The 72,089-nt window shown below is 40.6% G+C and overlaps 3 long non-coding RNA genes across 3 annotated transcripts in view; 1 reads left to right on the top strand and 2 right to left on the bottom strand.

Annotated features, from left to right (window-relative positions):
* The first annotated feature begins 47,901 nt into the window (after positions 1–47,901).
* On the top strand, positions 47,902–54,631 carry LOC309488726. The gene is made up of 2 exons (XR_014202252.1): positions 47,902–52,539; positions 53,331–54,631. It is a non-coding gene; the product is annotated as an uncharacterized lncRNA (long non-coding RNA).
* LOC309488727 lies at positions 51,358–53,319 on the bottom strand. The gene is made up of 2 exons (XR_014202253.1): positions 52,778–53,319; positions 51,358–52,746 (listed from the first exon to the last, which is right to left on the bottom strand). It is a non-coding gene; the product is annotated as an uncharacterized lncRNA (long non-coding RNA).
* A 17,151-nt stretch (positions 54,632–71,782) lies between the features above and the next one.
* The window catches only part of LOC309488716, a 741-nt gene continuing 434 nt past the window's right edge, over positions 71,783–72,089 (bottom strand). The window contains exon 3 of the long non-coding RNA XR_014202248.1: positions 71,783–72,062. This is a non-coding gene — a long non-coding RNA (uncharacterized lncRNA). The remainder of the gene's footprint in view (positions 72,063–72,089) is intronic.

Here is a 72,089-nt window from a genome sequence, read left to right as displayed (position 1 = left end):
CTTTTGTGGACCTATTTTGCCAAACGCGTCACACCCGTGATTCTTCCGTTGAGAGCTTGAATAATAGACACTCCAGCCCAGTTGGTGGCGATAATGCACCTTTGCCAATTGCAAGCAAACCACGGGCATTTCATTGAATACACAGAAGAAGCAGAAGAAGAAGCGGCGGAGTAATACCGTAAAGGTGCTGCGGTCTCACAGCACGTCCTATTAAGTCAATGGAGTTGGACAAAAACTACGATAAAACCTGTTGGAATGCATCTTTTTCAGCGATTTTTGAGTGAACATATCAGTGAACACCCCTGACCACTTGGTGAGTTTCACGTCTTTGTAAACAAAAGTTTAATGTGTTTTTAGGACGGAGACTTCCAGTGCACATAGACAACCATTGTGGGGGTGGGGGAGGTGAAACGAAATAAACCTAAAATTCTCGGGACAGCAGCATGTGTCCAAATTTTAATCTTAACCGTTCTATTTCATCAGATACAATCTGTAAACAGGGCTTTAAGTGTAAAATACCGAACTTGTCCTTTAACATTAGCGTAGTTGGACTTGCTGGGTGGGAACATACATACGGAACATACTCATTATAGAGGTCTGGGAGAAATGGAAGGCTTGCAGGAGACGAATGTTTGTGACCTGCCATGAACCGCTCGCCTAGCCACCGTCCAGTTTAGAGTCAGTCTGACGCTGGTGCAAATAATTACATCCAGTAATTCCTCGTACGTGGGTGACAAGGAAGAGGCGGGCTCAGACAAAACATCCGCCTCAACTCCTGTCACATCTAGTTCCTCTGAACTACAGCGGCCAAGCAACAAGCTCTTCGCTAGACCGGAAGAAACCAGCGAGTGGGCTTACGGATTCAGAGCAAGAGCCTCAGGAACTGGCAAAAGGGAAAGACCAGAGGATTGGGAAAGGGAAAGAACCGTCCCAAGCTCGTCGGCCAAATCAAGCTGCGAACCCCACGACCATAAACGGCACCCAAAAGGTGGGAACGAAGCTTTCTCACTGTGAAGTTATCAGAGTGAGCACAGAGCCCCCTCGAGGGCTGACCGCTCATGCTCCACTCCAAGACAAGATCGTTAGAGTCATTTGGTATGATATATCATTCACACAGAGGCGTACACTTCCTATATCTGCATTCACTCTTTTTTTTTTTGAGTTCTCTCACACGTACTTATAGCACATGTACACACAAACAAACAGCTTCCTGAAGACAAAGAACCTGTGTATGTGTTCTCCTTTGTACAGTATAGCCAGTTGGCGCACCTATGACGTCACCTGACTTCAGTAACCAATCAAGATTGTAAATCTAAAAAGAATTACACAAGAATTACAAAAATAAATCCTAAAAAGAATTACACATGCTAAGTATGCATATGTGTTAGTGGATACATTTGGTGTGTTATTGACCTTCATGACCTTAGACACAGTTGTATTTACATGTCTCATACAGCTATGATGAGAAGAGCAGAATAAAGTTCAAACTGACAATTCTCTTTCTACAAAATATAACTCTTGATTAGTTTGCTTGTATGAGCAAATTAATTAATTACAAAACAAGTAGATGTTTATTCTCTGGAAGACGGGCTAAATGAGTAAACACTGTTACTGCATTCCACACACGGGTCAGACCCTCAGTCACCTCTCAGATACCAAATACAGACATGGCCTGTAACATCAAGACCAGTATCAATAGATACACTGGTTTTTAAGAAAACCACTGGCCTACATGATCAATGGCATGTATCACATACTTCAATGAAAGAAAAAAACACTGTTTTCAGAATTTCATTGTTCATTGTTGTAAGATGTCAGTGGCATGATGTCTGACTGCTGATCTATAATGATGGATATTCAGATTTTACCATGGGATTTTTTGTCTTTGGTATCGCATGAGTGAGTGTTCATATGACCAGAGCAAACAGGTTTAGCAGCTCAGACAGATACTTCCCCAACCCAAAAGACGTCAACGATGACTGAGGATGTGAAACTGTCAGAAATGTAATTTTCTACATGGATGATATCATCTGACATAATCCCATATAAAAGCCCCTACATGAATGGTAGAGGTTATAAATAAATGACAATGAACAATAAACTCCATTTATAATGTAAAAGTCTCTATAAACAAAATTCATGTTTATACAGAAATATAAACTGCTAAAAATATTAACAGAGATGCATATTTTAGCGTTTTAATAATAATACACTTGACATGCAACATCATTTTGCAAATAAAACAGTGAATTTTATAAATTCAGTACATTAAAATAAGTAGAACATTTCTTGTTTTTGTTTTTGCAGGTACTGATTCTCCTGTTGTCTCCGCTGGTAAAGTACAATAAAACATGCCTTTTATTGTAAAATTTTCGCACTCACACTACCAAATAGACTACAACACTGTACTAGCGTATCTACAGAGGCTCGAAACTCTGTAGATAGAGGCTCGACTTGATGCCAATGAGTGAGAGGATTCTCTCTGACGTTCAGACTTGATGCCCAATTCGGATTTGTTGATGTAACACCTATTAAAATTGTTACTCAGTTACTAAACTAACTCAATATATTCATTTGGACTAGTGTTGTTAGGTTTGGCAAAGGAGATTGAGGGCCCTATCTTGCACCCAGCGCAAGTGACTTTGTACACCGACGCATGTATCATTCCTATTTTGCACCCGCGCAAAGCGGACTTTTCCCTCCTCAGAAGCACGTCGGTTAACTAAGAAATACACTTGCGCTCCCGGGGGCGGTTCAGCGCAAAGAGGAGGCGTGTTCCGGCGCAAACGTTCCTTCTTGCTATTTTGCAGGTTTAGAAAACAATTGCGCCACTAACCAGGAAAAAATAGTTTAAAGTCAGTGGCGCGTTGCGCATGTTATTCATAGGCTATTTTAAGGGCGCATGCTTGGCCATAATCAATGTAGCGTGTGCACAACGCGCACTTTGATTCTCTCATCTACACAGAAGCAGCAGTTTTCATTTTTGCAAATCATACATTATTACGATAGATAGATAGATAGATAGATAGATAGATAGATAAACAATTTATTATAAAAGCATACATCTAGCTTACACATTTACCCAAATTAACCGAAGTTAATTTGGGTGGGTTTCTCCATTTCAATGTAACTTCTCTCTTTTACGGCCATGACGAGAGCGTTGCTCTCCTCGGCTGTGAACCGCTCCTGGCGCGCGCCTGGCAAATGCACCGTTACAATAGCAATCCGCTATGGAAAAAGCGCATCTGCTCTTAAAGGGAATGTGAGATGACGCTCTGATTGGTTTATTTCACGTTACGCCCAAACCACACATATGAATAATGAAGCTACTTCAGACCAACCCATTTTAGATTTGCGCCTGGCGCAAGAGTCATTTATCCCGCCGGGAAAATAGCAACAGCGCCGAGACCCGCCCACAAAGTTACTTGCGCTTTGCGCTTTGACACTTGCGTTTCAGATCGTTAAAATAGGGCCCTGAGTGTTAATAAATAAAATAAATAAAAAATCACAGAAATGGGATGATTAAAGAAATTAAATTAAGCCGGCTTTACTGACAAAAAACAACAACAACAAAAAACAAACAATACAATCAATCAAACAATCAACATACAATTGTCAAAAGAGAGTATACCACTTCCTTTAAGATAAATGTCCACTAAAGTTGGTTATATTCTCTAGTTTTTCAGTCCTGTTGTATGTGGTATGTCTTTTAAGTCTTCTTTCCCTTTTGTGGAGGAAGTCAAGAAAGTCCAGTCCTTATTTCAAACAAATCAAAGACAACAGTAATCCTACCATTCTGGTTGAGGCCTTAAATGAATCACTTACATTCTTGTCTTTGTTCTTTCTTTAGGTTCTTTCATGGAGTTGATTCGCCATCTCAAAAAAACAGAAGAAATCCATTGATGCAGCGATAAGGGAAGAAAAAAAACCTAACCAATCAAATGAGACAAAATGACTAAATAGATTCTGATAGTGTGTCCAGTGAAAAGAAGAAAATAAAATTGAGGGAACTTCTATAAACAAAACAATATTTTCTGTTCCTCTTAAATTAACAACTTTGTTTTAATCACATTTTCATCAAACTCTGTATGGATCCATCTCGTGCAGGGTGGCAGAACTTAACTTAACTACAGCTCTGATTGGATAGCTGCCATTGCTCTCTTAAAGGGGTCCTATTTGTTTTTGGGGTGTACTAGAATATGTTTTCATGCTTGATTGTTCAAAAAACATTATTTTTCACATATTTTACACTATTACAGCTCCTCTCTACCTAGTCTGGTTGAACGCGTCGTTTTCGATGAAGCCCCTCCTTCCGAAATACGGAATGCGCTGTAATTGGTTAGCGGACCCAGAGTGTTGTTATTGGCAGCGTTTAGCGCATGTTCGAGAAATGTGCCGCCCCTTCATAACCACGAGATCTACTGAGATGTGAATATTAACGGTCACATTAATTTCAAACCATTTTGAGCCCGATTCAGACCCTGACAATGTTAACGAACAAGAGGATCGTGCAGAACGAATTTCAAGCACAGACTTTTTTATTTTCTTATAGATACAGTGTTATCCACCATTTATTCATATTTGTCGGAAAAATATGGTACAGACAATACAAAGAGCAATCAATCACAAAATCATGGATAATTTTCCTAAGGGGCAGTGAACAGTCTTACAAAAGCAAGAGCTTACAAAAGCTAAAGTAAACTATATCAATACTGTAATGTTAGTTAGCAGGCTAGCGGAGGCAAAGCTTTGCCCTTCATTTACACTCACCTAAAGGATTATTAGGAACACCTGTTCAATTTCTCATTAATGCAATTATCTAATCTACCAATCACATGGCAGATGCTTCAATGCATTTAGGGGTGTGGTCCTGGTCAAGACAATCTCCTGAACTCCAAACTGAATGTCAGAATGGGAAAGAAAGGTGATTGAAGCAGTTTTTAGCGTGGCATGGTTGTTGGTGCCAGACGGGCCGGTCTGAGTATTTCACAATCTGCTCAGTTACTGGGATTTTCACGCACAACCATTTCTTGGGTTTACGAAGAATGGTGTGAAAAGGGAAAAACATCCAGTATGCGGCAGTCCTGTGGGCGAAAATGCCTTGTTGATGCTAGAGGTCAGAGGAGAATGGGCCGACTGATTCAAGCTGATAGAAGAGCAACTTTGACTGAAATAACCACTCGTTACAACCGAGGTATGCAGCAAAGCATTTGTGAAGCCACAACACGCACAACCTTGAGGCGGATGGGCTACAACAGTAGAAGACCCCACCGGGTACCACTCATCTCCACTACAAATAGGAAAGAGAGGCTACAATTTGCACGAGCTCACCAAAATTGGACAGTTGAAGACTGGAAAAATGTTGCCTGGTCTGATGAGTCTTGATTTCTGTTGAGACATTCAGATGGTAGAGTCAGAATTTGGCGTAAAACAGAATGAGAACATGGATCCATCATGCCTTGTTACCACTGTGCAGGCTGGTGGTGGTGGTGTAATGGTGTGGGGGATGTTTTCTTGGCACACTTTAGGCCCCTTAGTGCCAATTGGGCATCGTTTAAATGCCACGGCCTACCTGAGCATTGTTTCTGACCATGTCCATCCCTTTATGACCACCATGTACCCATCCTCTGATGGCTACTTCCAGCAGGATAATGCACCATGTCACAAAGCTCGAATCATTTCAAATTGGTTTCTTGAACATGACAATGAGTTCACCGTACTAAAATGGCCCCCACAGTCACCAGATCTCAACCCAATAGAGCATCTTTGGGATGTGGTGGAACGGGAGCTTCGTGCCCTGGATGTGCATCCCACAAATCTCCATCAACTGCAAGATGCTATCCTATCAATATGGGCCAACATTTCTAAAGAATGCTTTCAGCACCTTGTTGAATCAATGCCACGTAGAATTAAGGCAGTTCTGAAGGCGAAAGGGGGTCAAACACAGTATTAGTATGGTGTTCCTAATAATCCTTTAGGTGAGTGTACATCATAGCTATCATAGCAACTACATAAAACTTATAATCGGAACTGTTTTTAGAAATCACAACTACAAATAATAAGACATACTTATTAGTTATGATTCTTAAACAACAGATAGTCTTGACAAAATGGGAATGGCTACGTCTTTCTGGAGAAGCTTTTGTGTGTATAGCCTGCATTGTACTCTGTCTGTCTGCTGTTCTCCATAAAATGTGCAGTGCACAGACAAACGTTATAATTTTGTCAAGGTTATAATCTTCAGGAACAGTGTTAAAAATCAATTTTAAACTTTCTAAGTTCATCATCCTTAGAACAAACTTTTTCAGTGGGTAGTGTTACGAACCCCACTATTAAAGTTCTCGTTAAAGGAGGGGGTAAGCAACATAAAGACACGCGATTCAAAATATAGTAGTTTAACAGTTTATTCTTGGAACAAGACTCACGTATCAGCAGGCAACCGATAATGTTGACAGAAATAAACAAACATAGACCAACACAACATTGAAACGAACAACATTTAAACACAGCTTATTAGCGGCTGGCGGAAAAACATCATGACGCACACAGGGCTCTCTCGTCACTCCTCTCAAGCCCTTCTCCCTCAGTGCACGTCAAGCTCTTGACAGAGCTGAAACAGTGATCTAAGCGATCACGCCACTGTGGAAACAAATCGTAGTTGGTCAACCTCCGTGCCCTTCTCTCTCCACTCTCATATTATATATCCAGCCCAGAACATCACTGAACAGGCTGCAGGTGTGCAGGGGCAGAGCCTAGTTCAAAAGAGAGAGAACCAAATCTACACAGCTCTCGCCTTGTAGTAGGTACTGGATAATCCATTACAACAGACACTTTTCCCTCTATGGGCCGTACATGACCGTTCCCTACCTGCTTTCCCAGGTATGTGACAGAGGCCTTAGCGAATTCACATTTTTTCACATTCAATGTTAAATACGCAGCAGCTAAATGGCAAAACACATCATATAGCGTCGACAGATATTCAGCCCAGTTAGACAAGTAAATGACTACATCATCCAAATAGACATTACAGTTAGAAACATCGCCTAAAACCATGGACATCAACCTCTGAAACGTCGCTGGTGCGTTCCAAAGGCCAAATGCCATACGCGTATATTGAAGAAAAGAATCAGGGGTTACAAACGCAGAAATCTCAGAAGCGCGCTCGGTTAGAGGCACCTACAACAGAGTAGATACAACAAAAGGCTGGTTGGGACTACACAACATTCCTCTCGGGTTAGTGACATCACTAACCCTAGAATTTACATAAACCCCGCCCCCGGGAACACGCAGTCCATGTTGAGAAGAGGAAAAGTTGTTGTATAAGAGTACATTTGTGAGTCAGCTCAAACTTTATAGCATCCATCTTTTCACATGCAATAGAAAGTCACTCTGTGTGCATCTCACAACAGTTCATATATGAGCAATTTATAGATTTATCATGACAGAATATCCTAATTGAAGATAGTTAACTCCACATCAGCAACATAAATTAATCAACTAACCATTCAGAGACGTCCTGTTGCATTCAACATGTTGTCACTTCTTCTTGAGTCTCTCCATCCTTTTCTGACTCCGTTTAACATTAAAGGCAGAACAGTTTCTGTCATTTTAGTGTGTCTGCGTGAGGTAATAGCAGCTGCTAACACACACAAACTCTTGAAACCCCGCCCTCTGCAGCAGCTCATTTGCATTTAAAGGGCCAGGCACAAAACGGTGCGTTTTTGCAAACCCTCAAAAGGTGACAACTTTAACTTGCTATATAAAAATATCTGTGGGGTATTTTGCGCTAAAACTTCTCACACACACACTCTGGGTACATCATAGATATATTTTACATCTTGTGAAAAGGGCATTATACCACCCCTTTAACTTTCCTAAAATCAGTACAAAAACGAGAAGACCCATCAGCTTTTGGTACTAAAATACATGACAAGCTCCACCCGCTACCACTCGGGACAGCAAAACTGTTTTGCAGTAGATACTCCACTTCAAGTTTCATTGCTTCTCTTTTACTCACCGGGCAGCGATATGCATGCTGCTTTAAGGGTAGTGCATTACCGACATCAATGTCATGTCGAATGACAGAAGTACCAGGAGGGACATCACTGAAAAGATTTGGGAAACTGTCTAACAGTTTCCTTATATCCTTCAGCTGTTCGTTAGACAAATAAGACAGTTGAGAGGAAAGAGTTGATAACACCTCAGAGTTTTTCAAACAACCGCCATTTAAGACTTTACTACGCCAAATCACTTTACTGGTTTTCGACTTTCGTCACCCTCATTCATAGACACAAACCCCTCCAGGCTGAATAGAGGACTCAAGTCGCTCTTGCTTTCGTTTAAGACCACGACACTCAGTCATTATATGTCCCATTTTATGACAGTAACTACATTCTTTGCGAATTTTTGAACTAGGAGGAACCCATTTGTTTTTAAAATCAGAGATATTCTCATTCTCTTTTTGTGCTGGGCCTCCAAAATCACTTGAAGGTTTAACAAGCACTGTTTTGTGCATTAAGGCATACTCGTCTGCTAACACCACAGCCTGTTGCACTGCACTAACTTTTTGTTCGTTTAAATACAGAACAGTACGTTCTGGAACACAGTTCTTAAACTCTTCAATCAACATGAGCTCACGCAAAGAATTATAATCCGTCACTTTGCACGCTTTAATCCATCGATCAAACAATATGCCTTTCTCACGAGCAAACTCGACATAGGTTTGAGACGCAGGTTTTTTTGTAGTATGAAACCGCTGTCTATAATGCTCAAGAACCAATTATACGCTCGAAGAATCGCAATTTTCACAGCATCGTACTGAACACTTTCTTCCAACGAAAGAGATGCACACACTTCTTACAACTTGCCGACTAATTTACACTGTAACATTAATGCCCACACTTCAGTTGGCCATTTCAAAGCACTCGCGATTCGTTCAAATAATTGAAAATATGCCTCAACTTCCCTTTCACGAAAAGGTGGAACTATAGCAATATTTTTGGCCACATCAAAATGTGTAGATGACGACACAACTACAGACTCGGATTCAGCACCAGCCGAAACAGGACTACCAGAAACAATACTCGAATTTGACAACCCAGGAGCTGTCTGAGAACTATCATTCGAACTAGTTGTCGTTTGAACAGTCGTTCGTAAGTCTGGAACGGCCTGCAACTCCAACTCCAGTAGTCGCACTTTTGTATCAGCATCGATTCGATACATTTCGATCTGACGTTTTAAATCATCCTGCCTTGCCTGAGCACGATCTTGAGTCTCCAATTGTAATCAAGCAAGTTGGAGCGAGCAAACTTTTCTTTGTGGAAGCTTCACAGTACAAGTGAGAAAATCTTATTTTATAAAAATACAATTCTGAAAAGTACAATATTTTGTGTCCAATTATTTCCCCAACTTAGTTTTGGTATTGAGTATGAAGGTAAAATGATGTCATAATGAATTGCAAGCGCAGGGTGAGATTTGTGAAAGTGTACATAAGATTGCAAGCGTAAATTAAATTTGCATGCGCGAGAGAAGATTTGTAAAGGTGTAAATCGCCTTTCAAGTGTAAGAAAAAAATATTTGCAGCGTTTAACTGTATTCGTAAGTGTAATTAATGTATTGTGAAGCTGCAGCTTCATGCTAAAGCAAAATAAAAAGGATCTGTATTCTTCTGACTTCCATTTTCCCGTGCTTACACTTTTGGCACGGTTTTTGCGCACAAATACGGTCAAAAGTATTGCTGGCCTGTGAACAGCAATTTGCGATAGAAAACAACAGAGTTAGGAACTGCAAAACAGATTCATTGCGTAAAATCAAACTTTGTGTAAAAACAAACTGTTGCAAATGTCTAAATTACTTGTTGTGTGCATGGGGCAAAAAAGTTCCCGTAATAACCCGATTTGTACAGTTGTGTCTTTCTTTTACCTGCGCTTCCAGTTTTGGCACGATTCTCTCACTCATTGAGTTTTGCAAGCGCGAAGAGGAGGGCGGGTCCACCTTCTTCATGTAGCCAATCAAATGGTTTACTCTTATCTGATTGGTTCAATAAACACGCCAGTCACCAGAACACATCTTTATCTTCATTTGGGCTCAGAAACGTTCTGGTTGCCGAAATTAATGCACACATGTTAAATAAATAAACAAATAGATCATGGTTGCTTAATAGCCTGTGCACCATTAGGCTGACTATATGAGTCCATACTGAATTTCAAGCTGGTGTGTTAAGAAAGAAAATTTAGAATCTGAACTATTGCATGCATAATTTCACCTGTCTACTGATTGGGAGGATTCCATAATTACTATTATTATTTTACTAAAATGAGTTACAATAATATTTTTTTGTGTATGTTAATAGCATCTCTAAATTATGCACCATTTATCACGTGCAATGCCATCGTGTAACCACTAGATGGCTGTATAGCCCTATATATAATCATATCAATAGGCTGTATATTCCCTGGTTGCTGGGTTTTTATTCAGACATAATTAGTTACTTTTTGTCAAAGTTGAGTTTATGTTGATTTAGTATCAGTTTTTCATTACAGTCAAATCTGGACACAGAGAAGGCATTTTGTTATTTATACTAGCTACATAAAATAGCTTGATCAGTCACACGAAAGTAATCACTAATCTATGGAGTCAATATAGGGCCATATATATCTGCAAAATAAAACAATGTTTTGCAAACAAAAAATATGTTTTGCAAATAAAAATAAGAGTATTGAGAATTTTTTTTGCTTTTTTGCAAGTAAAAAAAAAATTATTGCAAAAGAAAAGTTAACCACTGAGAGAAAAAATAAAGTTTAGCAAAGTAAAACTTCAGCAGCATTGACTTTGCAACACATATTTCCCTTTGCGCCGCTCCTTTAAATCCGCGTTTCAGTCATCCGTGCCTCTGCGGCGCAAGCTTTCCTTTGCGCTTCATTTTTCTTTGCGCCTCGCTTTGTGTCCCTGATTTGACGTGGGGGGAGGGGTCAAGAGGTTGGGGTGTGTACAAGGGACGAAGGCGCGTCCCTCTCGTAACGTCATCAGCGCGAGCCCCAGACTATTATTGTCAATAATACATACCTGTGATCCATCACCCGGGCTGCGTTCCAGTCCAAAATTGTCATGCCCTTCACTCGCTAACTTCCCTCCGTCTCGTTCACTCGGATGTACGTCATTGCGAGTGCTCACTACTGGCGGAAACTGCAATGGGCTGAAATGGAACGTCCTAAGCCCTTGATCACTTGGAATCAGCTGTGGAGTTGATTTATTATTTACATTTTGTTTCCCTTTAAGAATTTGTTCAATGCAGCATCCAAATGTTTATAGGTGTGTTTGGGTTGTTTTAAATTAAAAATATATATTATTAATATATCATAGAGTTGTCTGTTGTGGTGGTGATTAGATGAGATATGTGGTGACGTCACAATCGTACTGCATTGTGGGACATATAGGTGCCTGAAGTGTACATTGAGGCAGACTCGCTCCCTCTGTCAAAATCGAGGGAACGAGGGTCTGTCCATATAAACTTCCCTCGTCCACTTCACGAAGTGGAACGCACTTCAAAATGGCGGCAGGGATTCCCCCAAGGGGAAGTGCTTAGGGAAGTTCGCAAGTGCGTGTCTAAAAGTGGACTGGAACGCAGCCTCACATGTCTCTGCTCCGCCATTTCGATCGATCCAGTCGGTCTGGGGCTCGCGCTGATGACGTTACGAGAGGGACGCGCCTTCGTCCCTTGTACACACCCCAACCTCTTGACCCCTCCCCCCACGTCAAATCAGGGACACAAAGCGAGGCGCAAAGAAAAATGAAGCGCAAAGGAAAGCTTGCGCCGCAGAGGCACAGATGACTGAAACGCGGATTTAAAGGAGCGGCGCAAAGGGAAATATGTGTTGCAAAGTCAATGCTGCTGAAGTTTTACTTTGCTAAACTTTATTTTTTCTCTCAGTGGTTAACTTTTCTTTTGCAATAATTTTTTTTTTACTTGCAAAAAAGCAAAAGAAATTCTCAATACTCTTATTTTTATTTGCAAAAATTTTTTTTTTTGCAAAACATTTTTTTTGTTTGCAAAACATTGTTTTATTTTGCAGATATATATGGCCCTATATTGACTCCATACTAATCAGAATCAATATTGACAATGCAACCAAGCCAATATTTCAAAATATATAATTGAGTGTTAAATACCACGAACAGAGACATGATGTGAAAAACACTGCATCAGAATTGTATTATTACATAAAGAATGGGTATTAAATGTTTTGATTGTAAAGTTTAACATCTGCTCAGTGGTGTAACAGATTATATAACATATCAAATTTCAATCCAGTAACGTTAACACCAGCTTGAAATTCAGTATGAATGTTAGTCAGCTTTAATCAGCCTAATGGTGCACATCTTATTAAGCAATCATGACTTATTTGTTTATTTATTTATTTGTTTATCTATTTATTTAACATGTATGTGTGCATTAAAAGTACCATTTCGGCAACCAGAACGTTTCTGAGCCCAAATGAAGATAAAGATGTGTTCTGGTGACTGGCGTGTTTATTGAACCAATCAGATAAGAGCAAACCTAGAGTCAGCGAGAAGCTCATTTGATTGGCTACATGAAGAAGGTGGACCCGCCCTCCTCTTCGCGCTTGCAAAACTCACTGGCTGAGTCCCAATTCGCCTACTTAGGCCCTGTCCCAAATGGCGCACTTCATGCGGACTTTCGGTCTCGTGGACTTGAATTGCGCGTGCTCGCTGAGTCTACGAGTCCGTAGGCCGTCCCATTCAGCATTTTACCGCTCTGAAGTGTGCTCAGCAGCGCCCCCTTTGTACCCTTGAAGCGGTCTTCCACGAAGCCCGCATAGATGCAGGCTCCACGCACTTTAACTACCCAGGAATCCTTGCGAAAGGCCAATCAGACAACAGATGGGAGGAGATTTCACTCACGGATAATTGTTGACATGGCTGTGAAGAAAATATTACTGTTTTTATGACCTAAATGTACATTTTACCAGTTGTTACCTACAGTTTATACAAACATTATGGTCATCGACCAGTGGTTGATGTCTCAAACATAATAATAGCGTGTTTAATAATACGATCGCATTATGATTCATTAAATAAATAGAACCGAATGGCAGGGCTTTACTGAGTCATATGTAAACATAGTATGAATATTGAAACCTGTAAATTGAAAAAAATATGTTTAAATTATGTTTTAAAATTGTAATCTTAGTTCAAATGGAACATTATGTATTATTATACATATGTAACTGTATACATCATTTAAATAAGCATGATTTATCTATTGTCTAATGCCCAGGTGATATGCATAATATCAAAATATAGAACTGTAAAATTAGGCTGTGTAGTGGACATGCAGATAAGACGTCGGAGCGCAAAAATGTGATTTCTCCTGTCCAACAACAACCAGACCGTTATTTCCGGCATGCCGATCGAGTCTGTCCCAAAAATACCTCTCAATGCGCCCTCGTGGACTCGCGCCAAGGGCCCTATAGGTCTGCACTACATGACGTCACCAAAGTGTGGACTCTGAGGAAGTCCACAAGTCCGGAGTGTGCCATTTGGGACAGGGCCTTATACTACGACCTATAAGTATGTACTTTTTTTGTGATGAAAAAGTACATACTTTTGAGTGTGTAGCAAAAGAGTATGCACGTTCTGGGACATACTTCGATGACGTCATGCAACGTAAACGAGAACGTGGTTGCCTAGTTACGCATACCACGACTGTTAACAAAACATTTGACATTTCATTCATTCTTATATATCCAATATAATTTTATTTACTATTCCCATCTTTTTTTTCCACAATACATTTACAATGTGTTTTACCAAATGTAGGAGTGAAGCAGGGCGTCGTCGTAGATCAACCAAATGCAGGTCGTTTGTGAGGGCTGTTCTGACGTTCATGTGCAAATGTGTGTAACGAAAGCTACTTATTTTCTGAGTTAAAATATTTAAAGTTTATAGTGTAACTATTGTTTAACGTATTTTATACTTAATCTTATACTTAAGTTATGTATAATACTTAAAAATACCCCGATGAAAATGAACCATGCTTTTACTATAGTAAAAGTGTAGTAACCATGTTTCTTTGGTTGGACTGATAAAGTTAACATTTGTACAGCCACAGTATTACTACAAATAAGTCAGACAGAAACATCAAAAGAAATACATAAAAAAGACACTTGCATGACACTAGAGCCTTTTTATTTATTGTTTTGTAGCCTGCAATGAGGCGCTCAGTATCTTCATCGGACCCTACAAGATAAACACGGTACTTTTTTGGCACAACATAAACCCATTAATATTACGAGACAATAAAATATAACTTTAATTAGGGTTAAACATTTGAATTCTTACACTTAAAAACTGAGGGCGCATCTCCGCTGCAGCATCCGGCTGCCATGTCTACATCACCACCATCACCACAAAGCTCCTCCCTCCCGCACGCAATGGGTTGTGGGCAATATTAGCCGTTAGAGTGTGCATTGATCTGCACTTCGAATTCTAACCGGAAATAGTAGACCATCCGGGTATCTTTGGAATACTCATTTCAACATACTACGATTTGGGACGTACTAAATCTAGTTTTGCATACTATTTAGGACGGATAGTATGCGAATTGGGACGCAGCAAATGAGTGAGAGAATCGTGCCAAAACTGGAAGCGCAGGTAAAAGAAAGACACAACTGTACAAATCGGGTTATTACGGGAACTCTGTCATTTAGACATTTGCAACAGTTTATTTTTTTACACAAATTTTGGTTTTACGCAATGAATCTGTTTTGCAGTTCCTAACTCTGTTGTTTTCGGTCGCAAATTGCTGTTCACAGGCCAGCAATACTTTTGACCGTATTTGTGCGCAAAAACCGTGCCAAAAGTGTAAGCGCGGAACAATGGAAGTCAGAAGAATACAGATCCTATTTATTTTGCTTTAGCATGAAGCTGCAGCTTCACAATACATTAATTACACTTACGAATACAGTTAAATGCTGCAAATATTTTTTTCTTACACTTGAAAGGCGATTTACACCTTTACAAATCTTCTCTCGCGCATGCAAATTTAATTTACGCTTGCAATCTTATGTACACTTTCACAAATCTCACCCTGCGCTTGCAATTCATTATGACATCATTTTACCTTCATAATTGAGGTCAAAGTTAATTTATCTTGAATTTGCTATACAAGCTGTTGGTCAAGAAGATGATTTCAAGTGTTTCACCCTTTTGCAGTGACTTTCTTTGTGAATGTCCTGCAGACAGGGTGACCATCCTCCATTAAGGTTCCCCAGGACTTTTGTAAAGGGCAAAATATGACCACATCTCAGATTTGGTCCTCTTAGAAGGCTGAAAAATCTCCAGAGCACTGTCACTACCTTCCGCCATGTTTTCTTGTACAAAAAAACCCTGTAAGTTTCATTTCTTTTACTGTTTATCAGTGTTACTCGCTGAAGTGTAATTATTAGGAGTCTTGTGGTTTTTATAGAGTGTTTGTTGGTCAATTAATATCATATGATTCAGTGTTTTGTTGTTGTATCGTTTGCTTACCTGTTGATTTCTGCTGTGTCCTGGTTCATTCCGGTAGTGTGCGTAACCTATAATAGCAGTGGCAGTGGTCATACCATTTTATGTAACCCTGGTGCTTCACATGTTATAGTTCTGATGTTTATGTGTTGAATGTATGTTTATTATTGTAATAGTTTACTTTGGTTAATACTGTGCTTAGTGTATTTATTTAGCTTGGCAAAAAAAAAAAAAAAAAGGTATTGTTTTGATGTCATTAATATAAATGTGGAATGTTGGAATATGGTTACCTTGCTATAAAGGTTGTCCTCATATCTGTTTGGTGGGAAAATTACTTATTTAACCAGAGTGTTCGTTTGGTTAAGGGAGGTGGGGAGGCTGCTCTGGCCATTTTCCCTTGTAAAATAATATTATTTTGTTAAGATGTACTTTGTACAAAAAAAAAAAAAAAAAAACCTGTGCATTATTGAATAAGAAACAATCATATATAGAAGGTTTCATGTCATTTACACTAATGCTATGTTAATACTTCTACAACTACTGATAATAATAATACTAATAGGCTACTTGTATACTATTATTATTATTTCATTTGGTTACTGAAAAAGGTACAAGAAAAGTTAATGATTTCATATATAAATATGCTGATATGAAATCGTATATTCTTACTTCAGAAAAAGTTGTACCGATATTAAACGGCATTTAAAAATGATTATTTTTCGTACATAATTGTTTTTTCAAAAAAAAAAAAAAAAAAAAAAAAGAACACTTAAAACAATAATAGGGACATGCAATTTTAATCTTAATTAGTTACATAATTCATTAGTATCATGACCTTCATTGTCAATGCATAAACATGATTTTATACTGTAAACTATAATCAATTGTCAATCAATCAATCAATACAAATCAATTGTATACTGTTATGTATACATTCATTTTATATTAATTTATATAGTTATGTCATGGTCTTCTAGTTGGAGGGAATGTGCGTGGCACAATAACTTCCTCAGAAGATTCAGATTCACTTGATGTAGACTCATTTAATTCAAAGTTTGAATCCTCTCTGGAACTGGATCTTGAGTCTGATGAATCAAATCCTCTGCGCAAAGGAAACTGGGGATTCAAATAGTTGAAAAAAATAATATTATTATTAATAGTACTGTATGCTTTTGAAAGAAACTGAAGTAGCAATAAAAATAACATTTATATATATTAGAATATCATAAAAAAGAAAACTGTAAAAGAAAACAGATAACTGATACTTACTGGTTTTGAAAAGACAGATGCAATAAAAAGCATCAGTAACATTGCCTGTATTGACTTCATCCTACAAAACAAAAGCGTTTATTAATGTGAACATTTATTCTCTAAATATTGTTTGCCACAGAATAATTTTTTTTTTATTTATAACACACTTTGCTTGCTCGTATTCAGTGATTATTCAGTTACCAGTAATATAGATAGATAGATTCAAAAGCTATATACAGTATGTAGCATAACTCAAGAAATGAGTGAGTTACCTTGCGCTGATGCTCTCGTTCAGTTACTGTAATGTCACAGTCTGTATTACTCTGGTATCTGTGATAATGTGGCTTAAATACTGGATGGATGTGAATAAACCAGGGCTTGGTCCAGTGAATTCCCGTGTAGATGACGTGACACTTCAACATTTGTGACACTTCCGGGTCTATACCAAAACTTTAAAAATGCCTAGCAAAATCCTTTACTTAATCCTCTTCATCCCCAATGGGACATAAAGCTTCCCCTTCAGTGTGTAGTAATCCAAACAATAGTGTAAATCATGCAACGCCGCTGTCCCAATGCATTGTTCAGTTTGTATGTGTTTAGCTTGTGAAAGGCTCAGAACTTAAGCGTACTCTATTTACTGTTTACTATTTACTGATTTACTGTACTTTACATCTCAAATCCACGCGTGGGAAATTATGGCCTGTGACTTTCGACTCGCTTCACTGCTCGAAACACAGCTTGAGGGATCTTGATGGATCACTGGTTTTTATACTGTATAATACTGTAGCGACAATGACATGAGAATTAAACTCTGCCAGATGGTTTCTGCATCAAGTGAATCATGAGGTTATCAAACACATCCCCTCCTTAAAATCAACAAGCCGCACCACGCGGTGAGCTTCAAACAAATACGTTACAAATACTCCAGCTAGTCGGCAACTTTTACGGCTCCTCCAAAACTTTATAACACCCTAGACAGAACACTCTGCATTCCAAACCCCCTTTCTCTCTGCACCAAAGAGATAACGAAACTCTATGTGACTTTTACGCCCTTTAAATTTAGTCATTCACTATATCATAGCTACTCGTTATTGTCAGACAAAAACAAAACAAAAAAAACATAGGAAATGAGAACAGCTTTATTTGACATTCAGCTATATTATATTATATATTATATTGTATTAAATACATTGGATGCCAGTGGAGCTATGTGGCGACATATAGCCTAATACATGGTTTTATTTAAAAAAAAGGAGCTTTACACACAACCTTATCAGAGCTAATGATAATGACCTGTATTGTTATACATTTATGACTGTTATCTTGATTTGGGTGTGTACAGTGGTTTTACATTTATAGTAAATTTAGTTCAAGTAAATTTTAGCACGCCATAGTCAACTTTTATCAGGTAATTTCACAACAACAAAAATGTGGCTAGTAAAAATGCTGTGTGGCTAGTTGTTACGATGAGGCAAGGACGAAGCAGAGAGAGAATCCATACGCAAAACTAATTTAATGAAACAAACAGGAACCTCCAGGGCAAACAAAGGAACACAGAACTCAGGACAGGAACACGGAAACAGCTACAACGACCGACAAACAACAACTGAAGCACAGACGTTTATATACACAGGCAAACAAGCTAAACAAGATAACAAGGGGGTGTGGTTAATCAGAAACACCTGGGGAGACTAATAAACAAGAAAAACTACAAAGGACTACAAAACATGGCACAGGACAGGAAATAACAAAAGTCCATACAAGACAAGGGAAACACAGTACAGGAATCATGACATAGCCCCCCACTTAAGGAGCGGATTCCAGACGCTCCTCAGGAAATAGTTCAGGAGGGTGGTGGAGCGGAGGCGGACCCGGGGGGCGGGATTGAGGGCCAGGCCCGTGGAGCGGAAGAGGGCCTGGAGACTGCAGTAGAACGGGAGGCCAGGGCGGAGCAGGCAGTGCAGGCGACCAGGGCGGAGCAGGCAGTGCAGGCGACCAGGGCCGAGAAGACCCTTCAGGTGGAGACGACCCTTCAGGCGGCCAGGGCGGAGACGACCCCTCAGGCGGAGTCAACCCCCAGGGCGGAGACGACCATTCAGGCGGCCAGGGCGGAGACCACCATTCAGGTGGCCATGGCGGAGCTGGCTGAAGAGGGGACCATGGCAGTGTGGCCTCCATGGTCCAATCGCGGGACATACTGCCCCCCCCCCCAAAATGTTCTTGGGGACAGCTACAGAGTCATAGGCTGGAGCAGGCACCGGCTCAGGAACAGACACCAGCTCAAGAATAGACACCGGCTCAAGAACAAGCACGTCGGCGGCCATCACTGGTGAGGGCTGAGGTTCTGGCATGCTGGTGGCCATCTCAGGTGAGGGCTGAGGTTTTTGGGTGGAGACAGGCTCAGGACTGGGCAGAACCAGCGGCGGAAAAGTCTCTGTGCTGGATGGGACCAGCGGCGAAGGAAGCTCTGGGCTGGACCGGACCAGCGGCGAAGGAAGCTCTGGGCTGGACGGGACCAGCGGCGAAGGAAGCTCTGGGCTGGACGAGACCAGCGGCGAAGGAAGCTCTGGACTGAAAGGAACCAGTGGTGAAGAGGGCTTTGAGCTGGACAGGACCAGCGGCGAAGAGGGCTTTGAGCTGGACTGGACCAGCGGCGAAGAGGGCTTTGAGCTGGACTGGACCTGCGGCGAAGAGGGCTTTGAGCTGGGCAGGACCATCACAGACTCTGGCTCGGCGGGCATGACGCTCTCAGTCTCAGGCTCGGCGGGCATGACGCTCTCAGTCCCAGGCTCGGCTGGACTGGCGTGAAGTGCAGGCTCGGCTGGACTGGCGTGAAGTGCAGGCTCGGCAGGCGTGACGTGAACAGTCTTTGGATCGGCAGACGTGACGTGAAGCTCAGTCTCTGGATCGGCAGACGTGCCGTGAAGCTCAGTCTCTGGATCGGCAGACGTGACGTGAAGCTCAGTCTCTGGATCGGCAGACGTGACGTGAAGCTTAGTCTCTGGATCGGCAGACGTGACGTGAAGCTCAGGTTCAGGCTCAAACTCAGGAACAGACGCGGTATCAGGAATAGAAAAAAGCTCAGGAAGCGTGAAGGCGGACATCTCTGCCATAGATGATCTCTTAGGCGACATGGCGACGGCCATCCTGGGAACCAGAATCAAGCATTGCCGCCTTCTTGGCTGGAGACACTCAGGCGACATGGCGATGGACATCCTGGGAAGCAGAATCAGGCGTGGCCGCCTACTTGGCTGGAGATTCCCATTTAATGCTGCTGGATTCATTCTTTTTGGTCGGTCGTTCTGTTACGATGAGGCAAGGACGAAGCAGAGAGAGAATCCATACGCTAGTGATGTTACATATGACACTGAAGCTTCGATGCGCATATCACACAAGCGAAACTAATTCTAGTGAAGCCCCGTATCGGAGTGTGTATTGGTTTACTAGAGTCACGTGATCGATGACAAACGAAGCCTCACTTTCTCTCCAGTCACGTGCGCGTTTCGCTTTGGGTGTCAGAAGGCTCGAACTCCAGATCGCATTTAACGAGTCGTTGCCTCAGTCTGGTTGATGTGTTTGTGAGGAGAGTGCTGTAGCCTACTTTGAAAGTTAAACAATATATTACATTTAAATAAGCAAAATTAATTTTTCGCTACTTAGGCTATTATTTTTTGTTGTTGTGTCTTTTTGTTTTTGTCAAATCTTTGCACTTTTTGGTGATTTTAGGTAATTTGGTGTTGGTATTGGGGTTTAGGGTGGGATTAGGGGAGAGGGGTGTTGGTATTTAGAGCAATGGCAACATCCAAAAATATAAAAATAATTAAAAACTTTATCAACTTTCTGTCATTCCTACAGTTAAGCACTATCAGTAACAAGTGTCATAAGCACATTTAATAACAGATGATCCTATCAGACAATGTCCTTATTCATTGTGTGTATGTGTGTGTGTGTGTGTGTGTGTGTGGAGAGAGAGAGAGAGAGAGAGAGAGAGAGAGAGAGAAATATATAGAGAGAGAGCCTACATTAGATCTTATTGAATCATATAAGCTCATTTTATATTTTAATTGTCACACTTTAATGGGTAAAATAATTTATTTAATGAACAAATCAAACACAAACATGAAAGGTTTTTATTTGTACACATAACATTGAAACTATGGAGTGTGTTGTGGTTGCTTCATCTGCCAGAGCTTCTAACACAGGCTTCTGGCTGCTTTATTTTAAATAAGCACCAGATGGCGCTGCTCTCGGCGCTGTTCTCGACACTCTCGAAGCTTTGAATCTTTTCCCGGAACAGTCAGGGGAAAGCCTCAGTGATTCATGAGGCTTCATTTCCCCATCCCTACCATACGCAAAACTAGTGATGTGACATTTGAACCGAGGCGTCGGAGCTTGTGTCGAGAAAAAATGGGCGTGCCAGATGAAGCCGCGATTCGAGGCTTGTGTTGTTAACGTGAAAATCACGTGACTGATGACAAACGAGGCCTCGGTTTGTGTGGATACGTCATCGGTTCGGTCTGAGTGTCGCTTCTGGATAAAAGGCGGTTCGAAACTCGCGCCACCTTGTGGGTGTTGTCAGCAGTAGTAAAAAGCAGATGTAGTAGTATTAAAGAGTCATAGAGAGTTAAATAACTATCATTGTCATTGTCGTTGTCGTTATTGTGTCATATGTGTTAGGGCTGTATATTATTACATTATCAGGTTAGAATAGTTATAGTATATTGTTATTATTAATTATAGTAGGCTTAGCTATATTATAGTCTTGTGATATTAATTAGATACGATTATTTGGATTGCTCTGGATTTTTTTATTTGGATTGTCCTTTTGGATTTGTTTGCTTTTTGTGACTCTTCCTTTTTCCTGGTAATGGAGCCAGCAAGAAAGAGGGAATCCTGCCCTGTCTGGGCTCAACAGAAGCATCAGTGTCCTCATTTATACCAGCTGGCACTGGCATTTTTTAAATAAGTGTGTTACCCCAACACACTTGAAATTATTCTGTTTCTCAATAAAAATCGATTGTAATCCTTCCTTCCAGACTATTCTGTTGCAGTTTACTTTATTACACTCCCTCCAACATAAGCACTGCACTCAACACAGTGTCACTGTTGTTGTTCATACTGTCACTATCCAAACAATTAATGCATATTTAATTAACTGTGTGTGTGACTCTGCACAAGTAAATTCAGACAGAGAAAGATACATATTTTATATTATACACAGTAATGGACAAATGTCTGCTCATGTCTTTTTATTATTGCAAATGAAAGGTTACATACAATACATCTACAGCGAGTACAAAATAAATAAATACATATTTTTATTCATACAAATATTTTTCTAAAAAAAATATATATATCGTATAAAATTTGGGGGGGGGGGGGGACACACTGGTTCAGAATGAATGAATTTGTCTGCTATTTCTTTGCACAGTAGCTAGGTGTCACTAGTGAGCAATGCTGAATGAAGCTTCGAGTAATGAACCTTTGGCTGAAGCAATGGCCTGCGAGGTATCAGTGGTTCAGGAAGCCTCATTTTGCCATCACTACGCAAAACTAATTTAATGAAACACACAGGAACTCCAGGGCAAACAAAGGAACACAGAACCCAGGACAGGAACACGGAAACAGCTACAACGACCGACAAACAACAACTGAAGCACAGACGTTTATATACACAGGCAAACAAGCTAAACAGGATAACAAGGGGGTGTGGTTAATCAGAAACACCTGGGGAGACTAATAAACAAGAAAAACTACAAAGGACTACAAAACATGGCACAGGACAGGAAATAACAAAAGTCCATACAAGACAAGGGAAACACAGTACAGTGCTGCGTTCCAGTCCACTTTTAGACACGCACTTGCGAACTTCCCTAAGCACTTCCCCTCGGGGGAATCCCTGCCGCCATTTTGAAGTGCGTTCCACTTCGTGAAGTGGACGAGGGAAGTTTAGATGGACAGACCCTCATTCCCTCGATTTTGACCGAGGGAGCGAGTCTACTTCATATGTACACTTCAGGCACCTATATGTCCCACAATGCAGTACGATTGTGACGTCACCACAGATCTCGTTTAATCACCACCACAACAGACAACTCTATGATATATTATATATTTTTATTTTTATTTAAAACAACCCAAACACACATATAAACATTTGGATGCTGCATTAAACAAATTCTTAAAGGAAAAAAAATGTAAATAATAAATCAACTACATAGCTGATTCCAAGTGATCAAGGGCTTAGGACGTTCCAATTCAGCCCATTGCAGTTTCCGCCAGTAGTGGGCACTCGCAATGACGTACATCCGAGTGAACGAGACGGAGGGAAGTTAGCAAGTGAAGGGCATGACAACTTTGGACTGGAACGCAGCCCTAGAATCATGACACTAGTAACTTTGGAAAACCACTAGCCACATTGGCTAGTGAGCAAAAAAGTTAATGTCAAGCCCTGGTTGTAGCTTATGTAATAACTAGTCTTGACATTTATTAAAACTTATTCATACTTTGACTGTCTCTGTATTTGAAAATCCATCTTTATAAAGTCAATGAAAATGCCAAAAGATCTAAGCTACACACTCGATATTATAGACTACTTTGAGTAGTTTTAATTCATAAACCCAGAAAGTTTTATGTTCACGGCCAGAAGATACATTTTCTTGGAGTTTGTAAACGGGATACCCCTTCTTGACTGTGATAATCTTACATTTATTCGCTGGACGAATGACTGATGACTAGACCAGTTACAGAACAAGGTAATCTCGATAATTGATAAAGTAAATGTATATGCGATTTATGAATTATGACCATGAGTTATGCGATTTATGAATTATGACCATGAGTTATGATTATTAATAATTCCAAATTCCCTATATCCTTGAGCTAATTCGTATTGACCCAGAGTCATATATACAGTTTACGTTACAATACACTGCAAACTCACAACTGAAATGCACTATTTGTCAAATTATTTAAATAGCTATTTGAATACGTTTAATGCCTGACATTTATATTAACTAATGTTGTGTAACATAAATACAGCATAAAACCTGAGATGTAAATAAGCCTTTAAAAGGTTCAAGTGTTGATCTATGACACATAAGTGTGTTCCTGATCAAGAAAAGGAAAAATCTCTTGGAAATCTAGTTCAAAAATATGTGGCAAGTTCTTGGGGCAAGGTCGGTGGTGTGGCGGAGCTCTGCGACTGTGTCCCGAAATCAGCGTCCCTCAAGAGGTCAACTTGGTAGCTGATTTCACCAAGTACAACATGTTCCTGGAACAAAATTCCCATCAACTAATCGGATTTGAGGGTTTTACAGTTTATTCCAAGTTTAGGCTTACAACCAGGGTTTGGTGCTTCTACATCAGTGTTATTCACCTATCATTTCCCTCTGATTTTCAGGGATAACTTATGGGTAAGGTCATGTTTCGGGTTAGGACAAAAGTTTTGGACAGGAATGTTGTTCCTGGATCAACAAAATATGTTGACCCAGGAATGTGTCTAACTCGGCAAAAAAATGGCACGCCTGCAACACCACCAGGTTGGCCCACTACCGCTTTGCCCACAAGTTTAGATGTAAACTGGCAAGGCTTTAAGGGCAAAGTGGGAGCCTCTCCGGATGAGAGATAACCAGCTAACGATTTCTTCATCCAGGGCATCTTCACATACCCATGTTCCTCCAGCCCCTTAACGTTAGCGTAGTTGGACTTGCTGGGTGGGAACATACAGGCAGAAAAAGATTTCCCCCAAGACCTCAATACCTCATCATAGAGGTCTGGGAGAAACGGAAGGCTTGCAGGAGACGAATGTTTGTGACCTGCCATGAACCGCTCGCCTAGCCACCGTCCAGTTTAGAGTCAGTCTGACACTGGTGCAAATAATTACATCCAGTAACTCCTCGTACGTGGGTGACAAGGAAGAGGCGGGCTCAGACAAAACATCCGCCTCAACTCCTGTCACATCTAGTTCCTCTGAACTACAGCGGCCAAGCAACAAGCTCTTCACCAGACCGGAAGAAACCAGCAAGTGCGCTTACGGATTCAGAGCAAGAGCCTCAGGAACTGGCGAAAGGGAAAGACCCGTCCCAAGCTCGTCGGCCAAATCAAGCTGTGAACCCCACGACCATAAACGCCACCCAAAAGGTGGGAACGAAGCTTTCTCACTGTGAAGTGATCAGAGTGAGCACATAGCCCCCTCGAGGGCTGACCGCTCATGCTCCACTCCAAGACAAGATCGTTAGTGTCATTTGGTATGATATATCATTCACACGGAGGCATACACTTCCTATATCTGCATTCACTCTTTTTGTTTTTTTGAGTTCTCTCACACGTACTTATAGCACATGTACACACAAACAAACAGTTTCCTGAAGACAAAGAACCTGTTAATGTGTTCTCCTTTATACAGTATAGCCAGTTGGACAACCTATGACGTCACCTGACTTCAGTAACCAATCAAGATTGGCGTTTAGTACACGTGCTTCAGACACCGGCTCACAAGGACTTTCAGGCTCATAATAATAAACTACCCCTGCAAACACAGTTAAATAAAATAACTTTCGTCAGGACTTCACAGGAACAGAACATAAAAACCGCATCCACACGGCACAGAGCACTGATACAAACTTCTACACATGATTCACTGTCATAGTTTAACATATAGGGCCCTATCTTGCACCCAGCGCAAGTGACTTTGTACACCGACGCATGTATCATTCCTATTTTGCACCCGCGCAAAGCGGACTTTTCCCTCCACAGAAGCACGTCGGTAAGTTAGGAAATACACTTGCGCTCCCGGGGGCGGTTCAGCGCAAAGAGGAGGCGTGTTCCGGCGCAAACGTTCCTTCATGCTATTTTGCAGGTTTAGAAAACAATTGCGCCACTAACCAGGAAAAAATAGTTTAAAGTCAGTGGCGCGTTGCGCATGTTATTCATATGCTATTTTAAGGGCGCATGCTTGGCCATAATCAATGTAGCCTGTGCACAACGCGCACTTTGATTCTCTAATCTACACAGAAGCAGCCGTTTTCATTTTTGCAAATCATACATTATTACGATAGATAGATAGATAGATAGATAGATAGATAGATAGATAATTTATTATAAAAGCATACATCTAGCTTACACATTTACCCAAATTATCATACGCGTGTTTAACCGAAGTTAATTTGGGTGGGTTTCTCCATTTCAATGTAACTTCTCTCTTTTACGGCCGTGACGAGAGCGTTGCTCTCCTTGGCTGTGAACCGCTCCTGGCGCTCGTCTGGCAAATCCGCCGTTACAATAGCAATGCGCTATGGAAAAAGCGCCTCTGCTCTTAAAGGGAATGTGAGATGACGCTCTGATTGGTTTATTTCACGTTACGCCCAAACCACACCTATGAATAATGAAGCTACTTCAGACCAACCCATTTTAGATTTGCGCCTGGCGCAAGAGTCATTTATCCCGCCGGGAAAATAGCAACAGCGCCGAGACCCGCCCACAAAGTTACTTGCGCTTTGCGCTTTGACACTTGCGTTTCAGATCGTTAAAATAGGGCCCATAGTGACAAATTGTGCTATAAATCCTAAAAAGAATTGCACATGCTAAGTATGCATATGTATTAGTGGATACATTTGGTGTGTTATTGACCTTCATGACCTTAGACACAGTTGTCTTTACATGTCTCATACAGCTATGATGAGAAGAGCAGAATAAAGTTCAAACTGACAATTCTCTTTCTACAAAATATAACTCTTGATTAGTTTGATTAGTTTGTATGAGCAAATTAATTAATTACAAAACAAGTAGATGTTTATTCTCTGGAAGACGGGCTAAATGAGTAAACACTGTTACTGCATTCCACACACGGGTCAGACCCTCAGTCACCTCTCAGATACCAAATACAGACAATGCCTGTAACATCAAGACCAGAATAGATACACTGGTTTTTAAGAAAACCACTGGCCTACATGATCATTGGCATGTATCACATACTTCAATGAAAGAAAAAAACACTGTTTTCAGAATTTCATTGTTCATTGTTGTAAGATGTCAGTGGCATGACGTCTGACTGCTGATCCATAATGATGGATATTCAGATTTTACCATGGGATTTTTTGTCTTTGGTATCGCATGAGTGAGTGTAACAGTTCATATGACCAGAGCAAACAGGTTTAGCAGCTCAGACAGATACTTCACCAACCCAAAAGACGTCAACGATGACTGAGGATGTGAAACTGTCAGAAATGTAATTTTCTACATGGATGATATCATCTGACATAATCCCATATATAAGCCCCTACATGAATGGTAGAAGTTATAAATAAATGACAATGAACAATAAACTCCATTTATAATGTAAAAGTATCTAAAAACAAAATTCACGATTATACAGAGGAATAAACTGCTAAAAATATTAACAGAGATGCATATTTGAGCATTTTAATAATAATACATTTGACATGCAACATCATTTTGCAAATAAAATGGTGAATTTTATAAATAGAGTACATTAAAAAAGTAGAACATTGCTTGTTTTTATTTTTGTTTTTGCAGATACTGATTCTCCTGTTGTCTCTGCTGGTAAAGTACAATAAAACTTGCCTCTTATTGTAAAATTTCACTCTCACACTACCAAATACACTACAACACTATACTAGCATATCTACAGAGGCGGCAGCCAATGAGTGCGAGGATTCTCTGACGTTCAGACAGTGGCAGCATTTACAATGCAGGACTTGATGCCCAATTCGGATTTGTTGATGTAACACCTATTACAATTGTTACTCAGTTACTCAACTAACTCAATATATTCATTTTGACCAGTGTTGTTAGGTTCGGCTAAGGAGATTGAGTGATATGTAAAAAAAAATTAAAATCACAGAAAAGGGGATGATTAAAGAAATTAAATTAAGCCGGCTTTACTGACAAAACAAAACGACAAAAAACAAACAACACAATCAATCAAACAATCAACATACAATTGTCAAAAGAGAGTATACCACTTCCTTTAAGATAAATGTCCGCTAAAGTTGGTTATATTCTCTAGTTTTTCAGTCCTGTTGTATGTGGTATGTCTTTTAAGTCTTCTTTCCCTTTTCTGGAGGAAGTCAAGAAAGTTCAGTCCTTATTTCAAACAAATCAAAGACAACAGTAATCCTTCCACTCTGGTCCTTGTGGCCCCGCGATGGGAGAACCAAGTCTTGTTCCCAGAGCTGATGCAGCTGACGGATCTGGCCCCATGACCGATTCCGGTGAGAAGGGACCTCCTCTCTCAAGCCGGCGGTTCGATTTGGCATCCTCATCCAGAGCGCAGGGCTCTGCATGCATGGATAATCAACGGGTACCCGTTGTCCTGCCAGAAGGGGTGGTGAACACGATCACGCAGTCTAGAGCAGGGGTTCAACCTTTTAGGATATTTTTTTGTATCATCCCAATTAAGCTCATTTTCCGTGAGAAATTCATCCAAGGTTGGGAACATGTCTACATTACCCCCATCAACCTGCCCTCTCCATCGCTCCACTTTCCTCACAAACCCCACAATTTTATTGGACATTGTTAGTAGGTTTGAATTCGGGCCCTGAAGAGACGAATTAAGGGTATTGAGTCTATCAAAAATGTCAGACAGGTATGCAAGATCTGTGAGCCACTTTGGGTCAGTAAAAGAATTTGCAAAGGAAGATGCACAATCGAGCAGAAAAAGTCTTAGTTCGTCACGCAACGCAAATATCCTCTGCAATACTTTACCTCTGGAGAGCCACCGTACCTCCATGTGCAAATGTAACGATTCATATTCTGACCCCATTTCTTTGCATAATAGGCCAAACGGTCTTGTTTTTATGGGGCGAGTCTTGATGAAATTGACAATTTGTGTTGCTGTTTTAAGCACTGTGTTGAATTCGTCAGGAAGAGTTTTTGCTGCAAGGACCTCCCTGTGGATCATACAGTGGGTGAAACGCACATGCGGAGCTACTTCACGAACCAAAGCAGCGAGCCCTTTATTTTTCCCTAACATGGCTCCCGCTCCGTCTGTGCACACACCGACACAGTTGTCCCAACAAAGACCAAGTTCATCCAATTTACCATTGAGTTTTTCAAAAATATCTCTTCCGGTGCATGTTTTTTCCATTGCTGAGCAAAATAACAGATCTTCAAGCAATTTTCTCTCATGACGGTAGCGAACAAATACAAGTAGTTGCGAAGAGTTTGAGATGTCTGTCGACTCGTCTAATTGCAATGAAAAAAAAAATCCATCCCGTATTCTCTCAATTAGTTGACATTTGATGTCGGTTGCCGACATGATTTTTTAATCCTGATTCTTTACGGCGAAAAAAGTCAACCGGTTTATCTTTTAACGTCGGGTGTTTGGTTTGTAAGTGACGTATTAGTTTCACAGGTTTTAAACTGTCATTTGCAAGGACCTCAGAACATACAACACACTGTGGACGTGGTTCGTGATTAAGTGAGATGCACGTGAATCCGTATTTGATGTACTGTTCGTCATACTTTCGTCGTTTTGATGCACCCAGGCCTTTGGTTTTTCCTATTAATCCTCTCTGCGTGGAAAGCCCCGTTGACGTGGAGGGTTCGACATCAATTTGCGGAAGTTGTACAGGTTCAGTCGGACACTCTTCTTCTTTTTTGCCTGAAGGTTCACCCGTTTTATCACTGGTATTATTACGTTTAAGCCACCGGTCCATTTTTGTTTTGTTTTAATATTTAGCTTGAACTCGATTGCGTCAACTCTGCTCCTCTGCTCTGTAGCCAACTAATATATCACCATGGCAACGTCACAGAGACTGAGGTCGCCTCGCCTGATTAGCTGCGGGACTAATCAGATTGCCCCCTCTAGTGGATGACTAAAGATTTACTATCTTACATTCACGTTTCACTTAAGCCTCTGAATTCACAGTTTCTCGCGACCCCCTTAACAGAGAGCTTAAAACCCCTGGTCTAGAGCTCCCTCCACGAGAAGGCTCTACGCGTCGAAATGGTCTGTATTTACCGGCTGGTGCGCGGGTAAAGGCCTGGACCCACAAACCTGTGGGGTCTCTGAGGTACTTGTTTTCCTTCAAGAGCTGCTGGAAAAGGGCAGGTCCCTTTCCACGCTCAAAGTTTACGTTGCGGCCATTGCGGCGTTCGCAGAGTCGACGCACGGCCAGGCAATAGGAAGGAACAAATTCATCATCCGCTTCCCTAGAGGAGCCAGGAGGATGAATCCCCCGCGACCTCCGTCGGTTCCTATTTGGGATCTTTCTGTGGTCCTGGAGGCCATGAAAGCACATCCTTTTGAGCCGTTATAGACCATGGATCTGAAATACCTCTCGCTCAAAACCACTTTTCTGATAGCCCTGTCTTCAGTTAAGCGCGTGGGTGACTTACACGCGTTATCCGTTAACGGCGCGTGTCTTGAGTTTGGGCCCAATGACTCTAAAGTCATCCTCAAGCCAAGACATGGTTATGTCCCCAAGGTGCTTGGCACTCCTTTCAGAGCGCAGGTTATACGTTATCGGCCTTGCAGGGTTTCGGTAGCGAAATCCATGTTAACCTCCTCTGCCCTGTTAGAGCGCTGAGGGTTTACATTACGCACTCCGCCGCCTTCAGGCGCTCGGAGCAGCTCTTCGTTTCGTTCGGTGGACGTGATAAAGGCCTCGCCACCTCAAAACAGAGTCTGTCCAGGTGGATTGTTGACGCTATTGCGGCCGCATATGCGTCTAAAAACCTGCAGTGCCCTTTGGGCGTTAGGGCTTGTGATGGCCGACAACGTGGCCACACAGCAAGGTGGTAACTAAACCACACACACAGACATACATCCTTCTCTTTTGTTTGTTTACATGTTATTTTGGTTGTCCTTTAGTACATTTCATAATTAAATATTTTGTTGCAGATCACCCTATATATATATATTTCATAATAAAGACAGACACAGATTTGGTTCATTTTACCCACTTTATTTCTAATTTACACTTTTACCATACATGACTAGGTTGGGTGCACACTTTCTAGTTATTAGTGGTATATTTAGGGATGGCTGACGCGAAACAGTCGTTCCGAAGCTTTGCGAGATCCCGAAGCGCAGATGTTTCGAAACACTGATCCGAAGCGTGACTATGGCCAAACGAAGCCTCGAAGTGTTTCACTAAGTGTTTCATCAGGTGTGGTCCGCCGAATCAACGTTTGATTGACACGGTCGGGAACAGACCACACAATCGCACATCTGTATAAAAGTGAAATCAACGCATATTGACCTTGTGGGTTTTTGTGAGAGGAGTTTGATTTTGAGATAGCGGACTTTTGGTGATATAGTGACAAAAGCGATTTGATTAGTTATAGGCTATTTAGGCTTACATTTAAATTTACACAACACATTGACTGATAGGCTAGAGACAGACAGAGTATACATATAGTGACAAATTAATAGATGCATAGATATAAATATATATAGACTGCTAGATTAATAGATAGATACATATATAGATAGATTATATATAAATACATAGATAGATTATAGATAGATTATAGATAGATACATATATAGATACATAGATTATATCTAGATACATATCTAGGTACATATCTAGATACATATTTAGAGACATAGATAGATTATAGATACATATCTATATACATACATAGATTCATATAGATATACACATAGATAGATAGATTTGGATAGATAGATAAAATGGAGGCTCCCCAGAAGAGATGCTGTACATCTGTGGTGTGGGAGCATTTCCGTTTAGAAACCCCAAATAAAGTGAGATGTGTGTATTGTGATCGGCAGCTAGCCTACTGCAACAATACATCATCCATGATGCGCCATTTGAGGAGAATTTGAAATTTGCATATTTGCCCAAAACTCATGATCCACTAACTTACTGGAAAGAGAGAGCAGTAATCTTTCCTCATTTGTATGTCCTAGCTAAAAATATATATTTGCACGTCAGCAACAAGAGTCCCTTGTGAGAGGATTTTTTCAAAGGCTGAAGAAATTATCTGTAAAAAAAGAAGTAGGCTAAGTCCTTCCACAGCAGAGAAATTAATATTTTTAAATAAAAATCTCTAAAAAAGTGAGACATTGTGGCTTGATTTCTTTTATTAATATTCATTTTGCAGGACCAAAATAACATTATGCACAGTGAGGAGCCAACAGGTTACAAGCTTCACATATTAGAAAAATACAATAATAAAAAAACAACACATTTTTTTAATGGCTCGTCAAGGTTGTTTCAGAGCAACACCTGCAAGTGACCACTAGGTGTCACCGTTGAGACGGGTGTAGGATTGATTCGAAGCCTCGAAACAATATGTCCCATTTGGTTCAACTGTTTCATTGCTTCACGAAGCCTCGATCTGCCCACCACTAGGTATATTGTGTTAACGTTTATTTCTTTTGAGTTTAAGTTGCTTACGTGGGAAGAGCGGAGGTTTGGCGCTGTCTGGGACGCTGCGCTCCGGTGGAGGTCCATTCCAATAAAGGACCTGCTGGCATCAGTTGCTGCCATTTTGTTCTGTTGGGCTAATCCATGTTGCCAATTAGCTGGGGGGTGCATGATTGATTGTATGTTTGTTTTGCTTATTATAATTCTATTTATATTTTGTTGACTATAATTATTTGGGTACATTATTTTGTCTATGACCCATTTCTTGATATTTCTGAAGTTAATTACTTTATTTATAGTAATTGTGTTAAGTGATATTTGTGGTGTTCCCTGTGTATGTCTAAAGCCCCGTTCACACTGCCAGCGATTTTGTCGCTGTATGTCGCTAGTCTCTGTACTGTGAAGTCGCTTGTGGGCGTTCATAGTGCTGTCGCTCTAATGTGACTGGTAGACTGCACGTCTGGCCATATCTATACAAAATACCATCACAAGTGATATATACAACTATATCATTTTAATTTGACTAGGATTTAGGCTCAAAAGAAACAGTATGCTGTTGGGAGAGTGTTTTTATATTACCACAGCAGTGTTCAGTGGATTAAATCATTTAGCCTACTGGATTAACGATCGATCAATCAACAGATTAACTCATACTGTCATAAATTACTAAAACGTCATTCGAATTTGACAAATAATCAATTTTCTTGTCCCTAATAGTCAACATAATGCAGGGGAAACTGTAAAATTATCTGCAGCAGTGCTAAACTTGCATCATAATTACAACACTCGAACTAAATGTGTGAATTAAACTCACTGAGACTGTCGACAGTTTCTTTTCCATGCATCATTTTATTATATCCATGTATGTGGTTACAGTCAAATCATATAAAACAGTGAAATCGCCCTCGAACTCCTGTCTTGCCTGCACTCGAGACGGTGACGTGAGCTGAGCTCCTCTGAAAGTCTTCTTTCCTATTGGTTGTCGCTCGTGAAAATCGCTTCTCATTTGCATAAAGTTGACATTTCTGAACTTTTGTCGCGCGTCTCGTGTCGCTTGACACGCCCACATTCTGTCGCCAACGGTCACTGTCGCTCGTGTCGCCGGAAGTCGCCAGCGCTCCATTGAAATGAATGGGATCATGTCGCTTTGTCGCTGCGTGTCGCTGGCAGTGTGAACGGGGCTTAATGGACTAGTCATGTGTGTATATAAGTTCACCATGTGTGTCATTTGGGAGGCCATGTTTTCTTTGTTTGTTTGTTTGTTTGTTTGTTTGTTTGATTACTGTTTTAGTTTGATCTTCTTTAGTTGACCATTTTTATGGGCCCAGACCTGACTTTATTTTCAGTCAGTTTTTCAAGTTATTTAATTTGTAACTTTGTTTTTTGCATTTAATAAATAATTTTTTGGTTGGAAATCCTGTGTCCTTTGGCCTTGACGGCTTGGTCCCTCACATATGGTGTCAGAAGTGGGATCCGCAGAGGGCACAGGTTTCCTGTTTTTTTTGTTTTTCCCCTTTTTTCGTCCTCCCTGTTTTGTTTTTTTTTAGCTATGAGTCAGCCTGGAAGAAAAGGGGCAAAAAGGATGATGCCAAGGGAAGCACAGGAAGGAGAGGTGGAGACCATAGAGGATGGTGAGGAGGTTGTCACAGAGGAGTCTGGAAGGCGGGAGCCAACGCTGGCAGATCTGACAAGTTTGTTCCGGGCCCACATGGCGCAGATGGATGCCCGGGAGGCCGGGAGGGCCCAAGAGCAAAAGGAACAAGAACGACGATTTAAGGCATTGCAGCACCAGTTTGGCCTACTTCAGATGGAGGTGCAAGCTCGTACTCATACTCCGCCCACCCCTGATCCACTTTCTATGAATCCAAGTCCAGGGGAAATGCAGGATGGTTACGCTGATTCTGATCGACCATTCCCTAAAAGGAGTGAAAGAGACCTTCACCACGTGGACCATGATAGAGGTCAGTCCTTGGTCAAAGAGCCTAGATTAGAAAAATGAAGTGACTCTGATGACATAGACATTTTTTTTGATAACCTTTGAGAGGATTGCTGCAGCGTGTTGTTGGCCTAAGGCTGACTGGGCATTCCGCCTGATTCCCCTACTGACTGGTAAGGCCCGAGCGGCATATGTGCTTATGGACATTGATGACTCTCTTGATTATGCTTGTGTCAAGTCGGCTATTCTGAGAAAGTACGACATTAATTCAGAAACTTATCGATAAAGATTTAGTTCTCTGGAGGTTGAATCATCTGAGAGTCCCAATGAACTGTATGCCAGGCTGAAGGAGCTGTATGGGAAGTGGATTCGACCTAAAGGTAAAACTGTTGAGGAAATTGGAGAAATAATTATTCTTGAGCAGTATCTCCGAATGCTCTCTCCTGAGCTTCAGGTATGGATCCGTGAGCGGGGCCCTGATACTGCTGCTGAAGCTGCATCATTGGCGGATGTGTTCATTGCTGCCCGGGGAAGGAACCAGCCATGGAGTTGGCGGGGTGGGAGAGATTCTCGCAAGCCCATGTCTTTCATCCGCCCCAGTGCTACAACTCTGGTAAGCCTCCTGGAGGAGGAAAATCTGAATCTGCGTCTTTTAAACCACCTAAGAAAGTGCCTATTTGTTACCTGTGTGGCCAAGAGGGTCATACTAAACCTGTTTGCCCGAAGAACGTTGTCAAGCTCTCTCAAGTGTGTTATGTGCCCAGAAAGAATGCAGCTCCGGTAAAGCCTGGACTGTCCTTAAAGATGACCACTGTAGAAGTGAACGGTAAAGAACTCCATGCTCTAGTTCAGGGGTTTTCAACCTGTGGGGCCCGCCCCCCTAGGGGGGCGCCAACACCTGTTAAGGGGGTCGCGAGAAACTGTGAATTCAGAGGCTTAAGTGAAACGTGAATGTAAGATAGTAAATCTTTAGTCATCCACTAGAGGGGGCAATCTGATTAGTCCCGCAGCTAATCAGGCGAGGCGACCTCAGTCTCTGTGACGTTGCCATGGTGATATATTAGTTGGCTACAGAGCAGAGGAGCAGAGTTGACGCGATCGAGTTCAATCTAAATATTAAAACAAAACAAAAATGGACCGGTGGCTTAAACGTAATAATACCAGTGATAAAACGGGTGAACCTTCAGGCAAAAAAGAAGAAGAGTGTCCGACTGAACCTGTACAACTTCCGCAAATTGATGTCGAACCCTCCACGTCAACGGGGCTTTCCACGCAGAGAGGATTAATAGGAAAAACCAAAGGCCTGGGTGCATCAAAACGACGAAAGTATGACGAACAGTACATCAAATACGGATTCACGTGCATCACACTTAATCACGAACCACGTCCACAGTGTGTTGTATGTTCTGAGGTCCTTGCAAATGACAGTTTAAAACCTGTGAAACTAATACGTCACTTACAAACCAAACACCCGACGTTAAAAGATAAACCGGTTGACTTTTTTCGCCGTAAAGAATCAGGATTAAAAAATCATGTCGGCAACCGACATCAAATGTCAACTAATTGAGAGAATACGGGACGGATTTTTTTTTTCATTGCAATTAGACGAGTCGACAGACATCTCAAACTCTTCGCAACTACTTGTATTTGTTCGCTACCGTCATGAGAGAAAATTGCTTGAAGATCTGTTATTTTGCTCAGCAATGGAAAAAACATGCACCGGAAGAGATATTTTTGAAAAACTCAATGGTAAATTGGATGAACTTGGTCTTTGTTGGGACAACTGTGTCGGTGTGTGCACAGACGGAGCGGGAGCCATGTTAGGGAAAAATAAAGGTCTCACTGCTTTGGTTCGTGAAGTAGCTCCGCATGTGCGTTTCACCCACTGTATGATCCACAGGGAGGTCCTTGCAGCAAAAACTCTTCCTGACGAATTCAACGCAGTGCTTAAAACAGCAACACAAATTGTCAATTTCATCAAGACTCGCCCCATAAAAACAAGACCGTTTGGCCTATTATGCAAAGAAATGGGGTCAGAATATGAATCGTTACATTTGCACATGGAGGTACGGTGGCTCTCCAGAGGTAAAGTATTGCAGAGGATATTTGCGTTGCGTGACGAACTAAGACTTTTTCTGCTCGACTGTGCATCTTCCTTTGCAAATTTTTTTACTGACCCAAAGTGGCTCACAGATCTTGCATACCTGTCTGACATTTTTGATAGACTCAATACCCTTAATTCGTCTCTTCAGGGCCCGAATTCAAACCTACTAACAATGTCCATTAAAATTGTGGGGTTTGTGAGGAAAGTGGAGCGATGGAGAGGGCAGGTTGATGGGGGTAATGTAGACATGTTCCCAACCTTGGATGAATTTCTCATGGAAAATGACCTTAATTGGGATGATACAAAAAAATAAATAACTCTCCATCTACAAGCCCTGTCTTCACATTTCAATAAGTATTTTCCTGAGCAGCATAGTTGGAACCAGTACGACTGGGTTCGTAACCCCTTCATCGAAAGCGCAGTGAGTCTGTCATCAAATCAGCAGGATGCCCTTCTGGACCTTTCAAGTGACCGAACTTTGAAGACACTGTTTGACTCGAACACACTGCCGGAATTCTGGCTGTCAGTGGAGACAGAGTACGCAGAACTTGCGAGACTTGCAATTGATATACTTTTGCCTTTTGCCTCAACTTGGCTCTGCGAAGCAACATTTTCTATATTAACTTACATCAAAAGCAAGTATCGCTCACGCTTATTGACAGTGGACGATGATTTACGGATAGCTGTGTCGGGTATCAAACCACGGATTGGTATGTTGTGCTCTCAGAAACAGGCTCAGCCATCACATTAGGTAAGCTAGATATGTACTGTTTCAATATAACAATTTTTATGCACGCTATATGCAGCACATAATACAGGCGACGTGTGGATAGAGTTACTGACGAGTGGAAAGTTTTATTGTGAGATTGTTTTGTGTAGCAAGGCTACGGTGAATGCGCTGTTGGCGCGACTTTTGTTTGTTGATTTGAGTTGGCGCATATCCTAAAAGGTTGAAAACCCCTGCTCTAGTTGATACTGGCAGCGACCAGACATTGGTACACAGACAGTTTGTTTCACCTCCCTTGATTAATCCTTCTGACAAGAGACTGATATGCTGTGTCCATGGCGATGAGAAACTGTTACCTACCGCGGGTCTTTACATCAAAATACAGGGACAGACTTATCACCTGGACGTTGGGGTTGCAGATAATTTGCCGTATCCTGTGATTCTGGGGCATGATTTACCAGTGCTTTTGGATTTACTGCAGCCGGAACAGCTTTGCAATGTTGTAGTCACCAGGGCCAAAATGAAACGGACAGAGAAACCGACGCAAACACTCTGTACTTTACCTTTCTTTGATGTGGATATCGAAGTGGAACCTTCAAAGTCGCGGAAGTCCCGTAGTGAAAGACGACGGGACAAGCTTGCATATAATGTTTCCAAGATACCGGCTAACCCCTCATGTGACTTGTTTCAAAGTTTCCAGGTGCCCACTAATATGATCCAGCTCCAGCAGGAGGACGTCAGCCTGGCTCCGTACCTCAAGAAAGCAGAACATGAAGCTATAGCCAATGCTGATGACACTGACTCTGCCGAAAGGTATTTGTTCCAAAAAGGTATTCTTTATCGCCAGTTTGAGTCGACAAACCAGCTTGTCGTGCCACAATGTGTCCGAGAGGTAATCCTCCAGTTGAGTCATTCAATTCCCTGGGCTGGCCACCTAGGAAAACACAAGACCTTAGCTCACATCAAAAGACACTTCTATTGGCCAGGACTAAGGAGGGATGTGACTCGATACTGTAAAAGTTGTCCTGAGTGTCAGAAAGTCTCCATGAGAAGCCCTTCCAGAGCTCCATTACAACCTCTACCTGTTGTGGGTACACCATTTGAGAGACTGGGTATGGATATTGTGGGCCCTGTAGAAAGGAGTCGAGCTGGAAATAGATTTATGCTTGTTATAACTGATTATGCGACTAGATATCCCGAGGTGTTCCCGATGAAGTCCATTAAAGCCAAGTACGTAGCGACATGCTTGAAACAACTTTTTTCCAGAGTTGGGTTCCCCTGTCAGATTCTTACTGATCAGGGCACTAACTTTATGCCCACTCTCTTAAAGCAGGTGTATCAGCTTCTGGGTATCGAGAGTTTACGTACAACTCCTTATCATCCGCAAACAGATGGCCTCACAGAGCGTTTCAGTCAAACACTCAAACAAATGCTTCGCAAGTTCATCAGTGAGTCAGGCAAGGATTGGGACCAGTGGTTGCCCTACCTCCTGTTTGCATATAGAGAAGTTCCCCAGGCCTCGACTGGGTTCTCTCCCTTTGAGTTATTATATGGACGGGAGGTGAGAGGCCCTTTGACCCTGCTTCGTGAGCTGTGGGAAGGAACCCAGGGTAGCGGGGACTTGGTAAATGTGATCTCTTATGTTGTGCAGATGAGGGAACGGTTGGAGGCGATGGCGAGACTGGCTCAAACTCTACTCTCTGAGAGAGAGATACATTAAATCTTATTGAATCATATAAGCTCATATTATATTTTATTGTAACACTTTAATGGGAAAATGAATTTATTTAATGAACAAATCAAACACAAACATGTTAGGCTTTTATTTGTAGGCTACACATAACATTGAGAGTGTGTTGTGGTTGCTTCATCTGCCAGAGATTCTAACACAGGCTTCTGGCTGCTTTATTTTAAATAAGCACCAGATGGCGCTGTTCTCGACACTCTCGAAGCTTTGAATCTTTTCCCGGAACAGTCAGGGGAAAGCCTCAGTGATTCATGAGGCTTCATTTCCCCATCCCTAGCGTCAGTTGCTGCCATTTTGTTCTGTTGGGCTAATCCATGTTGCCAATTAGCTGGGGGGTGCATGATTGATTGTATGTTTGTTTTGTTTATTATAATTCTATTTATATTTTGTTGACTATAATTATTTGGGTACATTATTTTGTTTATGACCCATTGCTTGATATTTCTGAAGTTAATTACTTTATTTATTGTAATTGTGTTAAGTGATATTTGTGGTGTTCCCTGTGTATGTCTAATGGACTAGTCCTGTGTGTATATAAGTTCCCCATGTGTGTCATTTGGGAGGCCATGTTTTCTTTGTTTAGTTTGTTTCATTGATTACTGTTTTAGTTTGATCTTCTTTAGTTTACCATTTTTATGGGCCCAGACCTGACTTTATTTTCAGTCAGTTTTTCAAGTTATTTAATTTGTAACTTTGTTTTTTGCGTTTAATAAAACATTTTTTGGTTGGAAATCCTGTGTCCTATGCCCTTGACGGCTTGGTCCCTCACAGGGCTCATTCCACTAGAGGCATGGCCTCTTCGTGGGCTTGGTCCAGCAGGATTTCTATTTACGACATCTGTACGGCGGCGGGCTGGGCCTCCCCTCTACATTTGTTAGGTTCTACAACCTAGAAGTTCCCGCTCTGCAGGCTAGACTTCTGTCGGTCTAGTTGCAAGTATGTTCTGCTCAGACTCGTTCATGTGCAGGCTACTCTCACGCTATCTTAGCTCCCCTGGCTGAACTACACTGTGAGGTTAGTTATCCAAGTGTCAGTATGGACCGGCTGTGCCGTTCTGTATTTTTTGGCCACATGATGTTGTGTGCTTATGTACATGTGCTGGCCCACTCTGGCTGGCCATCTTATTCCCACTGATCTGTGTCCCCGGCTGTGCCCTTGGGACTATACGTGGTTGATGCAGGTTTTTTTTTTTTTTTACCTTGCTAAAATGGTTGTCCTCATATCTGTTTGGCGGAAAAATTACTTATTTAACCAGAGTGTTCGTTTGGTTAAGGAGGTGGGGAGGCTGCTCTGGCCATTTTCCCTTGTGTTTGCCCTGCAGACATTAGTTTTTAAATTGATTTATTTAGTAAAATACACTCTAAAAAATAATTCTGTGGCTTAGTAAATATTACAGTAATATTTAACTTTATTAACCTAAAAAAAATCTCTTAATATCGTTTACTTGATTGTTTGAGTTAAACATACCAAAATAATTGACAAAAAATCCAACAGTTAATTTTATGTAACATTTACAGTTATATTTAAGTTTTTTTCACTAAAAGAATTTAGTATTTGACTAACCAATTATTTATTTATAATACACTTAATATATTTGTGAAATTTCTATCAAAATAATTGATAATGGAGAATTAAACTGATCTGTTTCAAGAAACAAAAATATTATTTAATTAAAATCAAGAAATTGAGTAAGTTTACTCAATTAAAACAATGCACCCCTCCCCCACAGTCTGACGTGACGACAACTCAACGGTTGAGTGAGCGCGCGCTGTTTGAATTCTCTCCAGTCTCCAGAACAACAGTTCTTCTCTTCTCAGCGTCGCAAAATTGGTGCATTTCCTCTGTGAAATTCAGGTTTGTGTATGTTTTATTTTATCTATAAAATCATTACTGTGCTTTAAATAATTTTATTTAATGCAAAACAACATACCGAGGCGTAATTTGACACCTAAAGGAGGGTCGCGCCTGTCTTTTCGTGACTGAAACGCCTTGCATAAAACACACGACTTTATTCCTAATGATAATGAATATAATTAATTTGGATAATAAAATGTCCTCAGAACTGTGCACTGTTTTATTGGCAGGTTATGGAGTCAGTCGCTCGCAGTATCTTTCGGCAATGAGTGAAAAGCAGGATGGCGGTATGAAGTTCGAAGTTCACCCGCAGAGCGCGAGTCCATCTCCGGCACGAGAACCAGCGCTGATCCGGTGGAAATTGGATAACAGACTAGTTGAATTAGGCTACCTGAATGTTTAAATGTTTCATTTTTACTTCAAGAATGTTTGTTAAATTAGTTTAAATGTAGGCAATATTGTATTGGCTACATGTTAAAACAGTGTAAAATAAGCTGTATTGCTGTACTTGTAGACATTAAAGGCCAATGTCATTTATACTGGTGGTTGTATGGAATACTATTTTACAAAGGTTTAGAGGAAATAAAAATTAGTATTACTCATAAATCGAAAAACAGTTAAAATTTCTCATAAATATTGTTTTTTAAATGGTTAAATGTTAAATTATTTCTACTCAATTTTATTTGTTAATGTACCAGATGCAGTTACTCAGATTTACTTAATTTTTTTACTTGCATTTACTCAATTCATACAGTATATTTAATTGATTTCACAGCTTTAAAATGTACTACTTTTTTTTTTTAGAGTAAAAATGTTTCACACAAATTTAGTAAATAATAGTTAAACTTTTTAGAGTGTAGTATTATTTTGTAAAGATGTACTTTGTACAGATTGCACAATTATTGTTTATAAATTATCATCTTTTGCTTCGAAATCCATCTTGTCGTACCATGTCTTCCTAGCTCATCCTTAAAAGCAACTTTCCACAACCATGCTAGGATGGTGCTATTAATCTTACTTATTTTGACCTCACAAAAAAAAAAAAGTGAATTGTGCATTATTGAATAAGAAACAATCATATATAGAAGGTTTCATGTCATTTACACTAATGCTACCACAACTACTGATAGTAATAATATTAATACTTTTATACTATTATTATTTCATTTGGTTCCTGAGAAAGGTACAAGAAAAGTTAATGATTTCACATTTTAATATGCCGATATGAAATCGTATATTCTTACTTCGGAAAAAAGTTCTACCGATATTAAATCCCATTTAAAAATGATTATTTTTCTTACATAATTTGTTTTTCTTAAATTAAATAAAAAAAATAAAATAATTAAAAACACACTTAAAACCATAATAGGGACATGCAATTTTAATCTTAATTAGTTACATAATTCATTAGTATCAAGACATTTATTGTCAATGCATAAACATGATTTTATACTGTAAACTATAATCAATTGTCAATCAATCAATCAACACAAATCAATTGTATACTGTTATGTGTACATTAATTTTGTGTGGAAATATGATTAAATAGCAATATTGCTATATGTGTTGTCATAACAGTGGTCGACAGATTTGTAGTTCTGCTAGTTGGAGTGGCTGTTGTGGAGATTGTGGATTGTGTTGTCTGGTCAGTGGTCGACAGATTTGTTGTTCTGCTAGTTGGAGTGGCTGTCGTTGTGATTGTGGATTGTGTTGTCTGGTCAGTGGTCGACAGATTTGTTGTTCTGCTAGTTGGAGTGGCTGTCGTTGTGATTGTGGATTGTGTTGTCTGGTCAGTGGTCGACAGATTTGTTGTTCTGCTAGTTGGAGTGGCTGTCGTTGTGATTGTGGATTGTGTTGTCTGGTCAGTGGTCGACAGATTTGTTGTTCTGCTAGTTGGAGTGGCTGTCGTGGAGATTGTGGATTGTGTTGTCTGGTCAGTGGTCGACAGATTTGTTGTTCTGCTAGTTGGAGTGGCTGTTGTGGAGATTGTGGATTGTGTTGTCTGGTCAGTGGTCGACGGATTTGTTGTTCTGCTAGTTGGAGTGGCTGTTGTGGGGATTGTGGATTGTGTTGTCTGGTCAGTGGTCGACGGATTTGTTGATCTGCTAGTTGGAGTGGCTGTCGTGGGGATTGTGGATTGTGTTGTCTGGTCAGTGGTCGACGGATTTGTTGTTCTGCTAGTTGGAGTGGCTGTTGTGGGGATTGTGGATTGTGTTGTCTGGTCAGTGGTCGACGGATTTGTTGATCTGCTAGTTGGAGTGGCTGTCGTGGGGATTGTGGATTGTGTTGTCTGGTCAGTGGTTGATGGATTTGTTGTTCTGCTAGTTGGAGTGGCTGTCGTGGAGATTGTGGATTGTGTTGTCTGGTCAGTGGTCGACGGATTTGTTGTTCTGCTAGTTGGAGTGGCTGTCGTGGGGATTGTGGATTGTGTTGTCTGGTCAGTGGTTGACGGATTTGTTGTTCTGCTAGTTGGAGTGGCTGTCGTGGGGATTGTGGATTGTGTTGTCTGGTCAGTGGTCGACAGATTTGTTGTTCTGCTAGTTGGAGTGGCTGTCGTGGGGATTGTGGATTGTGTTGTCTGGTCAGTGGTTGATGGATTTGTTGTTCTGCTAGTTGGAGTGGCTGTCGTTGTGATTGTGGATTGTGTTATCTGGTCAGTGGTTGATGGATTTGTTGTTCTGCTAGTTGGAGTGGCTGTCGTGGGGATTGTGGATTGTGTTATCTGGTCAGTGGTCGACGGATTTGTTGTTCTGCTAGTTGGAGTGGCTGTCGTGGGGATTGTGGATTGTGTTGTCTGGTCAGTGGTTGATGGATTTGTTGTTCTGCTAGTTGGAGTGGCTGTCGTTGTGATTGTGGATTGTGTTATCTGGTCAGTGGTTGATGGATTTGTTGTTCTGCTAGTTGGAGTGGCTGTCGTGGGGATTGTGGATTGTGTTATCTGGTCAGTGGTCGACGGATTTGTTGTTCTGCTAGTTGGAGTGGCTGTCGTGGGGATTGTGGATTGTGTTATCTGGTCAGTGGTCGACGGATTTGTTGTTCGGTTAGTTGGAGTGGCTGTCGTGGGGATTGTGGATTGTGTTGTCTGGTCAATGGTCGACGGATTTGTTGTTCTGCTAGTTGGAGTGGCTGTCGTGGAGATTGTGGGTTTTGTTGTCCTGACAGTGGTCAACGGATTTGTTGTTCTTTTAGCTGGAGGGAATGTGCGTGGCACAATAACTTCCTCAGAAGATTCAGATTCACTTGATGTAGACTCAAAGTTTAATTCAAAGTTTAAATCAAAGTTTGAATCCTCTCTGGAACTGGATCTTGAGTCTGATGAATCAAATACTCTGCGCAAAGGAAACTGGGGATTCAAACAGTTGAAAAAAAAATAATATTATTATTAATAGGACGGTATGCTTTTGAAAGAAACTGAAGTAATAATAAAAGTAACATTTATATATTGTATATAAAAATAAAATGTTTAAATAAAACAGATAACTGATACTCACTGTTTTTGAAAAGACAGATGCAATAAAAAGCATCAGTAACATTGCCTGTATTGACTTCATCCTACAAAACAAAAGCACTTAAAGAGATTAATGTCAAACATTTATTCTCTAAATATTGTTTGCCACTATCTGTAAAAATGAATACGCTATATCTAATCAATAAAATTGTGGCAACAGATTACAAGTAATATTATTAATTAAATTTAACAGATTAGAATTGAGTGATAATTAATCAAATTAATTCCTTAAAAGTTAACAATTTAAAATGAGTAAAATTGACAAAAAAAAAAAATAAACAAATGGTTTTTTATTGCCAACATTGAAGACACCTGATGTTAACAAGCAGAATCACTGAAGGAGAAAACCATAATTGTAAGTCACCATCATGGTGATCAGTGTTTGTTTTAGTTGGGCTCTTGACCTTAACTCATTGACTTTAGATTTTGTTTAGCTGCTGTACCTGAGTTATAACAGCCAGATGAACAACGAGAAAAGGTGATCTATGGTGTTGGTTATGTTTTAACATAATCATTATTTCACAATCATTTGATCTGAATCTCTGAACTCATATAGATCCCAATTTAGAATTTACCAATTTAGGTTTACTTTATTAATTATAGTAGCACTGTTCTTGCACAGCATAATATTTAGAATTTTTACAATGTAATCCAAAGATTTCTTAAACGTGTCTCATATTCAAAAAATATTTGTTTTGTTTTGATTTAGTTTTTAGACACACAGACATCAATAATCAACCTGTGAATCTCAACAATGGTGACAATTATAAAGCATGTTGCAGTGCATTCTGGGTGCCACCAATCAAAACTCATTCATGGCTCCCATCATACATTGCTGCATGAATAAATAATGAGCTTATGATCAGAGGTGATCTGTTTGTCACCATTGCTGAGATTCATCCGCGAATTCTTGATGTCTGTGTGCCTACATAAAAACTTTTTTTTGACGTTTTTTTTACAATTGATTTGATTTGAAGGATAAAAATATTATGCTGTACAAGGACAGAACTGCTATAATTAATAAAGTAAACCTAACTCAGAATTTGGGCTCTATATGAGTTCAGTGATTCAGGTTAAATGATTGTGAAATAATGATTATGTTAAAACACAACCAACACCATCAGATCACCTTTTCTCGTTGTTCATCTGGCTGTTATAACTCAGGTACAGCAGCCAAACAAAATCTAAAGTAAATGATTTAAGGGTCAAGAGCCCAACTAAAACAAACACTGATCACCATAATGGTGAAACACCAATTACTGTTTTCTCCTTCAGTGATTCTGTTTGTTAACATCAGGTGTCTTCAATGTTGGCAATAAAAAAAATTCATTAATTTTTTTTTATTAATTATTACTCAATTCTAATTTGTTACATTTAATTAATAATATTGCTTGTAATCTGTTGCCGCAATTTTATTGATTAGATATAGCGTATTAATTTTTACAGTGAAGAATAATATATATTTTTTATTTATAGCACACTTTGCCTGCTCATATTCAGTGATTATTTCGTTACCAGTAATAAACATAGATTCAAAAGCCATAAATGTAGCATAACTCAAGAGATGAGTGAGTTACCTTGCGCTGATGCTCTCGTTCAGTTACTGTAATGTCACAGTCTGTATTACTCTGGCATCTGTGATAATGTGGCTTAAATACTGGATGGATGTGAATAAACCAGGGCTTGGTCCAGTGAATTCCCAAGTAGATGACGTGACAACAAGTCAACATTTGTGACACTTCCGGGTCTATATCAAAAGTTTAAAAATGCCTTGTAAAATCCCTTCTACAATATTATTTATTTACTTAATCCTCTTCATCCCCAATGGGAAATAATGCTGCCCCTTCAGTGTGTAGTAATCCAAACAATATGCAACGCCGCTGTCCCAATGCATTGTTCAGTTTGTATGTGTTTAGCTTGTGAAAGGCTCAGAACTTAAGCGTACTCTATTTAACTTATGTACAGGATTTACTGTACTTTACATCTCAAATTCACGCGTGGGAAATTATGGTGTGTGACTTTGGACTCGCTTCACTGCTCGAAACACAGCTTGAGGGATCTTGATGGATCACTGGTTTTTATACTGTATAATACACTGCAAACTCACAACTGAAATGCATTATTTGTCAAATTATTTAAATAGCTATTTGAATACGTTTAATGCCTGACATTTATATTAACTAATGTTGTGTAACATAAATACAGCATAAAACCTGAGATGTAAATAAGTCTATAAATTGTTAAAGTGTTGATCTATGACACATGAGTGTGTTCCTGATCAAGAAAAGGAAAAATCTCTTAGAAATCTAGTTCAAAACACATGTAGCAAGTTCTTGGGGCAAGGTCGGTGGTGTGGCGGAGCTCTGCGACTGTGTCCCGACATCAGCGGGATTTTGGGGTTTTACAGTTTATTCCAAGTTTAGGCTTACAACCAGGGTTTGGTGCTTCTGCATCAGTGTTATTCACCTATCATTTCCCTCTGATTTTTAGGGATAACTTATGGGTAAGGTTAGGTATAGGGGGAGGGATAGGGTTAGGACAAAAGTTTTTGACAGGAATGCTGTTCCTGGATCAACAAAATATGTTGACCCAGGAACGTGTCTAACTTGGAAAAAACAGGACATGCGGATTGGTACGCCTGCAACACCACCAGGTTGGCCCACTACCGCTTTGCCCACAAGTTTAGATGTAAACTGGCAAGGCTTTAAGGGCAAAGTGGGAGCCTCGCCGGATGAGAGATAACCAGCTAACGATTTCTTCATCCAGGGCATCTTCACATACCCATGTTCCTCCAACCCCTTAACGTTAGCGTAGTTGGACTTGCTGGGTGGGAACATCCAGGCAGAAAAAAATTTCCCCCAAGACCTCAACACCTCATCATAGAGGTCTGGGAGAAATGGAAGGCTTGCAGGAGACAAATGTTTGTGACCTGCCATGAACCGCTCGCCTAGCCACCGTCCAGTTTAGATTCAGTCTGACGCTGGTGCAAATAATTACATCCAGTAACTCCTCGTACGTGAGTGACAAGGAAGAGGCGGGCTCAAACATCCGCCTCAACTCCTGTCATCTTTACTCACATTTGGTGCTTTCAGGCTCATAATAATAAACAACCCCTGCAAACACAATTAAATAAAACATAGGCGATAACTTTCGTCAGGACTTCACTGGAACAGAACATGAAAACCGCATCCACACGGCACAGAGCACTGATTCAAACTTCTACACATGATTCACTGTCATAGTTTAATATATAGTGACAAATTGTGCTATAAATCCTAAAAAGAATTGCACATGCTAAGTATGCATATGTGTTAATGGATACATTTGGTGTGTTATTGACCTTCATGACCTTAGACACAGTTATATTTACATGTCTCATCCAGCTATGATGAGAAGAGCAGAATAAAGTTCAAACTGACAATTCTCTTTCTACAAAATATAACTCTTGATTAGTTTGCTTGTATGAGAATTTCATTGTTCATTGTTGTAAGATGTCAGTAGCATGACATTTGACTGCTGATCCATAATGATGGATATTCAGATTTTACCATGGGATTTTTTGTCTTTGGTATCGCATGAGTGAGTGTAACAGTTCATATGACCAGAGCAAACAGGTTTAGCAGCTCAGACAGATACTTCACCAACCCAAAAGACGTCAATGATGACTGAGGATGTGAAACTGTCAGAAATGTAATTTTCTACATGGATGATATCATCTGACATAATCCTATGGGAAAAAGCCCCTACATGAATGGTAGAGGTTATAAATAAACGACAATGAACGATGAACTCCATTTATAATGTAAAAGTCTCTAAAAACAAAATTCACGATTATACAGAAGTATAAACTGCTAAAAATATTAACAGAGATGCATATTTTAGCGTTTTAATAATAATACATTTTGACATGCAAAAGTGAATTTTATAAATAGAGTACATAAAAAAAAAGTAGAACATTGCTTGTTTTTGTCTGTCTTTCTGTCTTCAGTCTTCTGAGCTCTTCTGCTTCTTTGGGCGTACAGGTACTGATTCTCCTGTTGTCTCCGCTGGTAAAGTACAATAAAACTTGCCTTTTATTGTAAAACACTGTACTAGCGTATCTACAGAGGCGGCAGCCAATGAGTGCAAGGATTCTCTCTGACGTTCAGACAGTGGCCGCATTTACAATGCAGGACTTGATGCCCAATTCGGATTTGTTGATGTAACACCTATTACAATTGTTACTCAGTTACTCAACTAACTCAATATATAAATTTGGACTAGTGTTGTTAGGTTCAGCTAAAGAGATCGAGTGATATGTAAAAAAAAAAAAAAAAAAAAAAAAAATCACAGAAATGGGATGATTAAAGAAATTAAATTAAGCCAGCTTTACTAACAAAACAAAACAAAGAATACAATCAATCAAACAATCAACATACAATTGTCAAAAGAGAGTATACCACTTCCTTTAAGATAAATGTCCGCTAAAGTTGGTTATATTCTCTAGTTTTTCAGTCCTGTTGTATGTGGTATGTCTTTTACGTCTTCTTTCCCTTTTCTGGAGGAAGTCAAGAAAGTTCAATCCTTATTTCAAACAAATCAACGACAACAGTAATCCTACCACTCTGGTTGTGGCCTTAAATGAATCACTTCCATGTCTTTGTTCTTTCTTTAGGTTCTTTCATGGAGTTGATTCGCCATCTCAAAAAACTGAAGAAATCCATTGATGCAGCGATAAGGGAAGAAAAAAAACCCTAACCAATCGAATGAGACAAAATGACTAAATAGATCCTGATAGTGTGCCAGTGAAAAGAAGAAAATAAACTTGAGGGAACTTCTATAAACAAAACAATCTTTTCTGTTCCTCTTAAATTAACAACTTCGTTTTAATAACATTTTCATCAAACTGTATGGATCCATCTCGTGCAGGGTGGCAGAACTTAACTTAACTACAGCTCTGATTGGATAGCTGCCATTGCTCTCTTAAAGGGCTCCTATTTGTTTTTGGGGTGTACTAGAATATGTTTTAATGCTTGATTGTTCAAAAAACATTATTTTTCACATATTTTACACTATTTCAGCTCCTCTCTACCTAGTCTGGTTGAACGACGCGCGTCGTTTTCGATGAAGCCACCCCTTCATAACCCGCGAGATCTACTCAAATGTAAATATTAACGGTCGCATCAATTTCATACCATTTGAGCCCGATTCAGACCCTGACAATGTTAACGAACAAGAGGATCGTGCAAAACGAATTTCAAGCACGGACTATGGAAGCACAGATTTCACAGGACGTTTCAGAGTGGTATGTTTTTTACCACTCTGAAAAAAGGAGTGGAAAAGAAAAGAAAAGAAAAAATGAAACTGCCACAGTTTCAGTGCAACAGAGACTCATTCTGAGTGGAAATTTGCAATGTCTAAATTACAATACATGTAATTTATGGAAAAGATGCCTTAAGATGGGCTAGAGTAGATAAAAGATGGTAGATAAAGTCTGAAGTTAAAAGTTTATGAGAATGCAGTGTATCAGTCCTGAATGCCTCAAGAGTCTCTCTCTCATTCAATGTCAGCTGAAAGCTGTTGTCTGAGCCTGTGTAAAGCACAGTGTTTCAGTTGAAAATCATAGACACAGAGATGTTAAGGGAAATCATTGCCATTCAAAGGGCAATTTGTACTTAAAACGTTTTAAAAGTAAAACTGAAAGACTTTAAAGAAGTCTTTAAAATAATACTGTTTTAAACTTGTTTATTTTAGGACCAGTGACTTTGTCTCATTTTAGCCTCCACCATAAAACAGGGCTAATGGCTCCGGCTACAGAAGTAACAGTACACTGAATGTACGATTGTGATCTAAATTCACTGACTATAATCTAAGCAGCTAGGTTGCTGCCTTTAAAATGATTAATGAATTTAAGTGATTAAATACTGCTGTTATTAATCTGTCTCCCTATGTTTAACACTAGTAGGCAGTCCGAATGGCTCTGATGACTCTTGAATGCGCCTTTTCCTAAGCTCCAGAAAACAACAGATTATGTTGAAGAAAACGGTCACAGATTCTGTAATGGGGAAGAGCGGTAACCAAGTGTGTACGAAGTGATTACCCCAAGGACGGGTAAGATCCTTCTGGCCGAAGGTCGACCTAAGACAGGGGGTCACGCAAAAACACTGGGCATTTCCTGATGGAGGTGTTTTTATGTGAGATGGATATGAGAGTGGCGCTGATTGACTGAGTGGCGACCAGCATCAGCAGATCATTAAGAGGCGAGATGAGCTGTAAGAAGTTCAGTCTGCCCCAGAAAATGTGAGCCCCTATACCACTCACAAGAAACCGCGTTGATTGTATGGCTTGTCTTCCATTGTGACATGTGTCTGCGTCTATGCCAGGGAGACAACACCCTGAAGAAAAGAAAATTATTGCTTAAGAGCTAATGGAAATGGGCTTTCAAGAGCCAACTGAGACCGTGAGGTGATTGTCATTATTTGTTGTGGAGACCGTAACAAGACGTATTAATTTATATAAGGAACATGATGTTGGTTGCCTTATGGGCAAGGAAAACATTTTTTGATATTGAACTAGTTTTAACTTCTGAAGGTCATTAGACATGGTGGTGGCTAAAGATGAGAACAGCTTGTGATGAGTCAAGAGAAATTTCTGAAAAACGAAGGTTAGGTGAATTGAGTATTTAAACTAAAGATAACCTTAGAAAAGATCTAATGAATCTAATGTATCTAATGTATTTTAGATCGTTGTAATGGTTCTAATTTGAGTCAAACATTTGTATTTTGACATTTGTGAACTATTAAGGGTTGACTATGATTATTTTAGTTACAGTCCTAGGAGGCTGTTGAAAAGATTATTTGCTTATAGTGAGAGAGAAAGAGACTGCTGAGAGACTGCTTGATACTCTGTCTGTCTTTCTGTTATCAGTCAGCCAAAGAAAGCTGAAGCAAAGTAAGATAATGAACCAAAACAATCCAGCTGACTTTTCTAAAATCAAATGAATAATGAACAGACATGCTTTGAAACTGGTTAAGAGGCCATAAATAAAAACATTAGATAAAAGATACAGGAAAATGTAAGGTTAAACTGTCATTTAAAATTTAAATATTTTTAGAGAAAATATATAAATAAGAAATATGAGCGGTTCATAGTCAGGGATGAGTGTGAGTGTTAATTCATGTTTTGAACAGTATGTGTTAGTTAAGGACAACCATTCTGTCTGAATAGTGTGTATACATTTGTCATTTAACCTCTGGAAAGAGTGTTTTAGTATTATAGATAGGTTAAGGCAAATGACAAATTTGAAAGTAAGCTGAGGATTGTGAGTCAATCTGATGAGAAGGCAACACAGAACATAGGACGAGCTTTAAGTTGATTGATCATCGAGCTCTGTCTGTTAATTGTTATTTTGGTCATTTATGATGTGCAGTAAATTTGAATTACTTTCTGGACAGGTTTAAGTATTGATGTGTAAATTAGAATTGTGAAGTCGTAGATAGCCGTCAGTCATGTGTTGAGAAAATGTTATAGATTTGACAGCAACAAACACGTAGGCTAAGTAAATATCAGATTATCCAGAGAGCCCTTAACAGTTAGGCTATGTATTGTAAAAAGGGGGAGATTGTCATTCGACTGACGTTGACGAAAGTGTGCACACCACAACCTGACCTGACCAATTGATGACCTGGAGAATGTTTGTAGATGACTGAATTGCGAGACCAACGACAGGCCTGAAAAGCAGGATACGCTGTGAGACTCGGGGCCGTTGCCCTTTAAAACAATTTGATAAGAAGATGAAATTGTGGCTTTAAGTAATATTTTTGTTTAAGAGGCAAAGAAAGATGTCTAAAAGAAATTTGGCTGAAGGACAACGTTTGGGTTAACAAACTTTATCCAAACAAATGTTACCAAATAAATATTAACAAATATTGCAGTTTTCCTGTAGCTCAAACATTAGAGTTTGACACCTGTAACGCCAAGGTCATGGGTTTGATTTCCGAGGGAAAGCAAGAACTGATAAGAATGTAAATGTGTATCTTGAAATGTAAGTTGCTTTGGATAAAAGCATCTGATAAATGTAAGAGAATCTTATTATGTTAAATTGATGCACAAGATGAGATCTCGTGCATCAAGAGGAGGATGATAACAGTTGGGGTCACATTTGCTGAAAGCCATCGCACAGGTGGGAAGATAAATGTTGGAAGAACACTGGGTTTAATTGGGTAAAAGCCCTGCAAGAAGCCATTCTTCCCCCGAACAAAATTGCTGTGTGCATTGTTTGTATTTTTAAGTGTGCTAATAACAAGAATTGTTTCGACAGGAAACGCCAGGGCAGATGCGGCAGCACAGCAGACAAAAGAAAACTATGTGACAATAACCTCAACATTTGTTTTTCTTTACAGAAGATGCAGACTTTTGCGCACATGGCATGAGCAAACACACACACACACACACACACACACACACACGAACAAATGGTCAGATAAGAGCCTTTCAACTCTTCAGGGGGGCCAGAAGGGCCATTTGCATTCAGGAAAACCCAGAAGGTTAGAAGAATTTGTCTAAAACCAGCACAGGAGTGAAATGGCAGGGCAGACTGTGCCCAGTGAAAACAATAGCTATATATGAATTTGACTAGTTATCCTGGCCTGGGTCATTATTGTGGCAGAAAGATGCCACACCTTGCGCAGCGCATAACTTAACATTTTCATTCTGCAGGATGTCAGAACGGATTGCATCAAACAGAACTGATTCTGTTCCAAATGATGTCAGGATGGATTGAACCAAACAGAACTGATTCTGTATTGTTTTGTTAACATGAGCAACATGGGTTGAATGTTTTTTTAGGGGAACAAGGACCCTGAGTGCTATTCAATGAGCAAGAAATTATCCGGTGATATGTTTCAGGTTGAAAATTTCACAGGTCACACCAAAGGGACGACAAGACAAGCGGTCACTAACAAAATCACTTAAGGTCTCCATTCGCAGGTGACAGCAGACAGTAAATGACTCATTCCAGTGGGGGTGCGATCGTGATCTAAGGGAAAATCTTGTAAGGATTTGAAAATGATTGAAGGGTGTTAGACCTGGGTCCAAGCATCTGACCTTAACCACACCAACCAACGTCAGCAACCCAAAACGCCAACGCAAAGAATAAAGTGGGGGATCAATGATATGTGCTAGAAACTATCTCCCCTGCCAACGTTGGAAAAATCCTCTCTACGGCATGCAAAGTGTCATATTGGTGAAGATGGAACGTCCATGAGGCAACGAGATGATCAACATATCTGGAGAAAATGTTGACCAATTAATGGTTGAAGAAAAGAGTAGAAACCAGTCCATACCAGCTTGAGATATAAGATGTCTTTAAGGAAATTTACAGAAACTGGGAAAGGAGGAGTCAAGAATGTCAGAAACCTGTATAAAATGTCTATGTTCATTGAGTCCACTAGGTCATTCTGTTTCACAGCTGGGTGGCTGCGGTTGTGAAAAGAATCCTCAAAGAATAAACCTTTTCTCTTTAAAACAGTTTTGCCTCTTGCAAGTTTCTTACACCTTTGATGCTGTTTTTATTAATCTCTGAAAATTGCTCTTACATCCACCATTTATTCATATTTGTCGGAAAACTATGGTACAAACAATACAAACAGTAATCAATCACAAAATCATGGATCATTTTCCTAAGGGGCGGTGAACAGTCTTACAAAAGCAAGAGCTTACAAAAGGTAAAGTAAACTATATCAATACTGTAATGTTAGTTAGCAGGCTAGCGGAGGCAAAGCTTTGCCCTTCATTTACATCATAGTGTGGCCAGGGGGGAGCTATAGATGGTTACGGGCACGCTCTCCCATACAGAGCTATAATGAAGTCACGACTACGGCACCCCAGCATTAACCCAGCTGGGGAAATACCCATAAAAAAAGGGCACACAAGTTCGTTTCTCCCTCCCACAATCACAAGGCACTGAGACGTGAATACGTACAAAAATATATATAATTCTTTATTTAATGATCATAAATAATTTAAAAAGGGTACTAGAGTCAGTCAAGCAATGGGGCTGGATGGCAAAGCCACTACTTTGTATATGAGCAACGAAGTTCAATCAGTAAACAGAACAGACTCTCGTGACGGAGCTGGGGTGCACCATTAGCTGGGCAGGCTGAGCAGTAGGCCTCGAATCAGCCCGCAAGGAGTACACCGTGCCCAAAACTTCCAAAAGCACACACACTCGTGAAATCCACTACAAGAAAACCTCTACCGCACACTCAAAGGAGAACTTCTGTTCACCATGCACAGGACGGCAAGCCTGCCTGCTTTTGGGTCACCCCTGCTCCTGTGAAGGAAAAAGAAAACCACTTAACAAAAGAATGTAACAGCCTATGAACAAACAGCATTAATTGATATTGCCAGCAATAGGCAGTTAATGCCAAATAAACCCACAGAAACAAAGTACCGTTGCTACCGACCGTAGAGACAAAAAAAAAAAAAACACAAAACAAATAATCAATTATATCAGAATCTAAGCATAAGCCAAATATTATAATAAGAAAAAGAAAACAAACCAAAAACAAGCAGCTGTACTCAAAACAGCTGCACACAAAACAGTTGTCAGAAACAGTTAACAAAACAAAATAGAAACAAACAAAACGAAGGAAACAAAACCAATGAAAACAAAACAGCAGCGTCGAGGCTAAACAGCGTCGCGATCAAACGCCATCTTTAACGACCGATCGGCCAGACTTCCGTTCGAATATCCGGCAGACCATTCCCTCATCCCATTTACTCACGCACCGAGCAGTAAAGTAGCAGTCTGTAGCGTTTATACGCCCACGTATAAATATTATTAATTATTATTCATAACGGAATATGACCAATAATTAATATTTTAATTATTTTTAATTATCTTCAGAATTTACTGTAGCAGAATCAATAGTATGATCATTTTATCAGTTCATCCAATGAACAGAAAGCATAAACAAGTATTAACTCTAGGAAATATAATATCTTCCTGGTCAAGAAAGAATTAATCCCCAGCTAACAATAAATTACGAAGTAAATTAAGGGTAACAGCATGTAACTTAAATCGAAGTTCAAGACAATAAATCTGATAAGCACACACGAGTAATCTCTTTTAAGTACAAACAATACTTTATTGATTATATAGACTACTAACACATAAAGCTAATATCTAACACAAACACACGCACACACACATACACATTCATACGCGTTGCAGAAAGGGATAGAGTGAGGAAAGAGTGGGTTTAAGAGTGAAAGGATGAAATCTCACGATTCCATATACACTATGACCTGAACAAACCATCAATCATTAATTTAACCCTTCTATCGTTTTAGGCAGGTTATTAAAGTTATATAAATACACCAGTTAAGATTTTAGCCTGCATGGAGGTACTTGCGTATTTGCTTTTGGGGATTCCCTTTTTGTTGCGTGAAAGGGGTTTTCCCGGTCCGTTCGGTCTCCTCGTGCCTGATGTCTGGATCACGGGGTCAGTCACGTGGTGTGCTGGCGGAATTAAAGTCTTTGTTTGAAGCTGGCTTTGCAGAAGAAACGTGGCTCGAAATCTTGTCGCAAAACTTAACTTAGAACCGACACTCCCAACGGAAAAGAAATGAAACTAAGAAAAGAAAGGAAATTGAGAGTAGATGATGATGGCTTGAATGAAGCTATTTAACCCATGTTCTTCAGATCTTGATTTGGGTTATTTCGTTTGCGCGTTTACATGGTTCCTATAGAGAGAGAGAGAGCTTCGAGAGCAGCGAGAGAGAGAGCGAGAGAGAGCAGCGAGAGAGAGCTTTGTTTTTGGGTCTAAGGTTTTAAACTAAAATTTTGTCCAACCTCCAGGATGAGTTCTGGCCAATTAGACACTGGCTGAATCTAGGAGGTGACGTTCTTTTCAGTTCTGATCGTAAATCATGCTTATCTGTGCTCTCCTTACTAACAGAGAGAACAGGGGCCACAGTTTAGACATGATTTCTAATTAAAAGAAGATCAAAACATATTACACCGATATCATTCAAGCCATCTTGCTAGTTGTGTTCGTAAGATAGCATTGATATGAAACAGTACACACTTTCATTCATTCACTCCTTCTAATAGTTAATATAATAACTATTACCTGAATTAAATGGGATCAAAACATATTATCTTATTAAAATATACATATAAGTGGTGGAAACAACCCAGGATTAGGTAGTTGCATGATTGTTTGATCATGAGTCCATTGAAAATTGTTCTTGAATGATTTTATGTATAGTTATTGATAAGAATCAGTTCTCTGGTGAAGAGACAGAACTCTGTTTGTTCAGAGGTCTTAATGAGGAGGTGTTCAGGAATGTAGTCGGGGGTTTCAGTAACATCTGCTGGTGTCGATTCTTCTTCTAAAGGGTCTTTTGCAGACTCTCTGGCACCGGGATGGGTGACTTATGGCTCTGGTCTGTGCGGACACTGTCTTTATCTTAACCAGTCCGTATTAGGCCACAAAGCTAGCCATTGACCAGTTATGTGATAGTGCCGGGGGCTCCTTCAATTAGTCAGACCGGTGATGATCATGAGACGTTCTGAACAAATCTTCCCCCCTCAGTCATCGAGAAGTAGAGAATTTGAATTAATATTCAAAAAGAAGATTAGTTGGTGGTTGCTTTCTACCCATTGTCGTTACATATCCCCCCTCCGTTCGACGATGTGTTGAGTAGAAGACATCGGTGAACGCTGGAGAAATGGGTAGAGGAAGCAAACACACACGGCAAACAACAAGACAACACCTCCATGACTGGTCACTTTACTGGTGCAGGACATTAGATTACCTAGGCATAAACAGGTTCACTCTCTCAATGTAGTTAATCACGTTGAATAAAGTTTAGTTCAATCTTAGGACCGTTATCCTAGTTCGTTTTGGGACGGTGATTAATCAATTTTGTGATTAAATTTGATTTGTTTGTTTTATTCTCTTCTAAATTGTTCTAGGTTTGGCCCAATTTACCTTTCAATTTGTGATACGAATGATGCAGGGAGTTCTCTGGCTCACATTCGTTTTAAGGTGACTTACAAATATTAGGCGTGGTGTGTCAATCCTATTATTGCGACCTTGACCCTTATAGGGTGGACAGGCATTTTACCTCATAAAAGAAGAAGGAAAGGAAGGAAGAGGTAAAACAAAACAAAGCAGTTGAGTGTTCCTGGTATGACTTATAACTACTGTTGCGCAGCTAAGGTGTCAGGTATCACGATGTAATGAGAGGTGTTCTCAGGTGTACTTGTTGGATGGGTAGTTACCATGTTTCCTATGGTAAGTGTAGCTACGTTGTTAAGCTAGTTTCTGAAGTTAGTTTTTACCTGTGGGAGAAAACATGTTTGTTGCGTGTTTTGCACGGTAGAGGTGGTTAACTTCTATATGTTAGTGAGTATGTTAGGGGTGTTGTGTAGTGTATGCATGTATGCATGCATGTATGTATGTATGTATGTATGGTCAGATCTGTTTCAGTCTGTTTTGCTCCCCCCTTTGCTTGATGGCTTAGCTTTGATGAGCTTGTTGCCTCTTTGCCTTGGAGAAAGGATCTTCTGTGATCTGCTGGGGGTCAAACCAGTAAGGCAGGAAGTTCTCTGGCAGACATGGGGAGGTAGTTTGGCATGGCTGCGTGAAGCTGTAGTGCGAAACTTGGTCTCCGTTGTTGCATTCCTCCGATGATGCCTTCTGGTGGTGACAACCTTTCTGATCTTCTGTGCTTACTGTTGTTGCTGTAGCACACACATGGTTCTTGAGTTGGAGCTCGTTTGGTGGTTTCTTTATGAGTGATGGGTAACCAGGATGGTGTTTTCTGGTACCTCTGGGTGTTTGTCAGTGGTTGACTGTGAGAGACCACTTTGTTCTGTGTTGTTGTAGAACAAGTGGTTGTCATCTTCATTATGAAGGTGTATCAGATGAGTCGTGGGTCTTCCGTTCCATCGCTAGTCATAGCAAATTTGACTCATCTTGTTGGTCATCCGTGTTCAGCCTGCTTTCTAGGAACACTTCCCGTTGCCTCATTAGTGGTTCCATGTCTTTTCCATGCGGTTGGTGTGGTAGCTGTCATCGGCATGGGAGTCACGTTCTCTGTGCTTCTTACGAAGAACTGTGGTGTTGTCATGCCACTGGTTGTCTTCCAGTGCAAGGCTTGTGTCTTGGCTGAAGGAGTTTGAAATTGTGGATGTTTTCAAACCTTTCTTTGAGGACATCTTCTGTTTGATGTGGGCCTTGTGTGTCAGGTCACGCAGCTGTTGAATTGTCATTGTGTCTGCGCAGGCCTCGAGACCAAGATAATAACTCAATCCGGGGTGCAGATTTCTCAGGAAGAGGTTTTTGAAATTCACATCCTCTTCATGTTCAGGTGAGTTATGTGCACCAAAGAAGGCTTGTCGAAAACGGTGGTAGTAGGCTTGAGGAGTCTCTTGCCGACCTTGCTTAGTTTCCAAAGCGATTAACACACCATGTTCCGACTCTGGGCCTGTGAATTCTTTAATCAGTGTCTCACATAGCAGCTGGTAGTTTGACTTGACATGAGCAGGTTGTCGGTCTAGGAAGCTTCGTACCTTTGGAGTGGATGTCGATCTGAGGATGTAAAACCTGTCTCTGTCAGTCACATGTGGTCTCACCTCTAGGTGGAAGTTGATATCTCGGATGTGGGCCTGGATGTCTGGGCCCTCCGTGGAGTTCAGGTTGAACTGAGTGATACTCTTAACCAGCTGGTTGAGATCTTTACAGGTCATCCCCTGTGCAGCTTTGGAGTCTGCCTGAATGAGCTCTCTTTGTTTGTTGGCAGTGAACAGTTCTGTGGTGAAGGCTGGTGACCTTTCGGGTTGTGGCCATTCACTTCTTTCACTGTATGCCAGTTCTTGGATGGAGGACTCTGTTCTGCTCAGCAGTGGTGATGCTGAGGGAGGTCTCTCCCTTCTTGGCTCTGGTTTCTGTTTGAAAATGTGCTGGAGTTCATCTCTGACCGCGTAGAGCTCGTCGTTGACGTCATCTCGCTGTTGGGTCAGATGGTCGATTTCAGCACTGCACCTTTCCAGGTGGTCTTTCAGAGCAATGATCTTAGAGTTCTTGACTTTAATGTCAGCTTTAGCTTTCTCTAGCTGGTGTTCAGCAGACTGGAGTTGGTTTACCAGGTGCTTCTGGACAGTCTTTAATTCTTGTTTGTCACGTTCAGTGACTGCAAGGGCTTCTTGGAGCTTGTAAACTTGCTTCTTTGTTTCTTGCTTCACTTTGTCGGGCACTTCGAGTTCGACTTGAGCTTTCACTTTGAGCTGGTCAGTGCAGAGTTGAGTGTGCATCAGCTCTCTCAGGAACTCAGTGGTCTGAAGCTTGAAGTCGTCCTGGACTTTCACTTCCAGCTTGTCTATGCGGCTCTGGGCACGTGTCAGCTCCTCCTGAAGGTGGGTGATGTGCTTGTCGCTTAGTGTCAGCTGGGCTGTGAAGGCATTGCTTAGGGAACAGATAATCTTGGTTAGTTCCGTGTGGTTGTGGTTCTGATTCTGGCTTGAATCATGTGTCAGGAATCTTCTCAGCGTTATGATTATTATTAAAAATAATAACAGTTCAAATGTCTTTGGTGTGAGGCAGTCTGCAATGCCTCCGAGCCAGGCGTCCACGTCAGTGGGGTTTGTTGTCCACGACATGTTGGCACGCTGGGGTGAAGAGACTGACACAGATCTGTGTGGGGTGTAAGCCTATATGTGGTTGAACAGCTAAGTGTCGTTTCAGTGACTGTACAACAATAGTGAAGTGTTGTAATGTCTAAGTGTTGGTCTCAGTGTAGACAGGTAGGTTAGTGATGTGGAAACTTTGTCACTCAACTAAGTGAGGGAAAGAGAGAAAAAGGTTAAAACAAATCTCAATTGAAAGGATTTTTTTTTTTTGAAAAGCTGGTTTAAACTCGTGATGTGTCACTCAACTGAGTAAGGGGAAAAAAAAAAAGAGAGAGAGGTTAAAACCAATTTCAATAAAACAAGAAAGAAAATTCTTAAGTAGGAGAAATATTATTTTTCTCGTAAATGCTTCCTATCGGTGAGAATCTGTTTCCAGAAAGGTAAACAATATTATTGCTTATGTTTACAAGGAAAAATAATACAATAATAATGCTGATACCTTTTTCCGAGTTTTACAGGATTGACACCACACACCGTCAGTTGGACCGCTTACAGCTGGGATGCTATGAAGGCGACGGTTGCTCAACACTGGTCTCTGTTAATTGATCTTGGATAAGATGTTAAATTGTAAATTGCGTTTACAAAGACAGAGAGAGTATGGAGAACAAGAGAGGGTTTGATTACAAATCAAATACCTAATAATTGTTTTCTTTGGAAAAATTATCTTTCTCTTTCTTTAGACTCGATTGATGGTTCTTCCAGGTTTGTTTCCTACAAATGTGAAGGATGGGAAATCAGGACAGAACAGGAAGGATGTAAGAAGGAAAGGAGGGAAGGAGATTGGATCCACAAATGGCTCTGGAGCCTTTGTCGAACTACAAGTATAGAATTGATAGTTGCCAACCAACTAAACATTCAAAAATAAAGCTTTGTAAAGAGAGGGTTATCTCTGATTTATTTGAAACTTGTAGTGAGATACCAATGTCTCCTATTGAGGCTCAGGTGTGTCGCTCCACAGCGACAAAAAGAGGTAAATGGGTAAAATAGAATGGTTAAGTTTATAACCACAACTTGAGAAGGAGGTTACAACGCAATAACAATAAATGAGCAAGTAGGAGTCTAACAATATTTGAAATAGGGAAATGTGGGTTGAATAAGTTTACTTAACTTTCAAAGTTCAAAACGTATTCACCTTAAGTGATTAAATCTAAAAGAGTAATTTAGAAATTATGAAAATTATGAAATTAGATTTATTAAAAATAAATCTAGAAATCATTAGAAATTACCTGTTTAGAAAAATAGATTTTCAATTTTAATTTCCTTTTTTAAATCAAATTAGAATTTGACAATTAATAATCATAAACCAGTATTTTCTTTTTCAAGTAAAATGCAGGTAAACGAAATTAATAATTGCAAACGAAATTTCCTTTTCACGGAAAATATGGGTAATTAAAATATTAGACAGGTAAAATAAGAAAGAAGAAAAGACCAACAGGTGTAAAAATCAAGGTGTTTAAATGGTTAAATCACTTTAACGTTGTTCAAACAGACACTGTATTTAACCACTGATGTTAATACAAATGACAAACGTAAATAATGCTTAAGGCTTTAGCATATAGGCCTCACTGTGAACAACTGCCTAGGTTAGGTTAGCTTAGCCAAGGGTTAGCAGCTAGCTTAGCCACCAAAGGGTTTGTTTACACTGTGGTCAGGGCTTTGCTGTGGCTCTGATCATGCGAGGGTCAGAGTTCCCCCGGAAGCGTTGGTTAAGACTTCCGTGTCACGATTGTAACTATGGCGACAAAACAACGCTAGTGGGCAAACATGTGAATTGCAGTTTGTAAACAGTAATGCATGTTACATGAAATGTCGGCACATTTCAACAATGTTCAAAGAATATGCACGTCGATCATATTACGTGAAATGTCGGCGCATTTCAAAAATACAAATAAAGGACACCACTCGTAGTTTTTACGACGTGGGGCTTCACTCAGTTGTTTAAGAGTGAGATTAACTTTAAAGGGCAGCTTTGCGCTGTAATAGATGGAACAATAGCGATCTCGGCGGATCGTCTCTGTGCAATGTTATCTGAGCACACAAAAACAACAGGGTTCCTAACTGTTGGTTAAGTTTCAACGTCAAGCTTTACTTGAACACAACTTTAAATAATTCCTATTCAACTACACTCGGACATACGCAGTGTTTACGCGAGAATTAATTGAACTGACACAGATAAGCTTATAGTTTATCACGGGGATTGCCGTGGGACACGCACGGACAACCTGAGAAATAAAGACTAATCTGTGAGGAGAATATTCGTCCTTGCAGTGGAACACGCACTGAGTGACAATCAGATAAATAAGGAACGTTAGACGAGGGACACGCTCATCCGTCCTTTACATGGTTATTTTAATTACTGCAGTATAATTTCGTTAAGCTCTCTGGCTGATACAAACACACATAAGTTACAGCTTTGAAAGACGCTGGAACACGCAGACGTCAGTAAGTTATAATTAAAGTATTTCAGAGATTGAGGGACACGCTCAATCCTTACCTTATCATTGTGTGAGATCTTATATCTTGGGTTATTTTACTGCAGTTTAAAATAAAATAAAAATAGGCAGGCAGCCTAGACTAGAGTAACAGCTCTCTCTGTGTATTCACATTCATTCAAACAGGGCGCGCGGCGCTCGCTGCATACGTCATACACACAGACTCGGAGGTTCGGATCTCTCCCTTCGCATACTATGAAAATATAATTACTTCGTATATGCTTACAATTTAGGTTAAACTGCCCGCATTCTCCACCAATATAAATGTAGCGTTTATACGCCCACGTATAAATATTATTAATTATTATTCATAACGGAATATGACCAATAATTAATATTTTAATTATTTTTAATTATCTTCAGAATTTACTGTAGCAGAATCAATAGTATGATCATTTTATCAGTTCATCCAATGAACAGAAAGCATAAACAAGTATTAACTCTAGGAAATATAATATCTTCCTGGTCAAGAAAGAATTAATCCCCAGCTAACAATAAATTACGAAGTAAATTAAGGGTAACAGCATGTAACTTAAATCGAAGTTCAAGACAATAAATCTGATAAGCACACACGAGTAATCTCTTTTAAGTACAAACAATACTTTATTGATTATATAGACTACTAACACATAAAGCTAATATCTAACACAAACACACGCACACACACATACACATTCATACGCGTTGCAGAAAGGGATAGAGTGAGGAAAGAGTGGGTTTAAGAGTGAAAGGATGAAATCTCACGATTCCATATACACTATGACCTGAACAAACCATCAATCATTAATTTAACCCTTCTATCGTTTTAGGCAGGTTATTAAAGTTATATAAATACACCAGTTAAGATTTTAGCCTGCATGGAGGTACTTGCGTATTTGCTTTTGGGGATTCCCTTTTTGTTGCGTGAAAGGGGTTTTCCCGGTCCGTTCGGTCTCCTCGTGCCTGATGTCTGGATCACGGGGTCAGTCACGTGGTGTGCTGGCGGAATTAAAGTCTTTGTTTGAAGCTGGCTTTGCAGAAGAAACGTGGCTCGAAATCTTGTCGCAAAACTTAACTTAGAACCGACACTCCCAACGGAAAAGAAATGAAACTAAGAAAAGAAAGGAAATTGAGAGTAGATGATGATGGCTTGAATGAAGCTATTTAACCCATGTTCTTCAGATCTTGATTTGGGTTATTTCGTTTGCGCGTTTACATGGTTCCTATAGAGAGAGAGAGAGCTTCGAGAGCAGCGAGAGAGAGAGCGAGAGAGAGCAGCGAGAGAGAGCTTTGTTTTTGGGTCTAAGGTTTTAAACTAAAATTTTGTCCAACCTCCAGGATGAGTTCTGGCCAATTAGACACTGGCTGAATCTAGGAGGTGACGTTCTTTTCAGTTCTGATCGTAAATCATGCTTATCTGTGCTCTCCTTACTAACAGAGAGAACAGGGGCCACAGTTTAGACATGATTTCTAATTAAAAGAAGATCAAAACATATTACACCGATATCATTCAAGCCATCTTGCTAGTTGTGTTCGTAAGATAGCATTGATATGAAACAGTACACACTTTCATTCATTCACTCCTTCTAATAGTTAATATAATAACTATTACCTGAATTAAATGGGATCAAAACATATTATCTTATTAAAATATACATATAAGTGGTGGAAACAACCCAGGATTAGGTAGTTGCATGATTGTTTGATCATGAGTCCATTGAAAATTGTTCTTGAATGATTTTATGTATAGTTATTGATAAGAATCAGTTCTCTGGTGAAGAGACAGAACTCTGTTTGTTCAGAGGTCTTAATGAGGAGGTGTTCAGGAATGTAGTCGGGGGTTTCAGTAACATCTGCTGGTGTCGATTCTTCTTCTAAAGGGTCTTTTGCAGACTCTCTGGCACCGGGATGGGTGACTTATGGCTCTGGTCTGTGCGGACACTGTCTTTATCTTAACCAGTCCGTATTAGGCCACAAAGCTAGCCATTGACCAGTTATGTGATAGTGCCGGGGGCTCCTTCAATTAGTCAGACCGGTGATGATCATGAGACGTTCTGAACAAATCTTCCCCCCTCAGTCATCGAGAAGTAGAGAATTTGAATTAATATTCAAAAAGAAGATTAGTTGGTGGTTGCTTTCTACCCATTGTCGTTACAAGTCACTCACAGCACGCCGGGTTATACGTGCGATCGGTTCCCTTTTCTACACTGGACCTACAGCAGCAATGTAGAGGAACAAAAACCCTCGAGCAGTACGCTCCGTACCTCCACACAGACACCAGCTGCGCGGAAAAGTCAGCTCACACAGAGCAAGCGAGCACCAGCAACCATGACACCAAGATGAACGCAAGGATGACGCCATATCCTACCACTCTGGAAATGCCCTTTATAAGGCCTGATAAATAATCATGGGGCGGAGACATGCTTAAAGGAGCACTTCACCACAATAGCTATCATAGCAACTACATAAAACTTATAATCGGAACTGTTATTAGAAAACACAACTACAAATAATAAGACATACTTATAAGTTATGATTCTTAAACAACAGATAGTCTTGACAAAATGGGAATGGCTACGTCTTTCAGGAGAAGCTTTTGTGTGTATAGCCTGCATTGTACTCTGTCTGTTTGCCGTTCTCCATAAAATGTACAGTTCACAGACAAACGTTATAATTTTGTCAAGGTTATAATCTTCAGGAACAGTGTTAAAAATCAATTTTAAACTTTCTAAGTTCATCATCCTTAGGACAAACTTTTTCAGTGGGTGGAAAAAACAGTGACAACACTCTTCAACTTCTCTAGCGTAGCTTGACCAGGCCTCACCAACTTTGTAAGCGTATTCTGTGGGCAGGGATTATTTAAATGAGGAGCATTATGACATCATAAGATCCGGAAAAAGTGTATTGTAGTCGAAACGAGCCATTCGTTGTAGTTCTTGAAAAGTGGATTCTGTTAAATATCTCCCTTTAGAGTTGACTTTGAGCTTTGTAATCTTGCAGATATTTTTTATGCTCAAACAGCAACATTACAGACTACTAAAGTAAAAAAAAAACACAAAAAAACATGTACTGTTAGATTAAACTGAGAAGGGTCATAGCACTTGCATATTGTTGTCCTACTGTTAGTTTAACTGCTTCTATTGTTCTCATTTGTAAGTTGCTTTGGATAAAAGCGTCCGCTAAATGAATAAATGTAAATGTAAATAGTATTTTAAAGCACCAATTTATACATGCAAAATATCATGGGTATCAGAATCCCCATAGTGCGCAGACCCTCGTGCGCAGACGCTGCCTGGAAAGTCATTGCCTGATAGTGCAGGGAGGCAACAAGTCACTGCCTATGTTTTCGGAGGCAGCCATTATGACATGATTGCAAGATACATGAGGAGCAAGGGAAGCACATGACAAACAGGAAGCATAACTAAGGCCTTGTCCACACTAACACGTTTTAGTTTGAAAACGCAAATTTTTCTCTCTGTTTTGGCCTTGCGTCCACACTGAGATGGCCTTTTTATTAATGAAAACGAAGCTTTTTGAAAAAGCTCTACAAAGTGGATAAATTTGAAAACGGCGTTTTTGCGTTGTAGTGTGGACTGTCAAAACGGAGGTATTTAAAAACGATGACGTAAGTTGTCATGTGACGCATATAGTACCAATAGATATTCATGTTTATACCGGTATTGTGCCTGTTATGTGCTATTCACTTTCACACTGTTGCTAAAATGTTACTTTGCACACTCTTCATACCACAGTTCTGCAAAGATGACAGAAAATTTACTTACATTTGCTGTTCTGCGGCAAAACATGAGAACAGTGGCGTTTTAGACCAAATGGTAATGGTAATATGGTTCTGAGTGACCTGGATGCATCAGTGAATGGTGAAATATTTTGCTAAATAAAATGATCCTGTCGAAGAATTGCGCGATAACTATTTATTTTTCCATCTGTATCATCTTAGTGAGCTTTTGTGAGGTTTACGCATGGGCAGTAAGGTGAATTTAGCGTTTTCAGGCGTTTTCCAAAAGTTTCTCAACCACACTGAAACGTCGGTAAAACACTCGAAAATACTAGTGTGGATGGAGAGCGCTTTTAAACGAAAAAGCCGTTTTCAAATGTATCCAGATTAATGTTGTAAGGGGATTTACAGTCAAAGACCCAGAACCAGATATGATGAATGAAGACCAGGGGGCAGAATTATAATAAATTGAAGAAAAGTTTTACTGAAGATAGTTTGCAGTTTCATCAGCAGAAGTCAGCTTCAAGACTCATAAGGAGTTTGTAGGCCGTCCCGTTTACAGTTACAAAGATCACAGCATAATTGATGGAGATATGCTTCAGTCTATCTGTATATGTGTAGAAAATTACTATGTTTATCTATTTCTTAGTCAATCAGAATCATTTAACCTGAAGCAAGCACGTAGCTCAGACCTTGGTAAGGGGTATAACTGCTGTAGCACTGTTATGGGACTGGGCATCCGCTCTTCCTGACCTGTTTGATGACCTGGGGAATCATTGAAACGGGGGGAAATGCATAAAGGGGGAGGTTGGGCCAACGATGGGCCAACGCATCCCTGCCCTTCGAGAAGCACACTGTGCAGTGAGTGTTGTTCTTTGAGGCAAAGAGGTCGACTTCGGCCTCGCCAAACACTCTCCATATCAGACGCACCTTCTGAGGATTCAGGGACCACTCGCCTAGGGGAGTGTTACCCCGTGACAGCATATCCGCACCCGTGTTCAGGATGCAAGGGATATGTGCTGCTCTCAGAGATTTCAGATTGGCCTGCGCCCAAATAAGGAGGTCTCTCGCCAGGGTGTACAGGCTACCCGACCTGACACCGCCCTGGCGGTTTATGTATGACACCACGGATGTGTTATCCATCCGAACTAACACCTGGTGTCCCCTGATGTTTGGCAGAAACGCTTTTAGGGCTAAGCACACTGCCTTCATTTCCAGGCAGTTGATATGTATGCTCTGCGCTCCATGCTCGACCAGAGGCTGGAGACAGGCTTGCCCTCGTGCAACGCTCCCCAACCTCGGTTGGATGCGTCTGTGAAAACCACCTACCAAGTGGAAATCACCCCCAAGCTCACACCCTCGAGGTACCAGTCTTGAGCTTGCCAGGGAATCAGGGTCCGTAGACAACCGTGATTGACCATGACATACAGGCTCCTGACCATGAGACCGAGAAGTTTCTGAAACTTTTTCAGGCGTGAGCACTCGCCTGCCTTGAAGGAGGCTGCGAGTTGTTGAATAGAGAGCGCGCACTCTGTTGTGAGCCGCGCTCTCATAGTTGTAGAGTCGATAACTGTGCCCAGAAAGATCACACTCTGGCTGGGACTCAGTTTGCTCTTGGATACATTGATTTTGAGACCCAGACATTGCAAATGGCTGAGAATCAGAGCTCTGTGTTGTAACAGTTCGGTTTTCGACTGAGCTAGAATCAACCAATCGTCGAGATAATTCAGCACGCGCACCCACTGAAGCCTCAGGGGAGAAAGCGCCACGTCCATGCACTTCGTAAATGTACAGGGTGCTAGAGACAGGCCGAACGGCAGAACTGTGTACTGATAAGCCTGCCCCTTGAAGGCGAATCTCAAGATTGGCCTGTGACGAGGGGCTATCTGAATGTGAAAGTAAGCGTCTTTCAGATCCACAGTAAAAAAACAATCCCCCAGGCGAACTTGCGCAAGGATTTGATAGTCAACATTTTGAATGGCCATCTCATAAGAGCCTTGTTCAAATGTCTCAGATCTAAGATGGGTCTGATACTGCCGTCTTTTTTCGGAACTAGAAAATAGCGGCTGTAAAACCCAGAGTGCTGTAGTGCGGGGGGACTGACTCTATCGCCCCTTTTGCTAACAGATTCTGTATTTCGGAACGAAGCACGTGACACACGCTGCTTCTCACCGAAGTCTCTACAACCGCCTGAAACTTTGGGGGTCTGCGAGCGAATTGGAGCGGGTAGCCTCGCTTTATTGTGTTTATAACCCAACTCGACACACCGGGAATGGCTTGCCAGGCCAGGGCTCGTGTGGCTAGGGTTTGACACATGTTTTGGGACGGGCCGCCTAACACAGGGGGACCTGATACCCGCATATTGTGATTTGTGCACATACTGAGTGTTGGGCTGACTATAAAGGCTTTCGCCTGGGGTAAAGTCAGGGAAGCAACTGGGAGGGGACCACCTAATAAAGGGGGACCGTGAACCCGTGTGTTGTGTGCTTGAAACATATTCTTTTTGTGCTTTATTTGCCGTGGAAACGTTTTTTGTTTGCAAAGGCTCGTGCAGTGTAGTGGGCCTGTTTACAGTAATAAAATCTCCAGCCGCTCGAACTAAACAGGGAGCTGTGAGAAGTGTCCCGGGGCCTTTTTGAGGGTGGTCCGGCTAGAGCGAGACACGAGCCCTCCCTTTTTCCCCCCGATGCTAGGAGGTAGCCGGAGGCCTGGGATCCGACGTGCCGCTGGGACGAGGGCCCTGGCGCCGGGGCAGCGGGTAGCGTTTAGCCGGTCGTGACTGACGGCGGGCATTAGCCGCAGGGCAGGGCTGAGAGGCCTGCTTGGCTGGTTTCGCTGGCTGAGGAGAGGGCACGATCTTGGGCCTGCTCGAGGCCGACCTGGAGCGCTTAGGCAGGAAGTTTCGCGTCGCCTGGGATGACTTCTGTGCCTCAGTGTACCTTTCAGAAAAGCCCTTTGAGGATAGAACACCGTTCTATCCACGTCCTTGATCTCAGTCAGCGTTAGCCAAAGGTGGCGCTCGAGCACGATCAGGTTAGCCATGCTCCTTCCAATAGCTTGCGCAGTAGCCTTGGTAGCACGCAAAGCTAAGTCCGTGGCACTCCGTAGATTGCGGAAGGACTTGGGTTCCGGGCCAGCCTCGTCCATGGATTGGATGAGTTTGGCCTGAAAGACCTGCAACACTGCCAAAGTATTTCATTTCATTTCATTTTTTGGGCCGAAGCAGCTTGACCGGAGGCGGCGTAGGCGTGTCCAGCGAGAGCTGAAGTGTTACGGCACGGCTTAACAGGGTGCGCCGCTATAGTTCTCCAACTAGCAGCGGTGTTCAGGCAGAGATGAGTGGCCACAGCCTCTTTGAGGGGCGGCAAATACTCGAAGCCCTTTTTCCACGGAGGAGAGCTTTGCGGAAACTGAAGATCCTGTGCGTGCAGAGTAGGGAGCGCGCCATGTTTTCAACAGTTCTTCGTGTACCTCAGGGAAGAAAGGTGCGGGTCTATGACGAGGGCCCTGCTGGCGCCCAGGCAGGAACCAGCCGTCCAACCGACTTAGAGGAGGCTCCTCGAGCGAGGACCACTCGATCCCCCGAAGTCCGCAACGGCCTTTGTGAGGATCCACAGCATCTCCGCGTCAGAGTTAGTTTTGGTAGCTGCAGCGCTGGCGCCCGACTGAGAAGCGATGGTGGGGTCAACCAAGCCCGACCAATCTTCCTCAGAAGCAGCAATGGAAAGGCTGTCGTCGCGGTCGTTGATAGATCCGCCGAAAGAGACTAGGCCCACAGCGTGTGAGGCCCACCAACTCCCTCGAACAGAACCGGAGACGGTGTCTGGGTAGGAGAAAGCGAAGCACGCGGGGACGTGGCCGGCGTGGGTTCCCTAACATCCATTCCCTCAGGTTGACGTTGGCTGTGGCGCTTCTTTTTCCTCTGCAAAAGTAGAGCGGGAAAAGGAAGGGCGTACCCCTTACCGTACCTTATCGTAAAAAATATGGTAGCAATTTTTATATTTTACATCATTGAAGTAAAATTTACTGTAAAAAAACTTGCAGCTGTGGTTGCCAGTACTTTACCGTAAAAATAAAAACGGTAGAAATATGTATGTTTTATGGCATTGAACTAAAGTTTTTCGGTAAAAAACTGGAAGAAAATATTTAAGGTTTTATGGCATTGAACTTCAGGTAATGGTACAATAAAAACAAAAAAACATACCAGCTGTTGTTGCCTGTAATTTAAAAATATTGTATTACAAACCAATTTGTCATAAAAGTTATAATTGAGAATTACCAGAGGTTCAGACGTTGATGTTTTATTGAAAATAATAAAGTTTGAAGTCACCTTGGAGATCAGTGTTTGCTTCAGTTGGGCTCATGACCCTTGACTTTCTAACTTTACATTTTCTCTCACTGCTTTAACTGCGTGTTTATAAAACACATTTGTTATGGCATAAAAATCTGAGAAAAAATGTGATCAGGTGTTTTTTGCTATTTATTGATGATAACATAATCGTCATGTAGTGGCCTGATTCACTGACCTCATAAAGAGTCTTTCATTGTATACTTATATATTTCAAATTTTTGAGTATAATAGCTCTGTGACCCTACCGCAGGCGAGCCAGCAGTTACAAACAGATCATCTGAACTTTAAAAACACATTGTATACAATAAAGGACCAACACAGACATCAAGAATCAACGTATGACTCTCAACAATGGTGACATTCAACAAAATAATCAGATAAAACTCTGAACATCACAAAACAAGCTACTAAAAAGTTGCAACAAAAACAACAGCAAAAATAAAAGCAGATAATAATAATAAAAGAAAATACTAAGGCAATTCACCATAATTTATTCATGCTGCAAAATGATGGCTCCCATCATGCACTGCACTTTTATCATCACCGTTGTTGAGATTCATATGCTGATTCTTGATGTCTGTGTGTGTCTGAAAGATACAGTAGTTTAAACCTTTATTGTGCACAATATTTCTTAAAATTCTTCAGATAATCACAACACTAATGGATCACATGCTGTAGAATCACAGACTCACATTATCAGATAAAATACTCTATATTATCTCAGTGAATCAGACCACAACATGATGATTATTATGTTTTCATCAATACATGCCAATATTACCTGACTCATTTTTACCATAATCAACGTGTCTTATGAACATAGAGTTACAGCAGCCAGAAATAAACTAATATTATGAAGTCAAGGGTCAAGAGCCCAACTAAAGCAGTCACTGATCACCATCATGGTGACTTCAAATGAAACAATAAATCATCAACATCTAAACCTCTGTTAATTCTCAAACAGAACTGTAGTTGTATGACAGAAATAAAGTAAATCTGGTTAATAAGTGAAGCTGGTAATGCAGTTTGTGGAGTTGTTTAATCATCCTCTGCTGAGATCTTCAGAGATTTAATGTTTTTTTATCTTCAGTTGATTTCATCTAAAGCTGTGTCTGAAGTCAGTTGTAGTTCTGTGTTTCTGCTCATCTCTTCTCTTTTTTTCTGTTCTCTAAATTGACATTCCCAGAATTCCCTGCGTGACACTTCACATTTGATGTTATTTCATTTAAATAATTATGTTTCTTCTTAGTTTTTGTTATTAGTTATGTACATTTGGGGGTTATATTACATCATATATTGTTTAATGAATGTTTATGGCACTATTTGGAGTCGTGTGTGTCGGTATATTACAAATATATAAAGCAGATTTTAATAATTTAGTGAAAATAATTGATAATTTTTATTGGTTAATGAAATATAAGGGTTGTCCCGCGAAATCAATATGGTTGTTACCATATTTTTTACGATAAAATACTAGCAACCAAGCTGACTTTCTTTTTATCGGAAATATCACAGGTTTTTTTTTTATGTAGCCCGGTATGTGAGATAGTGACAACACCGGACACAGAATGAAAAGTAAATAAAGGGGTATTTTATTCCAGACTGCACTTGGAACAGCGCAGCGTTAATTAAGCAAAATTTCGGGAACTTAGAGTAGAAAGGCTTCTGTAAAGTAATTGAAATAAATAAAGTTTGCTTCTTACATCAAAATGAGTCTCTCTATCTCTCTTGTTCTCAGTCACAACATTAAATTAATCAATCACAAAAACTAGGCTAGCTAACATAGACAACAGTAGCAGCCTCTCATTCTAGAAAACAAATACACAAATAATTAT

The sequence above is a fragment of the Leuciscus leuciscus genome (genome assembly GCF_965113295.1).
Source record: "Leuciscus leuciscus genome assembly, chromosome: 24".
NCBI classification, from domain to species: domain Eukaryota; kingdom Metazoa; phylum Chordata; class Actinopteri; order Cypriniformes; family Leuciscidae; genus Leuciscus; species Leuciscus leuciscus.
This window is presented reverse-complemented; position numbering and strand designations above follow the sequence as displayed.